Here is a 72,089-nt window from a genome sequence, read left to right as displayed (position 1 = left end):
TACATAAAAAAGGACTGATCTAGAGGAATAAATTATTGGAATTGCTCAAAATAAGTCCATAATAAGTCCATTATTGACTAAAGCATTTCCACCTTGGCTTGGAATAAAGGACATAATGTTACATTTCTTTTGAAGAATAGCTAAGTCTGTAGGGGATAAGGAAGGAACTAGTTGCACATAAGGACTCTATGAAGCGAAATGGGACTAAGCCAATTGTTCCTTAAGCTATTGAATTTGAATATTATTATGGTCTATGATAATGTTGGTTGATTTGAGCTCTTTTGTTTGGATAGCTATCAAAGCTTTCAGCTCTTGGACTTCCTTGAACAACCTATCTCTCTCCTCAATCATCACAGTAATGACTTTAGATTTGCTATCTACCAACTAAGCTTGCAAAGTAGACATCTCTTCTTTCTAGGCATCAATGACCTTCGTCTGTTGCTCCATCTATGTACAGAGGTCAAAAAAATTTCCTGTGGTGGCAGAGGCCAGCTCAATATTAGCCTTGTCCAACTCCTCCTTGGACTATTGTGCCTCCTCATAAAAAGAAGAATAGAGTTGCTAAATATAAGTAGTAATTGAGAGTTCAATGGATCTTTGAATATATTTGCAACCAAATGGAATTGCATCTCCTATCACCAAACATTGCATAGAAGGAATTGAAATATCTAGAGCACCATCTCTATGTGCTTTGAAAAGATTAGGTATTGTAAGGAAAGTAGGCATCATACTACAAGATTGAATAGGAACTGAAATTGAAGGAGTGAAAACTGGTATTGATTCAGTCACTCGCTTAAGACATTTCATCTAAATGACCAAAGGAGGTAGATCAGTATCCTCAATGATGACATGAGGATCTTCAATAAGAGGAGAAACCACTGGAGGATCAACCGGTAGTGGAAAACCACTAAGATAAAATGCTCATCCATTTTAGCAAGGAGATATGAACTCCAATCAATAGTGATACTATTTAGCACCGTGTGGGAAGCTGTAAACAATTCCTTTGAAAGATAATTAGAAGGGGTTTTGGCATGCATGAACTTCTCTTGATGGAATTGCCACAATCGTTTCCAAAAAGTGTTAGAAATCTTGGACACACTAACTATCAAAGTAGTAATGACCTGCTTAGGATCTAAGACATCCATGGTTTGCTTTTGCAAAACCTTCAAAAATCCTCATTTAAGAAAAGTTGATAGGCAGCAGGAAAAAATTTCCCATGGTAGGGTAAAGAAAGAGCTTTTCGCATGCTCTTAGGCATCATGAGGATAACTATGTTACGAACAAAGTCAAACCTCTTATTATAAGAAGTTAAGAACTGATCACACATGTCAAGATCATCAAGGACTGGACAAGTGGCACTGGAAGAGCCACAAATTTGGGTAACTCAACCTTAGAAATAAGATACAATTCTAGCAACTACGAATAATCATGAGAAACCAATGGAATATACTAGACCGACGGCAGAGTATGAGGCACCATTTAGATGGATCACACACACCACACATACAGATAATCACAAGGAATGCCTACAAAACATTATAATAGCAATGAATAAGATATTGACAAAAGAAATTACTCACATGAATATGACCGACTAACCACCCTAGGCAATCCATATCTTGAAAAATTTCAGTATGACCTCTCCGCTTAAACGACCAAAATCTTCATGAAGTGCACACAAATAGGAACCTAATATCCTCGTAATCATGCAATGCAAATAAAATATAATCAAGTCACACCATCTCCTTGACTCAAATAAACATTACAAAAGAAAATTAGACTAAACTAACCACAACACACTAATAACCAAACCACACCTGCCTGAGACAGTCAACAAGTATCAAGACTAACAACCATGTCACCCACCCCATGTAGTGCTTCATTTAGAAAGGGAATTGTACAATATGAGAGAAAGGGGTAAATTTAATTGAATGAAAATTTTAATAATTAATTAACAATGGGTGTATTTTATTAAGTGATAAACCTTAGCAAGAAAATATTGATTCATTTTACCTATTAATAAAAAATTATTAAGTTTCACAATACTTTAACGTTTCCCAGGCATTGTTCCTGACTCAAAGTCTCTAAATGCATGTTCAGTTTTAGAAATTTAATGTGTGTGGAGTACTTTATTTTTAGCACGTGCATTTGTGATAGCGAGTTCATTTTATTACAAATGAAAAAATATGTATTTAGTGCACAAAGCGCGTGCTATGTGAATGGATGATTAATTTTAATTAAATTATATGTGTGTATAGCACTGATGCCCGTGAAAAATATTGTCAACTGGTTCCTTTTAGCAATTAGTTGTGATGTTTAGTGCAAAAAAAAAAAAGAAATAAGAAAAAGAAACGAGATACTTGGAGGGGGTGTGAATGCAACTGTGTCTGAATGTGCACACAAAAAAGCAACTAAAATAATGAGGAAGGATCATGACCACGATGCAATCCAAAATACACTTCAACTATTTGAAAAATTTAGTACAGTGTAAGGGAAAATACCACAACACCACGTGTATTTTGTTTTATTTATTTTGGTTTTTCTTTTAGATTTTTTTAATTGTATTTGGATGTGTTGGATTTGGATTTTTATTATAAAATCTATATGTTGTTCAATTAGCAAGGCAAAAGTTGAAAATTGGTCATGGGAATTTGCTAGATTTTTCCAAATTTTAGCACGAGCAAAGGACGAACACCCACATCGTGATACGAAGGAAGGGACGAACACCCGCGTCGTGACACGAAGGAAGGGTTGAAATACAAGGCAAGTGGAGGAGGGAAAAAGAAATTTCCGTATTGTGAAGGTGGAAGTGAAATTTTTTTATGGTTAGGTAGAGGAGGGGTGAAAATGAGTTGGGGGGATGGAGACTAAGGGGAGGAACAATGGGGTTTGGGAGGGAGACACTAAGGGGGGGGCAAAGGGTAGAAATGGGTGGTGGGGGGGGGGATGATGGGGGGGATCAAGGAGTATGGGTGGACTAGGGGGAAATAGGGATGGGGAGGGGGGTGCACAATGGTGGGATGGGAAAGGGGATGGGCAGGGGAAAGGGGAGTAGGGAGCAAGCGGGGGAAGGTGAGGGGGGTGCACAATGGTGGGATGGGAAAGGGGATGGGCAAGGGAAAGGGGAGTAGGGAGCAAGCAGGGGGAAGGTGAGGCGCATGTGGCAAGTGGTAGGTGAGCGAGATGGGGTGGTGAAATGTAGGCAGGGTGTAAACGGTCCATGGGACAGGTAGGGAAGATGAGGGGAAGTGTGAAAACACAGGATCTAGAGCATGGTAGCTATGGAGGTTTGTAGACATAAACCAAACTCATATGTACTTGGACATGACAAAGACAAAGTGACTTGATTGAAGGACACAAACCAAGAATTAGGTACACTAAATTGAAAAGTAAGATGACATTGACATTGCATTCATCTCATATGAAAGTGACAACCAAGTACAATGTTATATAGAGATGGATAGGTGCCAGTCTTTCTCTCTATGCCTGTGGGATTCCTCCAGCTTGCATGTCCTCAGCCCATCTGAACTTACAAAGAGGCAGCATGGATGTGATTGTAAATCTCAACACCCCTCCTCAATCACAACTAGAAGTACAAATTCTGTAGAGGCTTTAGTGAAAGAAACAACTACAAAGTGTGGGCACACCATAAACATGGCAAAACACCAGAGGTCACAAAAAAGGCTCAGTGTGGGTACCACAAACACAGTGGACATCTAGAGGCTATAACAAGGGCCTCACAAAGTGTACACAGGCTATAGTACAAGACTACATGAGGATCTTACAAGCTTATGGTAGAAGCATTTGGGCTTTAGACATTACAAGGCTAAAACAATCTATCAGAGTAGGCATAGAAGGACTGATGAGGCTTGTCCTTCTCCTGTGATGGCCTTTTTCTTTTTCTTCTTCTTTTTCCTTTGCTCCATAGTCTTCTTCTTCTTCTTTCACTACAGCAAGATAGGCCTTTTGAGACCTCTTTCTGGCATTACAAAACTTCTTGATGTGTTCGATCCTTTTGCAAAAATCACAGTTAAGCCAGTCCTTCTTACCTTTGTACCTATTGCCAACATATAACACTTGTTCATCTTTAGAGGTGCTTGGTTCTTCCTTAGTTTTCAACTTCTTTTCCTCCTCTAACAGTGATGCCTAGATATCAAAAAGCTTAGTGTTTGGCATATTGGTTAGGGTTGTTGATACATTATTATATTCAAGAGGCAAACTTTTAAGCAAAACACCAATGCAAATACCTTCTTCCATTTTAATGTTGATTCTTGTAAGCTGGGTTAGAAGTCCTTCCATGTAATTTAGATGTGTGGCAAGTGATGTGTTGGACTTCATGTCAAGACTAAAAAATTCAATCAAGAGACCATACTTTGATGACTTAGACTGTGCACCAAACAAAGTTTCAAGTCTCTTCCATGTATCATGTGAAGTATCACAGTTATCCACATGGTGGATATAGCTGTCGTCTAGCTCTAGTTTTGAGCCTTATCATCATTCTTTTGCCAAGTGACTGTCAGCACTCCGAATCACGAGGCTTCTTTTCTTTGCCACTTGTGATGGCCCAAAGACCCTTCTTCATTAGGATAAGCTTGATGCAAGTCTACCAAGTGTGAAATCCGACCCCCTTAAAGTGAACTATCAGAGTTACAGGAACAACAACAAATTAGCTCCAAAATTCTCAAATTTCAATAGAGCAGAAGAAATGAACTTGAGTATGCTGACAAGCACAAGTGCCCAAAAAGCACTAAGTGACTAGTATCAAGAGATACTTGTGGGGAGTTTATGAACTTAATTCAATCCTCTGGTGAGTGGATGGAATCATATGCCTCTAGAATGGAATCCATACTGAAGAGATGGACCAACCATCATTTGGATGAAGACATTCTGAAGGGAATTTTTCTTAGGTTTTCAATGACCTTAGGAAGAGGAGTCTTATCTCCTCCCATGCTAGGAATGGTATACCCACCAAATGTAGTCCCAAGGATTGTTCCCTAAATGCAAATAGTGCCACAGAACAATGCATCAAATCCACATTGGCCATAGACAATAGTACCTCAAATAATGGTTCAATAATAACAATAGTGGATATAGTTTCCCAATGGTGATAACAACAACAGTAGAATCCTACCAACTGGAACCAACAACCACCAGTATCAATAGGAGCTTTGAATTAGAATCAAAATAGAGGGCCCTCTAGACCAATCCAACTAGTCTATATAGTGATTATAGAGACTTCACAAAACCCTACTACGGGTACTCTAGGAGGAGAAATTTTGAAGGAATATATGTCCAATTCAGTTAGAAGCATCAAGAAAGAGTTGATGGATGTGATTACAGAATAGTTGTAGACACTAAAGGTGAATACTGCCAACATATCTAGTCCTATAGGAGATGGAAGAGATGTAATGTGATCTAATATACAGTGAAAAAAGTGCTATCAGGTAGGACATTTAGCCACTCAAAAACCAACTATTCCTGAAGCCTTGTGTTTGTACTATTTAAGGAAGAACCATACAGAAGATATCTACTCTGTGAAGAAAATACATGAACAAAGGAAGAAAGATGAAGAAGAAAGATTCAACTTGTTGGAATCCAAGATGACTGCCAGGATATTGGACCAAAGCCTAGAGAGTTAGGTCTTAATTTTGGTCCAATGAGGTTTTCCTCTGTAACGTGTGCACCTGTCAACTTGTAGGACACGTCTTAGTAGCCCATCGGGAAGAGAGTACAGAAAGCGCCGCCCAGCACTCCCACGGAATGTCATGGGGTTTGCGATCTAGGTCTTCCCAAGCCTGTCACGAAGGAAAGCATTCCGGCCGTTCCCACTTAGGATCAATCTGAAACAGGGTTTCCTAAAGGTCAAGTTCCTTGTAGGTAACTAGCGTCGAACTACTTTACACAGAAACGTCAGGGTTGAAGTGGATTTATACTGCACTTGGTTCAAGGAGAATGGGAAACGAGAGGGATGCAAAGCTCAACCTCTCTGTCCGTAAGGCATAGTCCCCCATTCCGTTCCCCTAAAATAACATAAATCGGGACTCTAGTACTCTAGATTCTAGGTCATCGTTCCTTGCTGTCAATTTCCTTTGAGAAAAGTTCTCAGCCAACCAGAATCACCCTTCCGTAGGACGGAGCCATGGTCACATCCACTGCACTTTCCTCATGGTTGCTTTAGTTATCTAATTACCTACCACATTTAGTTTGACACGCAAAAACAGCTTCCTTAATTAGCCAATTAATCACCAGTTCCGTCACGTAACTTAGGCACTGACAAACAATGTCAAACAAGTTCCTTTTCAACAATTGATCTTATTTATCACTCTTGGAATACATCATATAATCCACCCCGAAGGCTAATCCATAATTCGCCTGAAGGCTAATCCATAATCCGCCCGAAGGCAATCCAGCAATCCTCAGGGATTACTAATCCAAGTTTCCGCCGGTAGACTAGTATGCGGGCCTCGAGATCCAATCTCGAGACACGTCGGCCTCTTGTGCAAGACCCGAAAGGCAAGGGATTTACGGGTAGAGCCCCCCTGGCACCCAAGCGTCCTCTTGCTCCAAGTAGCACCCACGGAGAGACTCTCATGGCGGGTTCGGTCCACGTACCCAGCGCGGCTAACAACCCCCTTGGATAGGGTCAGGCAGACAATCTGGGGTAACTGATGCTGCCTCTCCCTCTAGGCCTTCAACCTGAAGCATTAATTATTTTTCCAGCTTTAGTTCCTTGAGCAAAGAAGTACAAACAGTGCTCCTAATTGTACAAACACAATCAATCCAGTGGTCATTCGTTTGACCAACTGCTAAGGTGTGAATCCTTCTCTCTGAATGCATCCAGCATTCGATCCGGGATCAATTGCGACTTAGCAAGATCCCCAAGGGTTTTGTTGTTTGTTTACCCTTTTATCCTTGGGTTAGGGTTTATACCCTGTTAACCCAAATTAACCAACACCTTAGGTTCCTTAAATTAAGATAGTAAATCATGGGCAACCTCGTCGCTCTAACTTGATTTGTCAATTGCTTGCTAGGCAAATCATAGTTACCCTAACTTGGCAACTCAGCCTCACAAAAGGGTGATGTAACAGGATGACTACTCATCCACTTGCAAATTAAACTTGTACTTAGAACCTGCCAACCTTGTTCTAAGGAGTGGCAAATCTATCTTGTGATTTAAACACAAAGCCATGCGACATTGCAACTTGTTGCACGAGACAAGTGTCGCACCTAACTTGTGGAATCATTTCTCCCATCAAACGACATTCCTTGGTCAAGAAATACCTTGGTCAAGATGTAGGGTTTGGGAGTTCTCTTGACTCAATCCAATCCTAATCTTACTAGGCCCGACAATGTTTGGCCCTAGGGTTTCTAAATCCATACGGAGGTCTAGTCTTTGGCTAATTGATCCTTAGGGTAAAACCCTAGATTGTTCTTACATAGGCGTTCATCTAACCCTAACATTCTACGAATGTGGGTAGGATCTTTGGGATCGAAAGTCTTGGCTTGGCATCCCAAGTGCGATACTAGGCAGAATTTTTAACGTACTAAAACCTAGCTAGCACTTTGAGGTGTTCATCGTACCAACTATTTATGCTTTTATGAATCCCATGTGGGTTAGGCCATCACAAGCGATTTATCTAAATCGATCTAATTGTCTTGCGACAAGGGGTGATATTTTTTAGAAACACTAATATTTTTCCTAAAAGGTGTAAACAATTGCAAGACATAACATTACATGCAAATATGCAATTCATTGACTTTTTCCTTCTATGCAACTATAAAATGTACAATGACCATTTCTTTTTCTTGCCTAAACTATAATGATTGACGCTTAGGGCTAACTCCTATAAAAACCTACATTGAATTTCATCAAGAACTATGCTCATAACCCTTCACTTAATGCATTGAATTCAAGCTTTAATATGAAATGTATCCTTTTTCTAAATACAAACTTCGACAAAAGAAGTCATGCATGAGCGAATACCATGAGTCCGACATTTTAATTTATCCCTCCTTTAGTACTTATCCCGACTTAAAATGCAAGCATCCCCACATGCAACATGCAATTTTCATAGTTTCCTTTCCATGCATTGCAATTCTTTGGACAACATTCAATGGGCGTCTAAGATTATTCTCTATACGAAACACGCCCATGAATTTAAATCATAAGTGCAACGTGAGACATAATCTCTATCCTTCTTAGCCCGATATCCTCTTATAATTTATGCATTATCATTCAGGAAGATTGCAACTACCCTTGTTGACAGAAGTGCGGGCAATTTCAATTAATCGGCATGCACACTATGTAGCTAAATCTTGTAAACTCGGGTGAGCAATTAAAATTTCCAAATGTATCTAATCTTGACTACGTGAATTAAAGACATGATTAAATGCATTCTTTTCATGCGAGAATCACTTTTAAGAACCTGGACATTGAGGTTCGAGGTGTTATCCACACGCGAACTTGGAGTGGAAGCTTCCGCATGTGCGCCTCTTGCCATTTTCTTGGGAGCCATTGAGGACTCAAATCCCAGTTCAACAACTCCTCTTGGGTCCTTTACGCATTACGAATCCTCTCCGACCGAGTTCTTCTCCTCTCGCAGGACACGCCTTTATAGAATGCGGTTTTAAGAAAAACCCGCAATGCACAGGAGAATAGGCTTTATGGAAGCTTAAAATTAGAAGCTTCCAAAGAAGCTTCTAAGCTTCAGTCTTCTGTCAGAAACGTGGAGAGAGAAAGAAGTGATGGAGGAGGAGATGATGATGAGGATAATGATGAAGATGATGATAATAATGATGATGATGGTGGTCGTGGTTGATGAACGTGGTAACGTGGCGCAGTAGGGCCCTAGTGGCGGCAGTGTGGCGGATGATGGCAGTAGCACGGCGGGCTTCACGACTCCTCCAGCAGCACGGCTCCACTTCCCTCTTCCCTCCCCCAAGCTTAAGGGGAGGTTATATAGGATAAGGGGGGGGGGGGGGGGGGGGGGAGATAGCCTCCCACGTGGCTGGTTTGGATGCCTCCCCTCCCTCATGCTTCTCCACTCCACGCCACTCCATCTCATGCTCTTCCCACACTCCCGCTCCCCGCCATGCATCGGCTGAGGGGAGGGGGTTAATAATAATAATAATTGCATAAAATTTAACCATTTATCCATTCTCCTTTTCCCGTGAAGGGTGTTCCCATGTGGAACTACAGGTTTCAAGCCTCGGCTCTTGTGCTCCATGCGGCTAGAGTTTATTGACGCGCGCGTGGGGTAAGCACTTAACCACCAACATTTTACATGTGGGAGATTACTTTACTTTGCTTTTTGCGCGGATTACGGGTCTTCAATATTTCATGGCAGAAATATTACATTCTCTTCCCCTTAGAGGAATCGAGATGTCCTCATCTCGTGGGGGTATTTTTGGTTGAGAGTATTTTCATCCATCCAAGTGGCATCCTCTTCGGGATAATATTTCCACTGGACGAGGTATTCTCTCAAGGTCTTGGATCTCAAATGCCTCTCCCTAACATCTAAGATCCTGTCAAGCCGTAGCTCAAGGACTCCTTGGCTAGGCATTACAACTTGTTGATCATCAAGCACATGACTAGGGTTAGGTACATACTTCTTCAATAGACTGATATGGAATACATTATGGACTTTTAGGTTCTCAAGGAGTTGAACTCTGTAAGCATTAGGCCCTAGGCACTTGAGGATCTTGTAGGGTCCACAATACCTTGGACTTAGCTTTTTGCATTCACCCAAGGATAGGGAACTCTTCTTTGGACGTACGTGAATGAAGACCATGTCACCTTCAACGAAGGATCTGTCTTGACATTTCAAATCCGTGTAAGCCTTCTTTCTGTCCTTGGCAGCTTGGATATCCTGTCTTATTGACTTGATTTGGTCATCCATATCTTCCAGCATTTGTCTTGAAGCTTCAACCCTCAAGGTTGGATCTGAAAAGTTTAAAGGACTACGACAGTCATGCCCATACAATGCTTGAAAAGGGGTCATCTGAATGCTTTGTTGGTAGGAAGCATTGTAAGCAAACTCAACCAGTCGTGGCAAATATTGAATCCACTTTTTGGGTTCACGGCAGCAGCATGCCCTTAGCATATCCTCAATGACTTGGTTGACTCGCTCCGTTTGACCATCTGTTTGGGGATGGTAAGCTGTACTGAAACAGAGTTGAGTCCCAATGGCCTCGAAGATGGCTTTCCAAAAGTTTGATGTGAAGAGAGAGTCACGATCACTAATGATTCTTCTGGGTAATCCATGCAGTTTGAATATTTCCTTGATGAATAACCTTATAATGTCTAAGGCTTTATAGTTTGTCTTAACAGGAATAAGATGTGCAACCTTGATAAGCATATCTACCATGACCATAATGGAGTTGTAACCTCCCTGAACTTGGGGCAGGCCAACAACAAAATCCATACTAATGAATTCCCATTTCATTTTGGGAATGTCAAGTGGTTGCAATTTCCCTGGCATTTTGACATGTTCAGCCTTAATGCGTTGGCAAGATAAACATTCAGTGACATATTTGAGAACGTCACCTTTAAGCCTCTCCCAATAATAGCTCTTTTTGACTGCATTGAGGGTCTTGGCATAGGCGGGATGTCCCGAGAAAGGGGAGTCATGGGATTCCCAAAGTATCTTCTTCTTGAATGATTGGCTTGTCGGTATACATAATCTCATTCTATAGTAGACAAGTCCACTATTGATAGAGAATTCTAGATACTTTGCCTGTAGCTTCAGGTCTTGATCCTTGATGGGGATCTCCCTTAGCAATTTCTGATAGGTTGGATCATGGCATGCCTCTTCTTTAGCTAGCTCAAGTATTGGGTTGTTTGGCATGGATACCTTGGTGGCTAGAGATCTAGCTGTTGATGGATCTTGCAAAATTAGAGAATTCAAAAATGCCTTGCGAGACTGAGTGCATCGACAACTACATTCTCCTTTCCAGGCCGGTATTTGATTTCAAAATCATACTCCTCCAGCACTTCAATCCATTGACGTTGCCTCATATTGAGCTCATTCTAGGTAAAGATCCATTTGAGACTTTTATCATCCATCACTAAGGTAAACTTGTTACCTAGCAAGTAGTGTCTCCAAAGCTTGAGAGCATGGATGAAAACTAATAGCTCCAGATTGTGGGTAGCATAGTTCCTTTCACGGCTCTTTAGTTTCCTTGAAGAGTATGCTATAGGATGACCTTCTTGCATAAGCACACATCCTAAGGCTAGTGTGCTAGCATCAGTTTATCACTTCAAAATTCTTACTAAGGTCCGGAAGTTTCAGGATAGGTGCTGATACCAAGCTTGGCTTTAGTTTATCAAAGCTGGACTGTTCAGCAGGTGACCACACAATTGATACTTGCTTCTTTAGTAGATCAGTTAGAGGTGCTGCTATCAAGGCATAGTTTTTTATAAAGACCCTATACCATCCTGTCAATCCAAGAAAACTAAGTATTTCTTTGATAGTTGTTGGTGTTGGCCACTCTAAAACATCTCTGACCTTGGTTGGATCTACTAAAATTCCTTCCGCTGATACAATGAATCTGAGATATTCAATCTATCGCTTGAAAAATGCACACTTTTTCTTTTTGGCATAAAGCTTGTGTGCCCTCATTGTCTCAAGGACAATGCGAAGCTGGGATTCATGATCTTCTTCCTGTTTGGAGTAGACTAAGGTATCGTCGAAGAAGACGAGTACGAAGTCATCAAGATGTGGCCTAAAGATATCTTGCATTAGCCTGTTGAAGGTAGCAGGAGCATTTGTCAGCCCGAATGACATGATTAGGAACTCAAAGTGTCCATACCTTGTGTTGAATGCCGTCTTTGGGATATCTTCTTCCTTGATCCTTATCTGATAATATCCAGACCTGAGATCAATCTTGGAGAAGATCTTCGCACCTTGAAGACGGTCAAGAAGTTCATCTATTCTTGGAATGGGGCATTTGTTCTTAATGGTTGATTGATTCAACCCTCTGTAATCAATACATAGCCGAAGCGTTCCATCTTTCTTCCTCTGGAATAGCACTGGAGCTCCCTATGGTGAACTGCTAGGATGAATGTAGCCTTGGTCTAACAATTGCTTGAGTTGCTCCTTCAGCTCAATCGCTTTCGGGATGGACACTCTATATGGCCTCTTTGCAACAATTGGTGCAGCTCCTGGCACTAGCTTGATTTCATGATCAACTTCCCTTTGAGGCGAAAATTCTGTTAGCTCTTCAGGAAATACGTCTGCGTACTCCTTTAGACATGAAGGTTCTTCACTAGACTCCTGATTCTGATCTAGCTTATTTAGCTTAATCAAATAGACAGGTAGTCCCTTTCTAACTCCTTTTATTATCTGAGATGCTTTGGCAAGTTGAATTTTTGGCCTACTAGCCTCTCCTTGAGTTGTGACCAATTCCCCTTCAGAATTTTGAAAGGAAACTTGGCTCTTTCCACAGTGAATGTGGGCATCATTAGGTTTAAGCCAATCCATTCCGAGCAAACACTCGTGGACACCTAGGTTCATAATCCTGAATCTGACCAAAGTCGACTTTCCTCCCAGAAGGAATTCCACCTTAGCAGTTTGCCTGGTACAAGTGACCTCACGACCATTTGCTAATTCCACAAGTAAGGTAGGTGCATCTATTGTGGCTATTCCTAATCTTCTTGCACAAGCTAGTGAAATGAAGGAGTGTGTACTGCCACAATCAATCAAGGTTCTGAAGCCTTTACCTTGATAATACGATGGAGTTTGAATAACTGAAAATTGGCGATTTGGGCCTTTCTTGTGAAGAGCGACATGAATTGTTGTCCTCTCAAAGTCAGCTTCCATGGTTGGGTCTTCTTCATCACACAGCTCCTTGTTGGCAACAGTAGAGGTTCTCCCTCTGGTCATGATGGCAGCTCCTTGGCCACGAACAATTCCTTGGAATGGTCCTTGACATTGTCCTCCATTAAGCTTGGGACACTGCCTTTTAAAGTGACCGGGCTCGTTGCAATGGAAGCAATGGAGATTGAGGCCATTACCTTTGGTAGGAACAAAATTATTGATAGTGTTGGTCCTAGCTTTCTTCCTTTGTCCCTGCGTTCTCTTGGCCTGGGACCTATACACTCCCTTGTTTTGATCCTTGTAAGGCCAAGTCTTATTATTTCGTGGCTTGGTCTGCATCTCCTGTATTATGGGTGCAACTCGAATGAGCACATCCTAAAGATCTGTCGGGCACATTGATTCGAGGCGGGTGTTTATAAGTGGATTTAATCCGGCACAAAACTTTGACACCTGTTGTGTCATATCCATTTGTGGCGCAAACTTCAAAAGAGAGACGAACTTTTAATAGTAAGCATCAAGAGATAGACCAAGTTGCTTCAGTTCATAGAACTCATTCATCTTCTGTGTGCGGTAGGCAGGTGGTAGATATCTTCCTCGCACAACTCTTTTCAGCTTCTCCCAAGTAACTGACCCTTCTGAGTTCCCTTGGTCTTTGCACCGGCCTTGCTTTGCCAGTAAGCTTGAGCTTGGCGAGCATTGCTTGGTTGGTGAGTGCAGTACCTGCTACTTCGAAATAATACTCCATGGATTCGATCTAGATCTTGGCATCAGTTTGGATGGTCCTTCCCTTGCCATCGAATTCTGGTGCCTTGATTTTCTTGAGAAGAAACTTCTTCTCCTAAATCACGGCCGTACTTGGCGTAGGGGTCGGACTAGGAATCTGCACTTGAGGTTGTGCCTGGGCATTGAAATTCTTTACGTTAAAAACTTGCTAAATGTTTCTCACATTACATCACGTTCCCAGTTCAGCTTTTAGCCAAGTGACCTAATCACTTAACTCCGTTACCAATACTTACAGCCGAGACATTCATTGGTAAAAAAAAAGTCTATTTCATTCATATGGGCATAGCCCTTTCGAATACAATTATTTTTGGAAAAATGAAACAAGCTGATACATTAATTCAGGGAGAATAAGATTGTGTTATATTGAGCTACGGGAACTGAGTAGTAATATGAATTGGGGTCATGGATTTTCAGGAATTCATAGGTCATAAGAAGATTAGGGTATCCTTTCCTTTGATACCCGTTCTTCTCGTAACGTCCCAACACCTTGATTCTGTTGGCAAGGATTACTCGAGTCACTTCCTTGTACACATATGTGTCCTGCTTGACCTTTCGATCGCCGACATGTAGGGTTGTGTTTGCGTAAGCTTCAACAAAGATGAACAGCTTCACGATCTTTAAGTCCTCCATCCACTTGATTCTCTTCAAGTTGGTCCGAAGGTACGCAAGTTGGTGGGCAGCTATGTAATAAATCCCTGAATCACCCGTACAAGGGTGAAGGATTGTAGATGTGGTCTAGGATATTCATCATATCGAGCCTCCCTCGATAAGTTGAAGCACTCATCGCAGTCATAAACATAACCTGGAACACCAAGAATTTGTTCCATGCTTCACGATTTTGTAGGCCAGCATCGATAAGTAAGTAAGGAAACATTCTTAACAACAACATTTTCTCTACTTTCCCTCATTAAGTTTCCTTGTAAATATTAGATCCTCATTGTTTCGCTCTGACACCAACTGTAACGTGTCCACATGTCAACTTATAGGACAGGTCTTAGCCGCCCATCGGGAAGAGAGTCCAGAAAGTGCCGCCTGGCACTCCCATGGAATGTCACGGGGTTTGCGATCTAGGTCTTCCCAAGCCTGCCACGAAGGGAAGCATTCCGGCCATTCCCACTTAGGATCCACCTGAAATAGGGTTTCCTAATGGTCAATTTGCTCACAGGTAACTAGCGTCAGACGAACTACTTTACGCAGAAACGTCAAGGTCGAAGCGGATTTCTACTACACTTGGTTCAAGGAGAATGGGAAATGAGAGGGATGCAAAGCTCGACCTCTCTGCCCGTAAGGCATAGTCCCATTCCGTTCCCCTAAAACATCATAAATCGGGACTCTAGTACTCTAGATTCTAGTTTATCGTTCCTTGCTGTCAATTCCCTTAGAGAAAAGTTCCCGGCCAACCGGGACTACCCTTCCATAGGACGGACCCATGGTCACATCCACTGCACTTTCCTCAGGGTTGCTTTAGTTATCTAATTACCTACCACATTTAGTTTGACACGCAAAAACAGCTTCCTTAATTAGCCAATTAATCACTAGTTCCTTCACGTAACTTACACAGCACTGACATAGAAAAACAATGTCAAACAAGTTCCTTTTCAACAATTGACCTTATTTATTAGTCTTGGAATACATCACATAATCCAGCCCGAAGGCTAATCCATAATTCGTCCGAAGGCTAATCCATAATCTGCCCGAAGGCAATCTAGCAATCCTCAGGGATTACTAATCCAAGTTTCCGCCCATACACTAGTATGCGGGCCTCGAGATCCAATCTCGAGTCACATTCGCCTCTTGTGCAGGACCCGAAAGGCAAGGGATTTACGGCCAAAGCCCCCCTGGCACCCAAGAATCCTCCTGCTCCAACTAACACCCATGGAGAGACCTCTCGCAGTGGGTTCACGGTCCACGTATCGGCGCGGCTAACGACCCCCTTAGATAGGGTCAGGTAGATAGTCGGGGGTAACTGATGCTGCCTCTCTCTCCAGGCCTTCAACCTAAAGCATTAATCATTTTTCTAGCTTTAATTCCTTGAGCAAAGAAGTACAAATAATGCTCCTAATTGTACAAACACAATCAATCCAGTGGTCGTTTGTTTGGCCAACTGCTAAGGTGTGAATCCTTCTCTCCGAATGCATCCAGCATTCGATCTGAGATCAATTGTGACTTGGCAAGATCCCCAAGAGTCTTGTTGTTTGTTTACCCTTTTATCCTTGGGTTAGGGTTTATACCCAGTTAATCCAAATTAACCAACACCTTAGGTTCCTTAAATTAAGATAGTAAATCATGGGCAACCTCGTCGCTCTAACTTGATTTTTCAATTGCTTGTTAGGCAAATCATAGTTACCCTAACTTGGCAACTCAGCCTCACAAAAGGGTGATGTAACAGGATGACTACTCATTCTCTTGAAAATTAAACTTGTACTTGGAACCTGCCAACCTTGTTTTAAGGAGTGGCAAATCTATCTTGTGATTTAAACACAAAGCCATGCGACGTTGCAACTTGTTGCACGAGACAAGTGTCGCACCTAACTGGTGGGATCATTTCTCCCATCAAAAGGCGTTCCTTGGTCAAGAAATACCTTGGTCAAGATATAGGGTTTGGGAGTCCTCTTGACTCAACCCAACCCTAATCTTACTAGGCCAACAACGTTTGGCCCTAGGGTTTCTAAATCCATACGGATGTCTAGTCTTTGGTTAATTGATCCTTAGGGTAAAACCCTAGATCGTTCTTGCATAGGCGTTCAACTAACCCTAATATTCTATGAATGTGGGTAGGATCTTTGGGATTGAAAGTCTTGGCTTGGCATCCCAAGTGCGATACTAGGCAGAATGTGGCTAGCACTTTGAGGTGTTCGTCGTACCAACTATTTATGCTTTTATGAATCCCATGTGGGTTAGGCCATCACAAGCGATTTACCTAAATCGATCTAATTGTCTTGCGATACCCCATTCCAAGAATAGATGAACGTCTTGGTACGAAGATATTCTCTAAGATTGATCTCAGGTATGGATATTATCAGATAAGGATCAAGGAAGAAGATATCCCAAAGACATCATTCAACACAAGGTATGGACACTTTGAATTCATGATCATGTCATTCGGGCTGACAAATGCTCCTGCTACCTTCAACAGGTTAATGCAAGATATCTTTAGGCCCTATCTTGATGACTTTTTACTCATCTTCTTTGACGATACCCTAGTCTACTCCAAATAGGAAGAAGATCATGAACCCCAGCTTCGCATTGTTCTTGAAACAATGAGGGCACGCAATCTTTATGCTAAGAAGAAGAAGTGTGCATTTTTCAAATGACAGATTGAATATCTGGGATTCTTTGTATCAGGGGAAGGAATTTCAGTAGGTCCGGCCAAGGTCAGAGACGTTCTGGAATGGCCAACACCAACAACTATCAAAGAAATACGTAGTTTTCTTGGATTGATAGGATGGTACAGGGTCTTTATCAAAAACTATGCTTTGATTGCAGCATCTTTGACTAATCTACTGAAGAAGCAAGTATCAATTGTATGGTCACCTACTGAACAGACCAGCTTTGACAAACTAAAGCAAAGCTTGGTATCAGCACCCATCCTAAAACTTTCGGATCTTAGTAAGAAGTTTGAAGTGATAACTGATGCTCGCACACTTGCCTTAGGATGTGTGCTTATGCAAGAAGGTCATCCTGTAGCATACTCTTCAAGGAACTTGAAGAGCCATGAAAGGAACTATGCTACCCACGATCTGGAGTTGTTGGTGGTGGTTGTCATCCATGCTCTCAAAATTTGGAGACACTACTTGCTAGGTAACAAATTTATCTTAGTGATGGACCACAAGAGTCTTAAATGGATTTTCACCTAGAATGACCTCAATATGAGGCAATGTTGATGGATTGAAGTGTTAGAAGAGTATGACTTTGAAATCAAACACCGGCCTGGAAAGGAGAATGTAGTTGCCGATGCACTCAATCACAAGGCATTTCTAAATTCTCTGATTTTGCAAGATCCATCAACAGCAAGATCTCTAGCCACAAAGGTATCCATGCCAAACAACCCAATTCTTGAGCTAGCTAGAGAAGAGGCATGTCATGACCCAACCTATCTGAACTTGCTAAGGGAGATCCCCATCAAGGATCAAGACCCGAAGCTACAAACAAAGTATCAATAATTCTCTATCAATAGTGGACTTGTCTACTATAGGACGAGATTTTGTATACCTACAAGCCAATCACTCAAGCAAAAGATACTTTGGGAAGCCCATGACTCCCCTTTCTCAGGACATCCTGGCTAAGCCAAGACCCTTAATGCGGTCAGGAAGAGCTATTATTGGGATAGGCTCAAAGGTAACATTCTCAAATATGTCACGGAATGTTTGTCTTGTCAACGCATTAAGGTTGAACATGTCAAGATGCCAGGGAAATTGCAACCACTTGACATTCCCCAAATGAAATGGGAATTCATTAGTATGGACTTTGTTGTTTGCCTACCCCAAGTTCAGGAAGGATACAACTCCATTATGGTTGTGGTGGATATGCTCACCAAGGTTGCACATCTTATCCCTGTTAAGACAAACTATAAAGCATTAGACATCGCAAGGCTATTCAACAAGGAAATATTCAAACTGCATGGGTTACCCAGAAGAATCATTAGTGATCGTGACTCTCTCTTCACATCACACTTCTGGAGGGCTATCTTCGAGGCCATTGGGACTCAACTCTATTTCAGTACAGCTTACCATCCCCAAACTGATGGTCAAACAGAACAAGCCAACCAAGTCATTGAAGACATGCTTAGGGCACACTGTTGCCGTGAACTCAAAAAGTGGATTTAATATTTTCCACTGGTTGAATTTGCCTACAATGCTTCTTACCAACAAAGCATTCAGATGACCCCTTTTCAAGCATTGTATGGGCATGATTGTCGTAGTCCTTTAAACTTTTTGGATCCAACCTTGAGGGTTGAAGCTTCAAAGCAGATGCTGGAAGACATGGATGACCAAATCAAGTCAATAAGACAGGACATCCAAGCCGCCAAGGATAGAGAAAAGGCCTATGCGGACCTGAAACGACAAGATAGATCCTTTGTTGAAGGTGATATGGTCTTCATTCGTATACCCCAAAGAAGAGTTCCCTATCCTTGGGTGAATGCAAAAAGCTAAGTCCAAGGTATTGTGGACCCTACAAGATTCTTAAGCGCCTAGGGCCTAATGCTTACAGACTGCAACTCCCTGAAAACCTAAAAGTTCATAATGTATTCCATATTAGTCTATTGAAAAAGTATGTACCTAACCCTAGTCATGTGCTTGATGATCAACAAGTTGTAATTCCTAGCCAAGGAGTCCTTGAACTACGGCCTAACAGGATCTTAGATGTTAGGGAGAGGCATTTGAGATCCAGAACCTTGAGAGAATACCTCATCTAGTGGAAAGATTACCCCGAAGAGGATGCCACTTGGATGGAAGAAAGTACTCTCAACCAACAATACCCCTAGATCTTCTCGAGATGAGGACATCTCGATTCCTCTAAAGGGGAGAGAATGTAATATTTCCGCACGAAATATTAATAATCCTAGACCCCGCACATCCCGCGCAAGAGAAAATTAAAGCAATCTCCCGCAACAATAAAATATTGGGCTAAGTGCTCCCTCCGCGTGCACTAGCAAACTCCACCCCGCATCGTGTGTAGAAAGCCGTGGCTTGAAACCACGAGCCTACGCGAGAAACCCTTCATGGGAAAAGCAAAAGGATAATGGATAATTTAGTGCAAATTTTTTTAAACCCCCTCCCCTTCAGCCGTTGCATGGCGGGGAGAGGGAGTATGAGAAGGAGTTGAGTGAGGAGAAGCATGGGGGAGGGAAGCATGCAAATTGCCACGTGTGTGGCTACACTCCCCCCCTTAGACATATAAGACCACCCCCTCCCCAAGCTTGAGGGAGGGGAGGAGAGAGAGGAGAGAGTCGTGTTGTTGCCGTGGAGGACACTACCATGTTGTCTGGAGCTGCCGCCATCATCGCTTGCTGCCGCCATCGCCATCTAATACCATATTGGGGAATGTGGGAATTTTCCATAAGTTTGGAACACGTGGTCAAATCTTTGGATTTTTCATAACTTGAACACTATAACTCCAAATTGAGCGCTATATAGCTCAATAGATTCCTTTTTTCAAGCGCTTTCCAATGATAGGTCACATCATATGGTTTTGAGAAACTTATGGGCATGTTATCCGGGTGCCACCTTTTTAGTATTCAAAAAATGGGAATTGGGAGATTCCCAAACTCACTAATATTGTGTTATCTCCATCATCTTCATCATCATTACCATCATCATCATCCTCTTTAGCATCGTCGTCATCTTCCTCCTCTCCAATCATTCTCTCTCCACGTCATCCATGAACATAAGCTTAGAAATTAGAAGCTTCCAAATAAGGCTTCCACAGGCCTTATTCACCTGTGCCTTCCCGGGTGCCTTAAAACCGCAACCGCAAGGCTTATGTCCTACGCGAAGGAGAAGATATCGAACTGAAGAGGCTTCATAGCGCGTAAGAGAGCCAAGAGGAAGATTCACCGAGTCGTGATCTACGTCATTGATGGCTCCAAAGAAAAAGTCGCGAGGCGCACACGCGGGAGCTTCCACCCCGAGTACACAAGTGGACAACACCCCGAATCTTAACCCCCAAGTTTCGATAAATTTCGTGCATGAAAAGGACACATTTAAGCATGTATTTAATTCACGTGGGCAAGTTTGAATACATTGGAAAATTTATATACTCGCATCGAATTACCAATTAAGTTGCATGACGAGTACTTGCATTATCATGGTAGTTGCATTCTTGAACGCATATTGCATAGTTAAAAAGACGGAGTTATGCAAAAGCGTCTTTGTTGCACCTCGCAAGGGATAGGACATATAGCTCATAACGCGTTTATGTAATTAATTCTTGGTTGTGTCTTGCAATTAATGTAATCATAGACAGACATTAAATGATGTCCGAATAGTTGCAATGCGTGGAAAGGATTAATGTACCTTGCATATTGCATGCGATGATAATTACATCCTAGGTCAGGTTAAGTGCTAAAGGACGGATTAGAACAATAATGGTCTCATGGCATTCGCTCATGCATGGAGTTCTTTTATCGAAGTTTGTATTTAGGAAAGGATGCATCTTCATATTAAAGCTTGAATTCAATGTATTAAACGTTGGGTTTATAGGCATAGTTCTGAATGTAAATCAACGTCACATAAGGCAAGGAAAAGAAAAGTTCACTAAAGATCCTTTAGTTGCAAAAAGGTCTACGGACTTGGATTTACATACTTGCATGGAATGATGCATCCCACTTCTCTTGCAATTGCTTACATCTTTTAGGGGGAAAGTACTTGCAAATTTAGGAGAAAGTATTTGCATTTTTAAAGTGGAAATTATTTTTACTTGCGGGTTAGTTAGACCAACCAAGTGATTCGAGTATAGTTGAATAGCTTACATGAGAATCATAAAGATATGATAAGTCAGTGTGTGACGATCACCTCAATGTGCTAGGTAGGATTAAGCCATGATAAAATTATGCCTAGTATCTCACTCCAGTTGCTGACATAATATTTTTGATCCCAAAGATCCTACCCACATTCACGGAATATTAGGGTCAGCTAAACGCTCATGCAAGATTGATCTAGGGTTCTTACCCTAATGATCGAATGACCAAATGCTAGATTTCCGCAAGGAAATTAGGAACCCTAGGACCAAAGCGTTATCGGCCTAGTGGGGTTAGGGTTGGATTGGGTCAATAGGACTCTCAAACCCTATATCTTGGTCAAAGGTATTCTTGGCCAAGGAATACCGTGTGATGGGAGAAATAATCCCACAAGTTAGATGCGACACCTATCTCATGCAACAAGTTGCAATGTCGCATGATTTTTGTGCCTAAATCACAAAAATAGTATTGCCACTTTGTAGAACAAGTTTGGCAAGTTCTAAATACTAGTTTAATTTTCTAGAGGATGAGTAGTTATCCTGCTACATCACCCTTCCTTAGGGCTGATTTGCCAGATTAGGGTATTTATAAATTGCCTAGCAAGCAATTGACCAATCAACTGGGGACAACGGGGTTGTCCAGGATATATTGACCTTAATATAAGGAAACCTAAGGTATTGACAATTTGGGTTAACAGGGTATAAACCCTAACCCAAGGATAAAGGGTAAATAAGCAATTTAGCTTATGAAACCCTTGGGATCTTGTTAAGTCGCGATTGATCCCAGAGCGAATGCTGGATGTATTCAGAGAGAAGGATTCACACCTTAGCAATTGGCCGTATAAACGACCACTGGAGTGCTTGTGTTTATACACTTAGGAGCACTATTTGTTCTTCTTTGCTCAAGGAACTAATGCTAGAAAATAACTAATGCTTCAGGTTGAAAGCCTGGAGGGAGAGGTAGCATCAGTTACCCCCAACTATCAGCCCCTATCCAAGGGGGTCATTAGCCATGTTGGGTACGTGGACCGAACCCGCCGCGAGAGGTCTCTCTGTGGGTGCTACTTGGAGCAAGGGGATGCTTGGGTGCCAGGGGGGCTTTGGCCATAAATCCCTTGCCTTCGGTCCTTGCACAAGAGGCTGATGTGACTCGAGATGGGATCTCGAGGCCCGCATACTAGTCAACGGGTGAAAAATCGGAATAGCAATTCCTAAGGATTGAGGGAATTGCCTTCGGGCGGATTATGGAATAGCCTTCGGGCTGGATTATTTGATGTATTCCAAATACTGATAAATAAAGATCAAATGTTGAAAAGGAACTTGTTTGACATTGTTTTTCTATGTCAGTGCCTAAGTTACGTGAAGGAACTGGTGATTAATTGGTTAATTAAGGAAGCTATTTTTACTTGTCAAACTAAATATGGTAGGTAATTAGATAACTAAAGCAAGCCAAGGAAAGTGCGGTGGATGTGAGCATGGGTCCGTCCTATGGAAGGGTGGTGCCGGTTGGCCGAGAACTTTTCTCAAAGGAATCGACAGCAAGGTAACGATGACCTAGAATCTTTAGAGTTAGAGTCCCGATTTGTGATGTTTTAGGGGAATGGAATGGGACTATGCCTTACGGACAGAGAAGTCAAGGTTCGCATCCCTCTCGTTTCCCATTCTCCTTGAACCAAGTGCAGCATGAATCCGCTTCGACCTTGATGTTTCTGCGTAAAGTAGTTCATCTGGGGCTCGACGCTAGTTACCTTCTGTAATATCCCAAAGGCACGCGTGAACTACCTCAATAAAAATGGGTTTGGATAATTTAGTTGATAAAAGATTTTTTTTTAAAAAAAAATATTTTCCCTCTCCTCGAGCTGGAGGAAGAGGGGACTATCAAGCTTTTGGGACTAGCCCCCTCCCTCCAATTTTTTCCCTAAGGGCCCTTAGGTCCCTTCCCTATAGCCTTTAAGGCTACCTTTTTCCCCCTGGAAATTCCCCCTTAGGGCTCTATAAGCCCCTTTTCCCCCCAAAAAGGTTTGATCTTAAAGGCCTTATTCTCCCCGTGTTTTTTTAAAATCCCCCTTAGGCCCCCTTTTTCTTATAACCTTTGAGACTAAGCCCCCCCCCCCTTAAAATTCCTCCCTAAGGGCTCCCTTAGGGTCCTTTTTTCCCCCCTTGAAGCTCCATAAGCCCCCTTTTTCCCCCAAAAGATTTTACCTTAAGCCCTTCATCCGACCCCCTTGAATTTCCCCTAAGGGCTCCCTTAGGCCCTTTTTATACCCTTTTGTTTACCCCTTTACAAAAAGAAGATAGGGTGTTAAGGGTCTTTTGACACTTTTCTATTCCCATACAAAAGCCCTCGTAAGGGTTTTTAAACCTTTTATTCCCCATTCGTGTGAGTCTTTATAAGGCCATTAAGCCTTTCCCATGGCTTTAATGGGCCTTATTCGTGAAAGACTTTGAAACACCCTCTATCCGGTTTGGAACCCTTTTCGTGGTTTCTTCCCTCCTCCACAAGTATCTCTTCGAAGAGCTGCTACAGAAGGAAAGAATAGAAGACTCATAAAGGACAGTGGTATTTCAAAAAGGGAATTCGCAAAGCTGCATCCACGACGGAAAAGCTGCATTTGCGATGCCTCCTAAGAAAGCCCAAGGCGCAACCGCATGAGGATCATCTCCTAGCATCCACGTGGACATCTCACCCCAAGTCCAGGTTTTCATTCCTAATTTTTATTTGGTATTGTTATAATTGTGTGAGGATAATTGTTGGAAATAAGGATGCATTTTTCGTCTTAAATGCTTTGGAAAATTGATATACATTTAGTCTATATTTACAAAAACAGAATTAAGATAGCATACTTCGTTTAAACATGGAAGTATAAACTGCATGTCGCATTATTAAGCCATATCTTCTTCGCAATGAGTCATCATGGGAAGTGCTAGGAATCCTTAGGAAAGTGCAAGGCATGAAATGATTCTTACGATGCATAACTCTAGGCAATTATCGTTTGTCAACTGCATAAATTATCAGTAAAAGGTTGCTTATTTAGCATGAATTTTGTTCGCAAGTTATAGGAAGATTAGTTGGAATTAAATGACCTTAAATCGATAAGTTAGGGTTGAAAAATCAATTTACGTGTAGACAACGAGTCATGTGTTTATGAAATGATAACGTAACTATCTTCAAGAGTTAAACAAATTGGCATAAACCTAAACACCTAAACCGCGGAGTACTCGTTTAGAATGAGTTAAATTCCAAGAAATTCACTAGGAATTAATATGTGACCTAATCGTACGTATTGCTAAAACTGAAACTCCTATACCCTAAATACTTGCCCACATTCACTGAATGTAGGGACAGTGAAACATATTTGGGAAGTGATCTAGGGTTTGTCCCTAAGAATCTTACGAGATGGAACTTGGAACCCTAGGACTGACGACGTCAGCCTAATGTAATCAGGAACAGATTGTTTCGTGACTCCATTTGATGAGTAGAATAGTCTCATAGTCGATGCGACACTTGTGCAACAAGTGCGGAGTTGTATGATCTTGTGTTTGGATCACAAGGGAATGGCCAATTCTCGCAATGAGGTTGGCAGGTCCTTACGCAAGTTATCTTGCAAGAGGATGAATAATCATCCTAATATAGTATCTTTCTTGAGTAAAGATAATTGTTTGGAAGCAAAAGACCAGCCGATAAACTGAAATACTCTATGAACTTAAGGTTTGACCAAGTCGGGTTAGTAGGGTACGCCCTAACCCAGGATATAGGGGATCTTGCCAAGTCACAAGTCATCCTGGATCGAGTGCTGAACACATTCGAGAGGAAGGATTCATTCCTTAGCAGTTTCCAATAAAAATGACCAATGGATATGTTTGTGCTTGTTACAGATTTAAGAGCACTTTTTGGCTTTGTTTGATCAATGAATTAAAAGATAAATGGATATCTAATACTTTAGGTTGAAGGCCTGAAGGGAGAGGCAGCTTCACTTACCTCTGACTGCCTGCCTGACCCTAACCAAGGGGGTTGTTAACCGCACCGGGAAAGTGGACCGAACCCGCCGCGAGAGGTCTCTCCATTGAGCGCTACTTAGAGTAGGAGGACGCTTGGGTTCCAGGGGGGCTCTGACCGTAAATCCCTCGCCTTTCGGGCCCTGCACAAGAGACTAACGTGACTCGGGATTGGATCTTGAGGCCCGCATACTAGTCTACGGGCGGAATCTTGGATTGGTGATCCCCTGTGGATTGCTGGATAGCCTTCGGGCGGATTGTGGATAAGCCTACGGGCTGGACTTTTTGTATTTCAAAGATAAATATGATAATTTGTTAATAAGGGACTTGTTTGACATTGTTTTTCTATGTCAAGTGATATGATTACGTGAAAGAACCAGTGCCTAATGGGCTAATTAAAGAAGCTAATTGATACATGTCCAACTAAATGTGTTAGGTAATTAAATAACTAAAACAACCTGAGGAAAGTGTGGTGGATGTGGCCATAGGTCCGTCCTACGGATGGATGGTCCCGGTTGGCGGGGAACTTTTCTCAAAATCATGATGGACAGCAGGAAGATCGTCAAAGAACACAAACAACAAAAGCATTGACCTGGAGTTATGATTGATCCCGATTTACGCTATTTTGATGTTCCAAACATTTCCTTACCTTCAATGCTGTCTTGTAGAATTACAAAGCATGGAACAAGTTCTTGGTGTTCCGCGTCATGTTTATGGCCGCAATGCATTCTCCGCATTATCGACAAAGGGTTGAGATGATGAACATTTTAGAGCGAATCTATAATCCATCACCTTTGTACATGGAATGAAGATGGACGGGTGCCTCAGGAATCTACTATATAGCCGCCCACCGGTTTGCTTATCTGCAAACCAACCTAAAGAGGATCAAGTGGTTGGAAGACTTGAAAGTCGTGAAGCTATTCATTTTTGTGGAAGCTCACGTAAACTCAACTTTACATATTCGAGGTCGAAGGGTTGAGATGAACTCATATGTGTATGAGGAAGTAACCCATGTGATCCCCGCCGATAGGATTAAAGTGCTGGGGCACCATGAGAAGAATGGGTTCCAAAGGAAAGAATACCCCGAACTTCCAATGACTTACCGATTCCTGAAGATCCATGACCCAAAACCATACTATTATACAGTTCTTGTAGATAAATGTAATACAACATTGTTCTCCCCAAACTAAATGTAACAATTGGCTTATCATCGCAAGAAATATTGTATTCCGAAAAGGCTATACCCATATAAATACAAATAAGACTTCTTTTTATCAATGTCTGATTGTGCATGAGAATTGATAAAAAGTTAAGTGGTTAGATAGCTTGGGTGATAACGGAATTAGAGATGTAATATAAATCAATAATGATTATCGTATAATAACGTTAAGAAACCTTTATCCAAGCACAACCCCAGGTATAGATTCCTAGTTCACCTCCTACATCAAGTACTGCTATAATCCATGAGAAGAAGTTTCTTCTCAAGCAGATTAAGCCGCCCGTGTTTGACAGGAGAGGTAGGTCCGTCCAAGCAGATGCTGAAATTTGGATTGAATCCATGGAGGATTACTTCGAAGCAGCCGGTACTGCACTTGCCAATCAGGCTATGCTCGCCAAGCTGAAGCTCACCGACGAAGCCAGGCTTTGGTGGAAGCAATGGTGCAGGGATCAAGGGATTGCGGAAGGATCCGTTACTTGGGAGAAGCTGAAGAAAGCCGTGCAGGGAAGATACTTACCACATGCGTATCGCACACAGAAAATGAATGAGTTCTATGAGCTAAAACAACTGGAACTCACTCTTGATGCCTACTATTCTAAATTTGTCTCACTTCTTAAGTATGCGCCGCAGCTAGACATGACACAGCGGGTGTCCAAATTTTGCACTAGTTTAAATCCACCAATAAATACCTGTCGAATCTATGCATCCATCAGATCTTCAGGACGCTCTCATTCGAGCTGCACCTACAATTCAGGAGGTGCAGGCTAGACCAAGGGGTAACAAAGCTTGGTCTCATAATGACCCGAACAGAGGAGCATTCAGACCTCAGATGAAGAGGGTTCAAGGTCACAATCAGGGACAAATAAAGAAAGCAAGAACTAACAATGTCAACAACTTTGTTCCTACTCAAAGCAATGGCCGAAACCTCCATTGTTTCCACTGCAATGAGCCCGGTCATTTCAAGAGGCAATGTCCCAAACTTGGAGGAGGACATCGCTAAGCACCTTTCCAAGGAACGGGCCGTGGTCAAGGAGCCGCTACCCGAGGCAGAGGAAGAACCGCCTGCGTTGCCAATAGACAAATGTGCAAAGAAGAAGAAGAAGCAGATCCGACCAGGGAATTAGTCACAACTCAAGGAGAGGATGGAGTGCCAAAAATCCAATTGGCCAAAGCATCTCGGATCATAAAAGGAGTCAGAAAAGGATTACCTGTCTACTTGATTAAGATCAATAAGTTAGATCAGAAGCAAGAGTCCAGTGAAGGACCTTCTTGGCTAAAGGAATACGCAGACATATTTCTTGAAGAGTTGACAGAACTCCCGCCTCAAAGAGAAGTGGATCATGAGATCAAGCTAGTACCAAGAGCTGCGCCAATTGCAAAGAGACCTTATAAAATATCCATACCAAAAGCAATTGAGCTGAAGGAACAACTCAAGCAACTACTAGATCAGGGCTACATCTGTCCTAGCAGTTCACCATGGGGAGCTCCAGTACTGTTCTAGAAAAAGAAAGATGGAATGCTTCGGCTATGTATTGATTACAGAGGGCTAAATCAATCAACTGTCAAGAACAAGTACCCTATTCCTAGAATAGATGAGCTTCTTGATCTTCTTCAGGGTGCAAAGATCTTCTCCAAGATTGACCTCAGGTCAGGTTATAATCAAATAAGGATCAAGGAAGAAGATATCCCAAAGATAGCCTTCAACATAAGATATGGGCACTTTGAGTTCCTAGTTATGTCATTCAGGCTTACGAATGCACCTACCACTTTCAACAGGTTAATGCAGGATATCTTTAGACCATATCTTGATGATTTCGTGCTTGTCTTCTTCGACAATACTTTAGTCTATTCTAAACAGGAAGAAGATCATGAACCCCAACTTCGGATTGTCCTTGAGACAATGAGGGCACATAAGCTATATGCTAAGATGAAGAAGTGTGCATTCTTCAAACGTCAGATTGAATATCTTGGTTTCATCGTATTAGCGGAAGGAATCTCAATGGACCCAGCCAAGGTCAGAGATATGCTAGAATGGCCAATACCAACATCTTTCAAAGAAATACACAACTTTCTTGGATTGACAGGATGGTATAGGGTCTTCATAAAAAACTATGCTCTAATTGCAGCACCTCTAATGGACTTACTGAAGAAGCAAACTTCCATTGTATGGTCAACTCCCGAACAAAATAGCTTCGATAGATTGAAGCAAAGTTTGGTATCAGCACCTATCCTAAAACTTCCAGATCTCAATAAGGAGTTCGAGGTAGTAACTGATGCTAGCACACTTGCCTTGGGATGTATGCTCATGCAGGAAGGTCATCCTATAGCATAGTCTTCAAGGAAATTGAAGAGTCATGAGAAGAATTATGCTACATATGATCTGGAATTGCTAGCTGTCATCCATGCTCTAAAGCTTTGGAGACACTACCTATTGGGTAACAAGTTTACACTAGTAACTGACCATAAGAGTCTCAAGTGGATCTTTACCCAGAACGAGCTCAACATGAGGCAACGTCGGTGGATTGAAGTACTGGAGGAGTATGACTTTGAAATCAAGTACCGACTAGGAAAAGAAAATGTAGTTGTTGATGCACTTAGTCGCAAGGCATTTCTTAATTCCCTAATCTTGCAGAATCCATCAACAACTAGATCCCTAGCTACAAAAGTATCTATGCCAAACAATCCAATACTTGAGTTAGCTAGAGAGGAAGCATGCCATGATCCAACCTATCAAACAATGCTAAGGGAGATCTCTATCAAGGATCAGAACCAAAAGCTGCATGCTAAGTATCATGAATTCTCTATTAATAGTGGACTTGTCTACTATATAACAAGGCTATGTATACCAAAAAGCCAGTTACTTAAGCAGAAGATATTGTGGGAAGCTCATGATTCCCCTTTCGCAGAACATCCTGGCTATGCCAAGACTCTCAATGCAGTTAGGAAGAGCTACCATTGGGAGAGGCTCAAAGGTGACGTTCTCAAGTATGTCACTGAGTGTTTGTCTTGTCAACGTATCAAAGCCGAACATGTCAAGATGCCAGGGAAGCTGCAACCGCTTGACATCCCCCAAATGAAATGGGAATTCATCAGTATGGATTTTGTTGTTGGCCTACCCCAAGTCCAAGGAGGATACAACTCCATTATGGTTGTGGTTGACATGTTGACTAAGGTTGCACACCTTATTCCAGTAAAGACCAACTATAAAGCCTCGGACATTGCAAGATTGTTTATTAAGGAGATATTCAAGCTACATGGGTTACCCAGAAGAATCATTAGTGATCGTGATTCTCTCTTCACATCACACTTCTGGAGAGCTATCTTCGAAGCCATTGTGACTCAACTATGCTTTAGCACAGCTTACCATCCCCAAACGGATGGCCAAACAGAGCGAGTCAATCAAATCATCGAGGATATGCTTAGGGCATACTGATGTCGTGAGCCAAAAAGGTGGATTCAATACTTGTCTTTGGTTGAATTTGCCTACAATGCTTCTTACCAACAAAGCATTCAGATGACCCCTTTCCAAGCATTATATGGTCATGACTGTCGTAGTCCCCTAAACTTCTCAGACCCAACCTTGATGGTTGAAGCTTCAAGGCAAATGTTGGAAGAGATGGATGACCAAATAAAGTCAATAAGACAGGACATCCAAGCTACCAAGGATAGACAGAAGGCCTATGCAGATTTGAAGCGTCAAGATAGAGTCTTCGAAGAAGGAGACATGGTCTTCATTCGCGTACACCCAAAGAAGAGTTCCCTATCCTTAGGAGATTGCAAGAAGCTAAGTCCAAGGTATTGTGGACCGTACAAGATCCTCAAATGCCTAGGACCTAATGCTTATAAACTACAACTCCCTGAGAACCTAAAGGTTCACAATGTATTCCATATCAGCCTATTGAAGAAGTATGTACCTAATCCTAACCATGTACTTGACGACCAACAAGTTGTAATGCCTAGTCAAGGAGTCCTTGAACTAAGGCCTAACAGGATCTTAGATGTTAGGGAGAGACAACTGAGATCTAGAACCTTGAGAGAATGCCTCGTCCAGTGGAAAGATTATCCCAAAGAGGATGCCACTTGGGTAGATGAAGGCACTCTCAACCATCAATATCCCCAGTTTATCTCGAGATGAGGACATCTCGATTCCTCCAAGGGGGAGAGAATGTAATATCCCAAAGGCATGCATGAACTGCCTCAATAAAATGGATTTGGATAATTTAGTTGATAAAAGTAAATTTCTTTTTAAAATTATTTCCCCTCTCCTCCAGCCGACTGTCGAGATGGAGGAAGAGGGAAATAGTATGGTAGGCAAGCTCCTTGCTGGAGCTTGCCTAAGCTAGTAGCCATGCCCATCGACGCGTGGAAGGGAGGGAGAATCTTATCCCCTCCCCTATATATATCGAGGGCACTGCCGTGAAGACCTGACAGGGAGGCGCTGCCATTAATGCATAAGGGGAGACTCTGGAGCATCGGGAGGGAGAGAGAGATTGAGGACGGTGATGCGCTGCCACTGCCGTGAGAGGGAGAGGAGGAGTGGAGAGGAGGCACTGCAACTTTCCGCTAGGAGGACGCTGGTTTCCATCTGCCGCCCAGCTACCTAATCGTCGTCGCCAACTATCGACGGCCTCCAAACTCCCTCCATGTGGCCTTGTAAGGCTTTTGGAAGCCTTAGAAGCTTCCAAGGGGGGCTTCCTAAGCCCCCCTTCCTGTGGCTTTTGGACTACCCCCCTCCCTCCAATTTTTTCCCTAAGGGTCCTTAGGCCCCTTCCCTATAGCCTTTAAGGCTACCTTTTTCCCCTTGGAAATTACCCCTTAGGGCTCTATAAGCCCCTTTCCCCCCCAAAAAGGTTTGACCTTAAAGGCCTTATTCTCCCCGTGTTTTTTTTCAATCCCCCTTAGGCCCCCTTTTTCTTATAACCTTTGAGACTACCCCCCTTAAAATTCCTCCCTAAGGGCTCCCTTAGGGTCCTTTCCCCCCCCCCCCCCCCACTGAAATTTCCCCCTTGAAGCTCCATAAGACCCCTTTTTCCCCCAAAAGATTTTACCTTAAGCCCTTCATTCGACCCCCTCGAATTTCCCCTAAGGGCTCCCTTAGGCCCTTTTTATACCCTTTTGTTTACCCCTTTACAAAAAGAAGATAGGGTGTTAAGGGTCTTTTGACACTTTTCTATCCCCATACAAAAGCCATCGTAAGGGTTTTTACACCTTTTATTCCCTGTTCGTGCGAGTCTTTATAAGGCCATTAAGCCTTTCGCGAAAGACTTTCAAACACCCCCTTCCCGATTTGGAACCCTTTTCGTGGTTTCTTCCCTCCTCCACAAATCCCTTCGAAGAGCTGCTACGGAAGGAAAGAACAGAAGACTCATAAAGGACGGTGGTATTTCAAAAAGGGAATTCGCAAAGTTGCATCCACGATGGAAAAGCTGCATTTGCGATGCCTCCTAAGAAAGCCCAAGGTGCAACCGTAGGAGGATCGTCTCCTAGCATCCACGTGGATATCTCACCCCAAGTCCAGGTTTTCATTCCTAATTTTTATTTGGTATTGTTATAATTGTGCGAGGATAATTGTTGGAAATAAGGATGCATTTTTCGTCTTAAATGCTTTGAAAAATTGATATGCATTTAGTCCATATTTACAAAAACGGAATTAAGATAGCATACTTCGTTTAAACATGGAAGTATAAACTGCATGTCGCATTATTAAGCCATATCTTCTTCGCAATGAGTCATCATGGGAAGTGCTAGGAATCCTTAGGAAAGTGCAAGACATGAAATGATTCTTACGATGCATAACTCTAGGCAATTATCGTTTGTCAACTGCATAAATTATCAGTAAAAGGTTGCTTGTTTAGCATGAATTTTGTTCGCAAGTTATAGGAAGATTAGTTGGAATTAACCGACCTTAAATCAATAAGTTAGGGTTGAAAAATCAATTTACGTGTAGACAATGAGTCATGTGTTTATGAAATGATAACGTAACTATCTTCAAGAGTTAAACAAATTGGTATAAACCTAAATACCTAAACCGCGAAGTACTCGTTTAGAATGAGTTAAATTCCAAGAAATTCACTAGGAATTAATACGTGACCTAATCGTACGTATTGCTAAAACTGAAACTCCTATACCCTAAATATTTGCCCACATTCACTGAATGTAGGGACAGTAAAACATATTTGGGAAGTGATCTAGGGTTTGTCCCTAAGAATCTTACGAGATGGAACTTGGAACCCTAGGATTGACGATGTAATCAGGAACAGATTGTTTCATGACTCCATTTGATGAGTAGAATAGTCTCATAGTCGATGCGACACTAGTGCAACAAGTGCGGAGTTGTATGATCTTGTGTTTGGATCACAAGGGAATGGCCAATTCTCGCAATGAGGTTGGCAGGTCCTTACGCAAGTTATCTTGCAAGAGTCTCAAAATGACGATGGACAGTAGGAAGATCGTCAAAGAACACGAACAACAAAAGCGTTGACCTAGAGTTATGATTGATCCCGATTTACGCTGTTTTAGGGGAACAGAATGGGACTATGCCTTATGGCAGAGAGGTTGAGCTTTGCATCCCTCTCGTTTCCCATTCTCCTTGAACCAAGTGCAGCGTGGATCCGCTTCGGACCTGGTGTTTTTGCGTAAAGTAGTTCGCTCGGGTTCGACGCTAGTTGCCGTTAGGAAATGACCAATAGGAAAAACCCTAATTCAGGTCGGTCCTAAGTGGGAATGGTCGGAATACTTTTGCTACGTGGCAGATGCAGGAAGTCCTAGATCGCAAACCCTGTAACATTCCATGGGAGTGCCGGGCGGAGCTTTCTAGACATCCTTTCTGATGGACTGCTAAGACATGTGTTGAAAATAACAGATGGACACGTTACACCTTCTAGGAACTTGACCATTAGGAAAATCCTAATTCAGGTCGGTCCTAAGTGGGAACGGTCGGAATGCTTCCGTTTCATGGCAAACTCGGGAAGACCTAAATCGCAAACCCCGTGACATTTCTTAGGAGTGCCGGGCGGCGCTTTCTGGACTCTCTTCCCAATGGGCTACTAAGATGTGTCCTACAAGTGGATAGGGGGACACGTTACATCCATGTTCTTGACTTTGTAGATCCCAAGAATGAGAAAGCTAAGGATCAAGTGCCCTTTCTTCATAGAAAGCCATAGTGGAATGTTGCAATATATAAGGACTATAGGCCACAAAATATAAGAAGTTGAGTGAAGACCAAATGGATTGACACCATCCATATGATATTTTTTCATCTCACCCCACATTAGATCTATGCCATTGGAGGCTTGAGATGCATATATCCTTGTAAATTCCAAAACTAGTTGACCATGTAATATATAATGCAAAATTCACTTTCTACCAATTATAAAACCAAATTGCCCTTTATTAAGCCAACCAAACCAAAATCTTAAATCCAAATTACTCCTCAACACATGTTGGTTGCCATGATAATCCACTCATTTTTGCAAGATAGCTTGCTTCTTACTATATGTTTATCTTTCATCCTCTTTTTCATCTTACACATTACTCTAACCTCTCTTATACTCAATAGGTATAACCTAGGTCTAGATAAGTCCTTCCTCAACACTTGCAATTGTTTAGGGCTTAGGCTTTAGTGTTAAGAAATTAGGGAGAAGAGTAAATCTTAAATCCTAAACCTTGAACCCTAAAACCTTAAACTAGCATAAACTTAGGTCTTGTAGGCATACCTATAATATTTCCATGCAATTAAAAGTTAGTTGGTTAGTTTAAAAGGTAGTTAGTCAATTAATAAGTTAGTAAGATTACTAACCAACATTAATAACTAACTAACTAACTAACCAACTATATATATATATATATATATATGTTTATAAAAAGCGAGAGTCATAATCCGATATTTTTCTCGGATTGACAAGGACCGTAGCCACCCTTCACAAAAGTCACAACGTGAACAAGAGTTATGAGCCATATTTATCATTAGTATTAATGTGTATAGTATGGATGGTCCAAAAATATTAGATTTTTGGGCAAAAAACAAGCATATTTTAGATATTATCCTAAAAAGATATGTACATTTCTAGAACTGGATGCCATTCTTTTTTTTAAAAGACAAGTGATGTTTTACTTAGTTTTGGAGATTTTATAAAAAGAAAAAAAACAGAGAGATTGGCAAAATTGCGTGTGGCGCAATCACAATTTGCAGGCAATAGACAACACTTTGAACAAGGAGAAAAATGAGTGATCTGAAAGATCTCTAAGCAAGTGCCTTGGAGTGTCTTAGGGTTTTACCCCCCTTTTGGATTCAATGGAACCGTCAAATTTATGATTTGAGCATCAGATCACTGATTTTTCCAAGATCCCCTCCAGCAAGAGCTTTTTTCCTCAGTCCACAGGTCCTTTTCTCTAATTCACTATAAATATGAGAGAGAGAGAGAGAGAGAGAGAGAGAGAGAGAGAGAGAGAGAGAGAGAGAGAGAGAGAGAGAGAGAGAGAGAGAGAGAGAGAGAGAGGAGTTACCTCGAGAGGCTACAAGGGAGAGAGTTATCTCAATTCCCCCTATCTCGCGATCTTCGACTGAGCCATATTCTCTTACACTCTTCCATCTCAAAATCCACTCCGTTATCTCTCGAATCTAATTGCGGACGATGGCCCCCAACAAGCGAAGAACGTCATGTGCGGATGGAAATCCTACAACTAGCAAGAAAGCTTTGGGCAAAGGCATCATTGACAATCCAACTACGGTACTAGCTGTAAGTAATGTATTTCCAAATTGATAGATGCTTACTTTGATTCTGGTATAGATACGTTATGCCCCATACTATGATGCACAAGTATAGGTCATCGAAAAGGATAAATTTCATCTCACATATTCGAAAGACGAAGCTTGCAAAGTGCATGTATCAAGGGAAGTTAATTGCACCTAGTTGCATATGGCTTATTCGTTGATAGAGCAATTACAAGGAAGAATTGGTCAAGGGTTATGCATGGCATAATAGTAAAAATAATGACATTAAAAATTATGCATACAAGTGTTAAGTAAATTTTGCATAGAATCGCTCTTTTATCCCAAGGGGGAGAGTGAATATGCGATGGAATTGTTATCGCGTCTATTCTTGTATTGTTTGGGAAATATACAATTCATTTTTGTTGGTTGATCGAACAACTCCCTAAATGCTTGTACATTCAGGATTGTGGTTTGGATGATTACTCCAAGTGCTTGTGATTGATGGTAAATTCATGGCAGGGGTCTATGATGACAAATTGCCATGGAAAATAAAGGAATCTTTTCTTGGAAGATGATATTGGGCCAATTGCCTTGATTGTGCTTGATTCTTAATTGGATTAATTAAGGAAGGATATTTTATGCGGGTGGATCATCTCCAAGGTCACGTCGCATTTCAACCCAAGAGAGCACTACTCAATTCACGTGCCGAAGGTCGAGTGGTGAGAAGACCATCCACGAAAATTGTGTCTCACTCCTAGATTGCTTGGGTTTAGTGGAGCTCTGGACACCCTTTGCTGAGTCCGGGATAGCGCTAGAGACTGTCGTGAGCCCAATGTCGGTGGCATTGGAAGATCCTATTCTAGATAATGGATGCAAATTTTGGTGCCATGTGATTTGGACCGATACTTTTGTTGGACATAAGGGATACATAATTTCTCATGTATGGGCAGGAGGCAAAGATTAACTTGAAGATAAGTTAAGGAACTTGTTTGAACTTGTTTGTCAAATTGCTTTGTATCCGTGCCTCTGCCATAAATTACACGAATGAACCCCATTCCCTAAAAGGCCTAATTAAGGAAGCTAATTTTGAATTTCACACATAAATGTGATAGGACCTAATTAGAAAACTAAAGATATCAAGGGAAGCGGGTGTGGGCAAAACCCCGACGGGTCTGTCATATGGCAGGGTGGTCCCAGAGAACTAAGAGGCTTCTCACAAGCTTTTACTGACATTTGACCTTTAGGTATTGTTAGGTTAGAACCCAATTCATGCCATTTTAGGGGACCGAAATGGGACTATGCCCTATGGGCAGAGAGGTTGATCGGCCATTCCCTCTCGTTTCCCATTCTCTTTGAGCCAAGTGCAACATGGGGCTGCTTTGGCTTGGGTATCTCTGTGTAAACTAGGATGTCCAGGACCCACGCTAGAATGCTATTAGGAGACCTTGACCACTAGGGGCTCAAGTTTTAGGTCGATCCTAGTGGGTTCAGCCGTGAACGTTCTGTTGCAAGGTGGACTCGAGAAACCCTAGGCGACAAACCCCGTGACATTCCATGGGAGTACCGGGCGGCATCACTTAGACTCGTCCCTCGATGGACCGCTAAAAACATGCCTAGATATCTGATATGTAGGCACGTTACAATATCCTTTCAATTAAATAGACACACATCTAGATCAAGCCAAATTCCTCAACACTTGCATTGGTTCAGGATTTATGGTTTAGGATTCAAGGTAAATCTAAAACCCTAAATCCTATACAGATTAAACTCAAGCAAGATTACTCACTTCATTGACCACAACTATTGATTAAACTTGAGATAACATCAAGTTTTAATACATTTGATTGCTTATTATTGATCCAATATAATTAGTGAACCAAGAACAAGTTTTAATATAAGGTTGTAAATTGTGGTACTATTCACATTTACAAAGTGTGTTTATAAATGTTGTTGATAGAAGGGTTGATTGTCCATAAGCTCAAAGAGGACCCAAATCTCAAACACATAAGTATAGACATGCTATATGACTTCTTTGGTCATGTTCTCTCAATACTATGCGCATTGATTGGTGCCATACATGGTGATGGCACATTTGTTAGGAAACTTACATTATACTCTACACCGAGAAAATATCATGCTTTACTTTCTAGTTAGGAGAGAATTATCCAAGAGTAGGTATCATTGATTGGTGTCTCGTATGGAAGGAACCTCGAATGTTATAAAGTCTAGTAGAATTATAACAATTTTGAAAGCTTCAATTATATTAATATAATTTTAGTTTAAACATATGCTTCATATTGATTTAGTTTGTCTTTGAATTAGCAAATATGAATTAGTTTATTTTGTTTGCTTGAATGTTGTTCAGTCTATGAGTTTGCTACACATGTGAGTAAACTTTAAAATTCTCAAATAGTTGTTCATAATTGTGACGTGACTACGAGACATCCTTAACAACATGATTTAGTGGTCTATCAAGATGATTTTTCTAGGTAGAATCACGCTAAAGGGAGTGAGGCTTGAAGTGGAAGCACAAAGGAGAAGCAAGAACTATGGTGGAAGGAGAGAGAGACAAAGAGAGAGAGAGAGAGAGAGAGAGAGAGAGAGAGAGAGAGAGAGAGAGAGAGAGAGAGAGAGCACACACACACACACACACACACACACACACACACACACACACACACACACACACACACACACGCACGTAGAGAGAGATGTGGGAACTCCAAGAGTCACAATGCGTGAATGGCCTTCCCTTTATTCAAATGTCACTGAAAGAATAAAGAATGAAGTGACAGTGAGTGACACCCATCACCTAATGGGTACAAGTATGTGGGTAACTAATACACGGTGCGAGTACTGTCAGTATAACTAGTACACGGGTGGCTAGGCACTAGCGCCTTTATCCCTAACAACCTCCCACTTAAAGAAGAATTTGTCCCTAGTGAGGAGAGAACAAGAAAATAGTGACAAAGTACAAGTATACATAGAGTACAATAGGATGAGTAAAGATGTTATCTCATCCAATGCCCATCAACTTCCTAAGAAAGGCAAAACACTCTATTGAGAGACTTTTAGTGAGAAAATCTCTAGGATTTTGGTTTGTTGAGATCTTGACAAGTGCAATGGACTTTCCTCAATGGCCTTTCTAATAAAGTGGTAACACATCTCAATGTGCTTCATCTTTGCATGGAAGAACAAATTCTTTCCCAACTGAATACACTCATAGAATCCAAATGCAGTCTAGTGACCACATTAATAATGCCAAATTTTGCCACCACCACTAAACAACCTAACCAAATAGCCTCCTTGCAAGCCTCAATGGCTACGATATACTTTGCCTATGTAGTAGATAGGGTCATGCATTTTTCTACCCTAGGCATCCAAGAAACAACATCTTCAGTAAAGGTGAAGGCATAGCCAGAGTTGGACTTTGTATTGTTTGGATGTCCTACACAATCAAAGTCAACGTACCCCACAACTTTCATATCCTGACAGCCATAATAGATGCACATAGCTATTGTTCCCTTTAGGTACCGCATGATACCCTTGACAACATCCCAATGCCGTCGGCCAAGTGTAGCCATATAGCGTGCCACAACTTTCATTGTAAATGTTATGTCAGGATGAGTAGCTATTATGGCATACATCAGACTACCCACTGCAAATGCATAAGGGATCTTGGCTATCTCTAACTTTTACTCATCAAACTGTAGACAATCGGCATAACTAACATTCACATGAGAAGGTAAAGGACAACCAATAGGCTTAACATCCTGCGAATGAAACTACTCAAGGACATTCTAGATGTACTCCTACGTGTGACAAGTAAAGGAGTCCGTTAGAGAAATCGTGTGTAATACGCATCCCAAGAATATGTGAGGCATGTCTCATATCCTTCATCTCAAAGCTATTCTTTAGTTGACCTTTCAAGGCTTCCAGCTCATCATGAGCACTCCCAGCAATTAGCATATCATCCACATGGAGTCTCAAAATCATAAGGCTATCATCAAGAGCCTTCTTCGTGTATAAACATAGATCCATATCACTATGGAAATATCCTTGTGAATGCATAAAAGCATCAAAATTGTGGTACCTTTCCCTAGGTTCCTACTTAAGGCCATAAAAGCTCTTTCTCAATCTACATACTAGGTGGTCTTTGCTAGGTTTTGCAAGCCCTTATGCTACTCCATGTAGATCTCATCATGCAAGTCTCCATGAAGAAAAGCTATCTTGACATCCATATAATAAAAATCCAAGTCAAGCCAAGAAATGAAATCCAATACCAAGCATAGGGTAGTCATTTTCACAACAGAAGAAAAAATTGTATCAAAGTCCACGCCATGCTCCTGCTTGAAATCCATAGCAACTAATCTTGCCTTATATGCCAGCTTGGGGCATTCAAGGATACTTTTCAACTTGCACACTCACTTTCATGGCAAAACATGCTTTTCACTAGGCAAAGGAACCAAATTTCACATATGATTTTTTTGCAGTGAGTCATACTCTAACTATATTGCCCTCTTCCTAGAGTGACTATCACCTCTGTGCATTGCCTCATCGTAAGTAAGAGGCTCACTAGCATCTGTCACCATAACATAATCCATATGCAAAAATATCAAGCTATCATCTATCTCTAGTAGACCACATCAAAATAGGCTATGGGGCATGTATATCTTGTGGATCATCAAGGACATGGGCCACTACAACATGAGCCCCGCTACTACTACAAGCTCTTTAGCCGATTCTACAGTAGGAGGCGGCTTCTTTTGAAATATCATCCTGCATACCTCAATTACATGCTCAAGCTGCTTATGTTTTTTTTTCTCATGCAAGACAACATCATGGCTACAAATAACCTTCCAAGCTTGCACATCCCATAGACCATAGCCCATCTCACCTACATCTCCATAACCAAGAAAGATGCATTTCAAAGACTTCAGATCCAACTTGTTGCGCTTGTTCTTGGGAACATGGCAAAAAAGCAAATACATGCAAATGAGCATAGGATGGATCTCTGGAGGTTTTCCAAATCATACCTCCTCTACAACTTGATAGAGCCAAGAGCAATATATGAAAACTGATTAATCAAGCATATGGAAATAGTAACTGCGTCAACCCAAAAATTCTATGGTAAGCCTACCTAGTGAACTCACTCTTGAATTATATTATTCATGCCCTCAGCCATACCATTCTAGGGTGGGGTGTACGAGGTGGTCAACTAATGCTTTAATACCCCTCTCATCACAAAACTACTCAAAGGCTTTAGAGACATACTCACCCCCATCATCTAACTTTAGGTATTTCAGCCTATATATGAAGATTGGTTCTCAACCTAAGTAAGCCAATGCTCAAATGTAGCCAAGATTTCTCATTTCTACTTAACAGGATATGCCCAAACCTTATGTGTATAGTCATTAATGAAGGTAATGAAGTACTTTGTGACACCTAATAACTTGTCAGGCATGGGACCACATACATCCAAAGGGAAAAGAGCCAAAGGCTCACCCATACCTATCATACTAGACTTTTTATGCATATTATGTGTCTATTGTGCCATACAAGCAATGATCATAAGACTCAAAAAACTTATAGTCAATGGGCAGAAGATACTACAAATAGGTAAGAATTTTTCTATCTTTCAAGGACATGTGTCCAAGGCCCGAAGATGCCAAAGAGATACATGTGAAACTACATCCACTGCCAAAACATGATCAACTAACCCAAAAACAAGCAAGCAATAGAGATTATAGGACTAAACACCATGTGCAATGAAGGATTCCCATGAGTAAGGCTTTCATGAGGAATCACCAAAAGAAACATCATAGCTTGTATCATCCAAAGTCCCGGTAGAGGTAAGTCTCTTTGTGGGAGTTGCTACATGACATACATCATGAAGAGTGAACATGCTACCTGAACTTATCACCAATACAACTATCTCTAATGCCATCCCAAATAGACAAATCCAATCATTTTGCGATAGAAGTGAAACCACTCTCTATGAGAGGTCCCATGAAAGGAAGCCTCTAAATCTATCAATCAATATTGAATATATCCTGACAAGGCATTGGTCAGTTGTGAAGTATCAAGAGAAGAAGTTACAAGTATAAAATTATTATCAAAATCAGTCTAGACAACATTAATCTCTTCAATATTAACAATGGACTTATTAAGGACAATACTGTGATCATCACAATTGTCCGATACTTTACCTTTGCCCTTTTTCTTGCACTTGTCCTCATGCATTTTATGGCATTGTGCCAAATATGTTGAACTTTCCCACAATAATGACAAGTTAATGAGGACTTATGGCCACGAGACTTACTATGAGTCTCTAACTGTCAAAGAATGAGAGGTATAGGAAGTATCAACATTCTTTCTGTTAACCTCTTCATTCAAGAGTGCACCCTCTACATCCTATAACTTTAACCCTTTAATATGTTAGCTTTCATGGATGCAGAAAAGAGAGCAACTCAGAGTGAAGCAACATGCTTCCTCTCTACATTCTACTCATTATTCATTCCACACACACTTTAGTGCATATACAACCTAAGGTCATAAAGACCATTCACACCAGAAGTAGAACCGACTTATTTAATGTGCCTAACTGATCTAGCCAGACTAGCTGTGTCCAACTCATGTTGGTCAAACACACATGAAAGAGCTTGATATTCTAACACTCCCCCTCAAGCTCAAGACAGCATCTGTACTCCAAGCAGCTGTCTAAAACCACAAAACTTATCTTTACCCAAGGACTTGGTAAAGATATCCGCTACCTGTTCATCTGTCTTTACATGCATAAGATCAACTCGTCCTGCAAGAACCATCTCTCTGATGAAATGGTAGTCTACCTCTATGTGTTTCATCCTGGCATGATAGACTGGATTCATAGCCAGGAGTACACTACTCAGATTATCACATAGTAACTTCACTGGAGCATCTACCTGTATGTCCAAATCAGCCATAAGCTTGAGCAGCCATGAAATCTCGCATGCTGCCAATGCAGCGCCCCTATACTCTGCCTCAGTACTCGACAAAGCAACCGTAGGCTGCTTCTTGTTGCTCTAGCTAATCATGCCGCTGACAAATCCAAATGCATATCCACTCATAGATCTACGGTCATATGAGCAACCTGCCCAATCTACATCCGTGTATCCAGTCAATATCAAGGGCTTATCTCTGACATAGAACAGCCCATACTCTACAGTGGATTTAACATATCTCATAATACATCTAACTGCATCCAAGTGCAGCTTTCTAGGCTTCTGCATAAACTGGCTTATGAGCCCTACAGCATAGCTCAAGTCAGGCCTAGTGATGGTCAAGTAAATCAAGCTACCAACCATCTGCCTGTACATAGTCACATCCTCTACTTCAGCCCCAGTGTTCATGTCCAGCTTGACATTTTGATCAAGAGGTGTATCCAATGGTTTACATTCAGCCATGCCATACTTCTTCAGCATCTCCATGGCATAGTGCTTTTGCATCAACCATAACCCATTGTCAGCAATAACTACCTCAATGCCTAAGAAATACTTCAGTTCTCCTAGGTCTTTCATGTCAAATTCAGATTTCAGCATCTTCATTACATGTTGTATGCCCAAGTCATCATCACCAGTGATTATCAAATCATCAACGTATATGACCAGCACTACCAAGCCACTGTCAGTCTTCTTTGTAAATAGGCTGTGATCAGCCTTGCCAATAGCAAAACCCAATCTCTGCAAGTAGTTACTGATCCTAGCATGCCAAGCTCTCGGAGCCTGTTTCAGCCCGTACAATGCATTTTTCAGCCTGCATACATAATGCTGAAAATCAGGGTGAACATACCCTTCTGGTTGAACCATATAGACATCCTCTGCTAGGTCACCGTTAAGAAATGCATTCTTAACATCCATCTGCTGCAATTTCCAGCCTTTAGCAGTAGCCAAGGCAATCACAGTGCGTATGGTTGCCATCTTGGCAACAGGGCTGAATGTTTTCTCATAATCAAGTCCATACTGTTGGGCATACCCCTTTGTGACCAACCTGGCTTTGTATCTCTCCACACTGCCATCTGACTTGCATTTGATTTTGTAGACCCATTTGCATCCAATGGTCTTTTTCCCTTCAGGCAGTGGCACTAAATCCCATGTTTTATTTTCAACCAAGGCATTCATTTCTTCATCCATGGCTACACACCAATTCTCATCTTTCACTGCTTCAGCATATGTACCTGGTTCTTTGACCTCCATCACTTTTGTCATGTAAGCATAATGCTTTGCAGAGTAGCCACTGTAAGTCAACCTATCAACAGGGTATCTGACCCTCTGCGAGCGTCTAAGCTGTGGTGCACTACTCGATTCCCCTCTCTCATGAGGTGGAATATACCTACTCTGCCTTGTGCCAGACGTATAGACAGTCGGAATACCAAGTTCGTTGTCTAGAGTATCACCAGACTCATAGCCAGAAGTCATTCTGCGAGGTGTCATCATACCAAATGCATCCTCAATAACTTTCTCTTTTCCTTTGCTGTCCAAGACATCATGTCTCCCCCTCACTGACATACTGGTGTCAGTGGACGGCGAGCTCCTCAATCTCCCTGTCCATGGGGATACTGTTTGACTACAAGGTCCTGTCATAGCAGTGCTCTGCTGTAAATCAACTGTAGAGGCATGAGTGAAAGGCATATCCACTGGCACTGCAACTGGTGATACATACCAAGAGCCCATCTCATCAAAGATAACATCCCTGCTTACCAAAGTCTCCCTAGTAGAGGGATCATAGCATTTGTATGCCTTCTTCTCTTGCGAATATCCAATGAAAACACACTTATGCGCTTTGGGATCCAGCTTTTTCCTTTTCTCATCTGGAATATGCACATAAGCAAGACAGCCAAAGACTTTCATGTGACTTACATCCGGCTTATAGCCATACAACTTCTCAAACAGTGTCATCTCATGAATACCTGCAGTGGGAGTCCTGTTCAGAATGTATACGGCTGTCATAACAGCCTCTGCCCAATAGTAAAGCGGCATATGCTTTTCATTCATCATGGCCCTAGCAGCTTCCATCAAAACCCTATTTTTCCTTTCAGTCACTCCGTTCTGCTGCAAAGTGTAGCTGCAGGTGAGCTGCCTACGAATGCCATTTTCAGCCAAGAAATCATCAAATTCATTTGATACATACTCCCCACCACTATCAGATCTCAAGCAAGAGATGTAGCATTCAAACTCCTTCTCAACCTGTGCTTTAAATTGCTAAAAAACAGCAAAGGCCTCATCTTTTGTTTTCAATATGTAGAGCCAGGTATAGTGACTATAGTTGTCAATTAAAGATACATAATATCTGGAACCTCCCATAGATACATTATGAGCTGGCCCCCAAACATCAGAGTGCACTAACTACAATGGACGTGTACTTTGTCTTACATGCCTGATAAACGGCAATCGTGACTGCTTACCGAACTGGCAAGCCTTGCATACATGACCAATATCTGAATATTGGAACTTCGGTAAACCTGTAACCAGCTATTTCTTTTGCATAATTTGCAGCCTTTGCAAATTGACATGCCCCACTCTCTTGTGCCATATTTCCAAATCCCTAATAGTGCCAGAACCATGGGCAAACATAGCTGAATTCAGCTCTGGCAAAGAAGCATCAAGAGTAAACATTCTGCCATTCCTGTGACCACGAGCTATCAACTTGCAGCCATTGCCAAACTCTTCAATAAAGCAACCATGCTTATTGAATCTAACCTACAAGTTCTGCTCCGACAGATAACAAGTTCTTCGTAATTGAAGGGACATGCAATACATCATGCAAATTTTTCTTTCTGCCATTATGGACCACAAGAGGCACTTTGCCTTTATGCTCAATGCTATGCTGAGTGTCATCACCTGTGCATACATAGCCATGCTTTTCAGCCACCATATTCGTGAACCAATCACCGTGAGGGGTCATGTGATTCGACGCCCCCCCGAGTCAATGTACCACATTGCATCATCAGATGATTTTTCAATAGCCTTATCTTTGACATATTGCATGGCAAACAGTCTATCACACCAGAGTCATCTGCCTAACTGGACGTAGCATAATGTCCATGCTACTTGCCCTTCTGGTTTCCCTGTTTCTTCCAGCAGTCCTTTGCAATATGCCCATACTTTCCGCAGTAGTGACAATCCTTATCTTTATTTGGATTGTCTGACTGACGCTGCTACTACCATGAGCCTCTGCCCACGGGAGTTAGATCTCCCCCTACCTCGAAAGTTTCCACCACCTCTTGCATTTGATGACGGCTGATTGCTATTACTATAGGATGCATTCTGCTGGCCTCCTCTGCCAGATCCATAGCCTCTACCATGGCTACCATGACCACGCTGATTCGAGTAAAAAATTACATCCTTATTCTTTGAATTGCTTGACCCTGTAGCTAAGCCAAGCTTCACCTCTTCATGAATCAATAATGCAACCAACTCATTAAAGTCAGGCATCTCAGTCCGCACAGACACTAAAGTGTCAAAAGACTTGTACTCAAGACCCAAGCCATTTAAGGTCACTGCAACCATATCCTCATCTTCAACCTGTGAACCAATAGATGCCAGCTGATTTGCTATGGTCTTAACCTCTGTGACATAATCTTGTATGGATATGTTCTTCCTCTCCATGTTATTGAATTTCTGCTTCAATTGTATCTTCCTTGCACTTGTGGTTGTGCCATAATATTTGACCAATATATTCCATGCATCTGCTGGGGATTTACAGTTCATGATCTGCATCACCATAGCATCCAAGATACATAATGACAACCAGTGTAAAACCTTGTGAGCTCTTTCCGTCCAAGCTTGATGCGCAGCTGTAGGATTCCTTTCTGGAACTTCAGGTTCAGCGTCAACACCTGTCATTAAGTCCCAGTATCCTTTGCCTATCAGAAATTTCTCCATGCAGAACTTCCATATTGCATAATTGTTGCTATCAAGCTTTTCTCCCACAATCTGGGTTACATTATCAGTTCTATCAGCATTTGCCATGTTGTAGACCTTGCCTGACTACCTACAAACCAAGATCTTCTTAATAGTTCAACTTATGATAGTTTTCTGCAATTAACTACAGTAAAAGCTAGGGTATTTCAGCCCACTGACAAACCAAAACAGCCCACAAACAAGTGGCTTAACCTGTAAGTAAAGCAGTCAGTGCAAATGCTATGTATTTACTTTAGTGTGAACTCCTGCAACCTCACTGCCAGGGTACATATATGCAGTCTGAAAACTGTAATTCTGTGAGTGACCAGCAGTGATTTCAAGCCCAAAACTGAGTGGTATACATGTCATACATGTCCCAAACTTCCATAGATAGCTGCTAGTACATGTGTCAAGCCGTGCATAGGCATAGAACCACAAAACAATATATAACCAGCATATATGAATGTCGTAAATACATTCCCAGATTTCAAACACCCAATGCACTGGCAACAGGGATTAATTTCAGTCCCAAAAAACCATAAAACATTTGCATCACTTCCGTTTCCAATGCTCAAGCATTTAACAGTCAGACCAAGTCTTCAAATACCTGTGGGACTAACCAAATCAACTAGTTCTTCAGGAATAACCAATTAGTGCTTTATGTCTGCAAATTTTTTCAGTTTTCAGCCTATCACAAGCTCTCAGATCAGGCCATTCCAAGCTCCAAGTTTATGTCAGAATACCCAAGAAATATGACATGTCTTCTACCAAGCATCAAGTGCTACATTCAAGCTCAATATACATGCCAAAGAGCATCCAAAATGCAGACATCACAAGTGTATAATGTCTCTGTAAATTCAATGACAGTTCAGCCCTGTGTATTCAGATCTGTACACCTCTATTACAGCTCACACATGAGCTCCCACAAGAGCAATAGCAAGGTATACCCTTCAAGAACCTTCCTTGGTATGCATCCATGCTCTATGCCACTTGACAAGTGCTATTCACCTTGAATCTCAGCCAATGAGGGCAGCCTTTTCATAGGCACAGTCCACATAGACTGTTCAGAATATATTCAGATCAGATTTCTGGTGATGATGATGAATGCCCACTTGTTGATGCTCAATGGAGCTTTGGTGAGTCTCCAGACAAGCCACACTCTTGTTGATGCTCAATGGAGCCTTGGTGAGTAGTCCATGTACTGAATCTCAGCCATGGAGTTCAGCCTGAAAATAGGCACAAACACGCTGGCTGGCCTGACCTGTGCTGCTGCACGTTTTGCTAATTATTATAATGATAAGGCACTCACTGGTGCTCAACCAGTCCTTGGGAGACTCCTCAGCAAGCCATAGCTCCTTCTTCAAGCAATGAGACTCCAATGCTTCACAATACATACCTCTGTGTGACCATTGATGAAAATGACTGTTAATCCTCTTCCTTTCCCAGCTCTTCAGGTCAATCTTCAAGTCTTCTTCTTGAGTGCATTCCACCAGTGAGCCCATTCATGGCTCTGATACCATGTTAGCTTTCATGGATGTAGAAAAGAGAGCAACTCAGAGTGAAGCAACATGCTTCCTCTCTACATTCTACTCACTATTCATTCCACACACACTTTAGTGTATATACAACCTAAGGTCATAAAGACCATTCACACCAGAAGTAGAACCAACTTATTTAATGTACCTAACTGATCTAGCCAGACTAGCTGTGTCCAGCTCATGTCGGTCAAACACACATGAAAGAGCTTGATATTCTAACATAATAGGCATGTTTACACACATAGAAGTATGAAATGTATCCTATGATTTAGGCAGTGTAACCAATAGGAACAAGGGAGGGAGATTACCCTTGAATTCAATCTCTTACCAAGACAAATGGATGAGAATGGAATGAAACTCATTTAAGTGGGTTGACATGGAAGTTCCCTCCTTCATACCGCAAAGGTCCGTGAGTTTCTTCAGCCAAATACATCTGAGAAGTAGGGATCTACTTATCATAGACATTACAAATCTTATCCCATAAGTCCCATGCAGACTTCCCATCATCAGAGGCAACATTATAAAAACCCCACCTAGAGAGTGTCAAAATGATCATAGACTTACATAGCTCCTCAATCCAATCATCTGCATCAGTACGTTTGTACTTGATACCCTCATGTTTCAAAGGCTTAATCTATATTTTCTACACTAAAACTTGCCAAATTTGAGCCTTCCAATAGTTGTAGTTGGTGTCATCCAACTTGTTAATTTAAAGATAGCACTATCATTAGAACCACCAGTCAGAATGAGACCAAGCAAGTGCACAAGAAGGGAAAAAAACAAGTTGCTATAATAACTTGTAAATCACTCCCAAATCCACTGCCAAATTAATCTAAAAACAAGGGATATCGCCAAAATAAACAATTGTTTACAAACTAGAGGCATGAAATTGTCAAATCTAGGTGATTGTTCTCAAATAGAATGCATACAGCTAAAATGACAGGTTGTTGTAATAACTTGCAAGAATATGGAAACAATCAACTATGAGCAATCAGGAAAAGAAAAGCTAGGAACAACTAGCACTGTGAAGATTTTCATAGTTGAGTGTGTCAGTAACCATACATGCAAGAGGCATAGATGTCATTCACAGGATAAGGTCTCAAGATAAATCAAGAGAACTACTAGATGCATATTTCATTGAATAAGGCTTATTACATAACCCAAAGGCATATAAATACCATTGACAACACTCTGACAAACATAAATGCCATGTTCAAGACAAAAGATCAAATCAGCCCATGATAGGATAACTATATCCTATGAGTGTCAAGAGAGCATATACATGTTACGTTGAGTCCCAATATCTCATTATACAAGATCAACTATATAATCAAATGCTCTATAGTACATCCAGGTGTCAAGTAGCGGTTCACTGGAACAAAAGTCAGATGCTAGATGAGCAATCAAAGCTCAAAACTTTATGTGAGTAGCATCCATGTATCTAAGATCCAAGTAACAAACATCAAGAGTATCAAAACCCAATGTAGTCAACAAAGCTCTTACTATAGCATCCAATGAGATAAATGATAACCAATGTCAAGTGCCCAAGCTCCAAGATAGCTCTACTGCAAGTCAAAAGCAAAGCTCAATGTCTAGCATAACACAACCAAGAATGTAGCATCCATATCAAAATACATTTAACAAATGTTGCATGTATCATCCAATGATAAGAAGAGACATGAGTTGTCTCAACAAAATGCTTACTATGAGAAATGATAGTCAAAGTCAATAAGACTAAGCTTCAATCTTAGCTCAATTGCATGTTATGAGCACAACCAAGCATGTAAGATCAATGCTATACCCCAGTGTAGCAACCAAAGTCATACCAAAGTGCTTGGGAAGTATCCAATGGCAATAGGCATACAAGATCCCTAACAAAATAGTACAAGCTAGAAGAAGCAGGAGATCAAAGCTCACCTCAAATGGAAGAAGTCATGGTTGTCATTAAAACTGTGAACTAAAGGTATTCTCCACAAGCTAAGTAATGTCACGGGTCAAGCTCGAGCTCTTAGGGAAGATGGCCTTGATACTAGTTAAAGGGATTGAGACCTGAAGTGGAAGCATGGATCATAAGTAAGAGCTACGGTGGAAGGGGAGAGAGAGAGAGAGAGAGAGAGAGAGAGAGAGAGAGAGAGAGAGAGAGAGAGAGAGAGAGAGAGAGAGAGAGAGAGAAGATGTGGGAACTACAATAGTCACAATGTGTGAATGGCTTTCCCTTTATTCAAATGTCGCTAAAAGAATAAAGAATGAAGTGAGAGTGATGACCGCCTTCCACTTGCAGGGTACATGTGTGCGAGTAACTAACACACAATTCAAGTACTGTTGAGGTAACTAATACACAGGTGGCTAGGCATAGGTTCCTTTATCCCCAACATGCTCTGTACTCTTTTGAATAACACGAGGTTTGTTTCCAAGACTCTCTCAAGCCCACTTTGCAACAGAAGGTCTTGGTTGTTCCTATGAGAATCAACTTGAATTTCAATTTCTAGGTAAACTAAGGTATCATATTTGGGTTAACTAGTGTCAGAGGTTTCGAGCAACTGCTTGTGCCAAATTTCCCAAACCGCAGCTGACTCGTATCACACTTGGTTCAAGGAGAGTGAGAAACGAGGGGGAGTATGAGTACATCAACCCCTCATCCTGTAAGGCAAAGTCTTACTCCATTCCCCTAAAATGATATGGATTCAAGGTTCTAATTGATTCTAGGAGTCAATATTTCTTATACTCTAACACATCAAATTTGTGAAAAAGATCTCAACTTATCAAGACCACCTTTTCTTAGGGCCATCTTGTCAGGAATCACGCCTTTCCACTTTCCTTAGTTGGATAGTTTTAGTTGTCTACTTACTTAATATATTTAAGATGTACAAATAAAATTAGCTCTCTTAATTAATCTTTTTAATCACAATGTTTGTTCACGTAATTTAAATCACAACGCATAGAGAATGAAGACAATCCTTCGAAAAAATAGCTTCTTTATTTAATAAAAATTCTTGTACAAGTTTTCACCTTCCGTCCATATATAAGAACAATGCGAAGGCCTTTATTTTTCCAAGATTTCTGTTCCTATAAACTAGTATTTGGACCTCAAGAAGTCCATCTTAAGTTGTGTAGGGGTTTGGATGATTCTTAGAAGTCTAAGAGTTTACTTGCCAAAGCCCCCTAGCACCCTCAACCCCTCCTACCCAAGGATCCCCCTATAGAGAGACCTCTTGCCATCAAGATGGATCCAAAACTCTTTGTGGCGGCAACTAAATACCCCTTAAAAAAGGGACCCACAAAACTAGCCTTGGGGAAGGTCTAGTACGCTTTCCTTTTTATCTTGCAAACATAGCATATTAGGATTTTTTATTCAATTCAATCAGCTTCTTAAGTGCATCAAGTTAAATTGTATGCAGCATTACAAGCACAACCAATTCTTCTTTAATCAATATTCCTATACAAATAGAGAGGCAATTTGATCAAGATCTTAACTTGGAGGCAATTCTTTCCAACTTGGCCCTCTTTTAACTTCTTGGATTTCTCCTAGTTTCTCTTCGAATTTGCATTTTCTAAAGCCCCTTTTTGGATATCTAAATTCTGATTTAGTCTTCCTTCATTGGATCTTTCCTTGGTTATCTTTAGACTTTGTTTGCAATTTTTGTTTGTAATCCTTGTTAAAGGTTGGTCTCTTATCCTCATTATGATTCTTAATCAATTAGAATTTATTGTAATTTGTGAAAAGTAAGTTGGATCTTAGAATCGCAATTTTTCCTTGGAAACTACATGAATCAACAATGCGAGCATTCTTTCTAAAACTTTTTACACTTTTATTTTTCTCAAGGAGAATTATATAGTCCTTTTTCGTTGTCTTGTGATCTAAGACTCGTATTTTACCTTGTCATATTGGCAAGTCAATTGGTTTGAATATTCTAGAGTCAAAATAAGTCACGTATTTGATTTAATAATTTCTAATTCGCTATGTATATCATAATTTTACCCTAATTAATAATCATGAAATTATTATTTAAAGAGAGTATATCTATTCAATAATTTTAAATCATTTAATTTTAATTATTATTTATATTAAACAAATTATAAATACCATTTAAAATTAATTTTTTAATATTTTATAAGTATAAATACGTAAAATATAATTCTCAATATTTATATAAATCATAAATACTAAAAAATATCATTGATATAATGTTCACTTTGTTTAATATTTATATAATTTTCAAATAATTAAAAATTAGTTTGATATAATTTTTATCTCTCACTATATTTACATAATTTATAAATGCTAAAAGAAATATTTTTTATGTACTTTTATCTTTTTTCACATTTATATAAATACTAAAATAAATATTCTCAATGTAGTTTTATCATTTTTTACATTATATAATTTATAAACGCTAGAAAAAAAAATTCTTTTATTTATAAGAAACTAGAGATAATTTATTCAATACATCACAAAGTCATGTAATTTATCCTACCTTTGAGAAATTAAAATTTGAAATTAATGGCTTCTACTTATTGTATATTTCTCTCGGGAAAGTTACTATATGTATGTCCTCTACATCACGTGCGTTCAATGCCTATTTGTAAATATCCTTATCTGTGAATTTTTCTTGAATAAAACATAACCTTTTTCTATTCAATTTGTAAACAACTCCTTTATATTACACCCTTTAAAAATATGTAAAAAAATGTATACAATTGGTATTTTAAAAATACCTTATTTTGAACCCACGTGATGCACACATATATTCATGAGTAACTTACCCGAGATATTTCTTTTCTTGAGAAAAAAAATTAACTATAACTTCTTCGCTAAATAATAAACACTTTTACTTAGATTCCTACTTGTGTATTAGTAAACAATCATAAATCATGGAAGAACCTACTCTTATGTTGCATGTGATGACATGTTGACTAGATTTGCAATGGTATTTGTAATTCCTAAGCTTCCCGTTGCAAAATACCTTCTCTTTGGGGCCATCACGAGAAGGAGTCCACATGTGCTAGTAGTCTTGATCGAGAAATCGAAATGGTTAGGTGGACTCCTTTGAACACAGAGACTTCATAGAGAGAAGAAGGGCTTGTTCCATGGATACTTGGAGCCTCAAGAGGAACACTAAGAAAAAAGGGGAATCTACTGCAAGAAAATCTATCTTGTATCATCAACAAGCATGTTCTTCATAGTTTAGTCAACCACAAGAAGAAAAACAGCACCAATTTTCGCACAACATCATATAACAATTCTCCCATGAATTTATCACAACAAAGTTTCAAAACATTCTTCATATTGTCAAATAACTACAATGACACAAAAGAAATATCAACTTTTAATGAAAATCATCACATAGTATTCATCTTTCATCATCTTCATAGTCTCTCTCATGTAGATACAATGTTTCTCATTGAAAATTGGTTGTTTCTTATACTCTATCTCTCACACATATGCTCTCTCTCAATAGTACATTAGAATAATGAAAAATAATCCCTCTTTGGTCATGGATACCCCTCCTAAGAGGTATATTTGATATAAAGAGTCACTAGAGCCACTACAGTGTCCTCTCATAGCTCAACAATGTCACTATCACTTTAGTCTTTACTTGAGTCTTCAGCAGTTACTTATTTTGCTTCTTTGAGCTATTTTAAACTTGTATTCATCATTTTCCAAGACTAGAAAACTTTCCCACGCTACACGTTCATCCCATAGAACACTTACAGAGACATACAAAACAGAAATACAACAAAGACAAAGGCTCTACGGAAGCTCAATAGAAGGTCTATAGTACAATACAAAAGGTCATCAAAAAGCATTCAACTCAACTCAAACCATTCAAAACCATCAAGAATCATTCAATAAGATTCTAAACACTCTTAAACTTCATCAATTATCATTCCAACCTCTCATACAAAAAGAAATCAAAACAAAACAAAAGCTAAATAGAACCAATCATAACTTATCAGGCACTTAACATAACCTTTTACCACATCATATCTCCACTAAAAAACATCATGAGCTTCTCAAACCTATTCAACCTTATCCAAAACTCTCTCAAACACTTCCAAACTAATCAATCATCATTCAAATCATATAGAAATCATCCAAACATCTAACAAAAAAGTGTCAAAAACATAGTAATATCAACCCTCAACATATCCCCATACTTAATCAAGGAGGGTCCCACAACCTTAGAAAAAGAGAATAAAAGTTCAACATAATAGCTCATCATTTTATCTTAAAATATCCAATTAGCAAATTGAGAAGGGCTTCTAGCTTCATCTCTAGAAAAAAAATTGGTATATAATCCACTATTCAAGAAAATTTTCCAAAACAAGACATTATGAACAATACTTAATCAAACCAACCAAATTTAAATAAACTCTTAAATGATATGAGAGTTTTTTTAATCTACATGCATCCATCTATCATCACTATGAATCTCCAAAAATCTATCTTCTCGAATAGTTTGAATATCCAATCATGATCCTATCAAACAAATAATACACACAATACAGACAATAAACACAAAACAACCATCCGAATGGTACCTCCAAAAGAGAGATATGGCATGAAAGTACAAAATATCCAATTTTTGCGGATCAATATCCACATTCACATTCGTACACAACTCCAGGATTTGATTATCATGCGAATGTTAGTGCATGTAGGCAAGATACCAAGAAAACTGAGTAGTCAGTCTCACTGAAGGATCTAAATATTTGAGAATACTTTTGAGCTAGATAATCCTGAAAAGCGTGGCTCACAATTATCCATTTTTCTCAAATTAATGGCCAATTTGTTTTATGTCCTGTTAGAGAATCTATTGAACTCGATCCTCGGTGTCTAAGGATCTTGAGATCAAAGCCTTTGTAACCACTAACCAACTGAGGGGGATGAGCATAAAAGTGTTAGAAGATGGTAGAGAAACAAGAAAGAGAAGGTGAAGGAATGGATACGTAAAATCATAAAAGGAAGAATGAATTAAAGAATGATAATTTGATAATTTAGAAAAATCAGTGAATTTTTTTTGTTAACACAAGTATGTTGGAAAAGTGGAAAGAATAATGGTGGATGGGGAAGGACAAGAAGGAGGGGGGGAAAAGACATAATCCTCAATAAAAGAGCAACGAGTGAAAATAGGGATCTAAGGGGCATCTTAGGGTTGAAAAAGAAGGGGTAGAATAATCTGTAGAGTAGATTGATAAATAGAAAGGTAGGCTTCATAACTATGGGCAATCTGTTGATAATAAGATAAACAAGGCATTGATGGACCTATCCCAAATCTGCGATGATAGGCATAAAAAAAAGAGGAATCAAATGGAGGTTGTTTGGAAAGGTGGACTAAGAGATCCACCCTCAATTAGTTAGTGTTTTGCACATGAGCAGAGGCTTTGGTTTGACGTTGATTAAAAATCACAAAATCAATCATTGAATGCCAAGAAGTTTCAAGGCAATCAGTCACTTTGAAGAAATATATCTAGAACAGCTTATCTATCTACTACTCCAAATGTTTGACATATAAAACAACTTACAATACCATATCTTTGACATACCAAGACAAATCCTGATCATTTGGGATCAACAAATCACCTCACAAGTACATGTAAGACATAAGCATGGTATCTGGAGTCACAAAATCTCAAAAAACCATTCTTACCACATCAGTCAATAAATCAGAAGACCAAGCTCCACTCCAACTATCCTCTGGAGGAGATAAATCCATTGTGGAAAGCTTAATATAAAATGTTGGCTTATGTTGCTAATAGTGCACAAAGAAGGAGTGATCTAGAGGAATAAACTATTGGAACTGCTCAAAATAAGCCCATAATAAGTCCATTCTTGACTAAAGCATTTCCACCTTGGCTTGGAATAAAGGACATAATGTTATATTTCTTTGAAGAATAGCTAAATCTATAGGGGATAAGGAAGAAACTAGCTACACATAAGGACTCTATGAAGCAAAACGGGACTAAGCCAATTGTTCCTTAAGCTATTGAATTTGAATATTATTCTGGTCTATGATAATGTTGGTTGATTTGAGCTCTTTTGTTTGGACAGCTATCAAAGCTTTCAGCTCTTGGACTTCCTTGAACAACCTATCTCTCTCCTCAATCAGAGTAATGACTTTAGATTTGCTATCTGCCAACTAAGCTTGCAAAGTAGACATCTCTTCTTTCTAGGCATCAATGACCTTAGTCTGTTGCTCCATCTATGTACAGAGGTCAAAAAAAAAATTTGTGGTGGCAGAGGCTAGCTCAGTATTAGCCTTATTACTCCTCCTTGGACTATTGTGCCTCCTCATAAAAAGAAGAATAGAGTTGCTAAATATAAGTAGTAATTGAGAATTCTTGAATATATTTGCACACAAATGGAATTGCATCTCCTATCACCAAACATTGCATAGAAGGAATTGAAATATCTAGAGTACCATCTCTATGTGCTTTGAAAATATTAGGTGTTGTAAGGAAAGTAGGCATCATATTACAAGATTGAATAGGAACTGAAATTGAAGGAGTGAAAACTGGTACTGATTCAGTCACTCGCTTAAGACATTTCATCTAAATGACCAAAGGAGGTGGATCAGTATCCTCAATGATGACATCAGGATCTTCAATAAGAGGAGGATCAACCGATAGTGGGAAACCACTCAGATAAAATGCTCATCCATTTTAGAAAGGAGATATGAACTCCAATCAATAGTGATACTATTTAGCACCATGTGGGAATCTGTAAACAAGTCCTTTGAAAGATATTTAGAAGGGGTTTTGGCAGGCATGAACTTGTCTTGATGGAATTGCCACAATCATTTCCAAAAAGTGTTAGAAATATTGGACACACTAACTCCCAAAGTAGTAATGACCCGCTTAGGATCTAAGACATCCATGGTTTTCTTTTGCAAAACCTTCAAAAAGTCCCCATTTAAGAAAAGTTGACAGGCAGCAATAAAAGATTTCCCATGGTAGGGTAAAGAAAGAGCTTTTCCCATGCTCTTAGGCATCATGAGGATAACTATGTTACGAACAAAGCCAAACCTCTTGTTATAAGAAGTTAAGAACTGATCACACATGTCAAGATCATCAAGGGACACGTGGCACTAGAAGAGCTTTTTCCATGCTCTTAGGCATCATGAGGATAACTATGTTACGAACAAAGCCAAACCTCTTGTTATAAGAAGTTAAGAACTGATCACACATGTCAAGATCATCAAGGGACAAGTGGCACTGGAAGAGCCACAAATTTGGGTAACTCAGCCTTAGAAATAAGATACAATTCTAGCAACTATGAATACTCATGAGAAACCAATGGAATATACTAGACCGACGGAGGAGTATGAGGCACCATTTAGATGGATCACACACACACACATAGAGATAATCACAAGGAATGCCTACAAAACATTATAATAGCAATGAATAAGATATTAACAAAAGAAATTACTCACATGGATATGACCGACTGACCACCCTAGGCAATTCACATCTTGAAAATTTTCAGTATGACCTCTCCGCTTAAACGACCAAAATCTTCATGAAGTGCACACAAATAGGCACCTAATATCCTCGTAATCATGCAATGCAAATAAAATATAATCAAGTCACACCATCTCCTTGACTCAAATCAACATTACGAAATAAAATTAGACTAAACTAACCACAACACACTAATAACCAACCCACACCTGCCTAAGACTGTTAACAAGTATCGAGACTAACAACCATGTCACCCACCCCATGTAGTGCTTCATTTAGAAAGGGAATTGTACAATAGGAGGGAAAGAGGTAAATTGAATTGAATGAACATTTTAATAATTAATTAACAATGGGTGTGTTTTATTAAGTGATAAACCTTAGCAAGAAAACAGTGATTCATTTTACCTATTAATTAAAAATGATTAAGTTTCACAATATTTTAACGTTTCCCAGGCATTGTTCCTGACTCAAAGTCTCTAAATGCATGTTTAGTTTTAGAAATTTAATGTGTGTGGAGTACTTTATTTTTAGCACATGCATTTGTGATAGCGAGTTCATTTTATTACAAATTAAAAATGTGTATTTAGTGTACAAAGTGCATGCTATGTGAATGGATGATTAATTTTAATTAAATTATATGTGTGTATAGCACTGATGCCCATGAAAAATATTGTCAACTGGTTCCTTTTAGCAATTAGTTGTGATGTTTAGTGCAACAAAAAAAAAGAAATAAGAAAAAGAAATGAGATACTTGGAGGGGGTGTGAATGCAAGTGTGTCTGAATGTGCACACAAAAAATTAACTAAAATAATGAGGAAGGATCATGACCATGATACAATCCAAAATACACTTCAACTACCTGAAAAATTTACATTGTAAGGGAAAATACCACAACACCACGTGTATTTTGTTTGATTTATTTTGGTTTTTATTTTAGAATTTTTTAATTGTATTTGGATGTGTTGGATTTGGATTTTTATTATGAAATTGTTGAGTGTTGAAATGACCTGTTTTTTGGCTGATTTTTGTTGTTTTTGAGAGTTGAATGGTTGATTTTATGAGATGATTGATTGGTTTGGAAGTATTTTGAGAGTGTTTTGGATAGGTTGGAATGGTTTTATTAAGCTCATGATGTTTATTAGTAGAGATGTGAAGTTCTGTTGATGATCTGATATGTTCTGTTTGTTCCTGATAGCTTCTGTTGAGCTTTTGTTTTGTTCTGTTTTCTCTCTGTATGGAAGGATGGAGTATTGATTGATAGGGTTTGAGATTGTTTGAAAGCTTATTGAGTGATTTTTGATGGTTTGGAATGGTTTTGGTATGAGTTATGTGGTGCTGATGCTTTCTGTTGACCTTCTGTAACTCTCTGATGAGCTTCTGTGAGCCTCTGTAGACCTTCTGTATGCTTCTGTATGTGTTCTGTTGGATGAGAGTGTAGCTTGGGAAAGTTTTCTAGCCTTGGAAAGAGGTGAATACAAGTGTAAAAGATCTAAAAGAAGTCAAAGAAGTAGCTGCTGAAGACTCAAGTAAAGACTGGAGTGAAGTGACGGTGGTGAGCTATGAAGAGTCACTGTAGTGGCTCTGGTGCCTCTTCATATCAGACATACCACTTGGGAGGTGCATTCATGACCTAAGAAGGATTATTGAGGGTTATTATTGAGTGATTGTAGTGAGGATATGATGTACTATTGATGAAGAGAGAGAGAGAGAGTCAGAGATAGCCAAATCTATCAAAATAGTGTGATTGTATATGAGAGATTGAGAGAGAAGACTATGAAGATATTGAAGATGAATACTATGTGATGTATTTCCATTCAAAGATGGTATATTCCTTTGTGTTCTTTTTTCTATTGATGGATTTTATGAAGATGTTGGAGAATATGGTTGATTCTATCAAATCCGTGGGAGAAATCTACTATGATGCTGCGTGAAGAAACGCTGTTTTCTTTGTTTTGATGATTAAAAGAATGAAATAAAAGCTTGTTGATGTTACAAGATAGATTTTCTTGCAAGAGAATTCCCTTTTCCTTAGTGTTCCTCTTGGGTCTCCATGTTTTTGGTGTGCAACCGGGGAAACTTGCCATCAACAAGCACCAGAAGAGGCTGAAAATGAAGGAAATGGCATTGCCAAGAAGAGAAGAATTCAATGGATGTTTGTAAAGTTCCTTCTTCCACTGAAGAGTTGGAATTTCTCATAATCAAAGCCACTTTCCACAAGAAGTTCATCCCACAATGGCAGAAACACATCACCACCATGATCCATGCTCTATGTGGTGGACAGTTTCCTCTTCCTGTTGAAGCAGCAGAAACTTGCATCTTGGTGGCAAACTGTTTGGGAACAAACTGAAGAGCAAAAACAGAGAGAATGACCATCCATGGAAGATTTGGCATTCATTGAGAAGTTTCCAGACATCATCAAGTGGGAAATAGTCAAGAAGCTTCAGGAGTCTTGGTCTGTGGAGGTTCACAAAGATAAGAAGGAAAAGAGTTGGAATTCGTTCGTGGATGCTCAACAGCAAGATACATGGGATGCTTGGTGTTTTGACAATCTTTTGTTTGTCCAATTGGCAACCCACTGGAAGTTGGTAGACAGAGTGTTCTTTACAACATACACTGTTGAAACCATCAGAAGCTAACATTACTATGATGATGGCACCACCACAATGCTTAGACGTATGCATTTTGACACCTTCAGAACCGAATACCTTCCTCTGTGCAGTGGCATGAAAGCAGAATTCAGAGATGTTGAAAAGGAAGAAGTAGAAGAAATGTTGGCAAGAGAGTTCTCCAGAGACTGAAGCCTTCTGTTATCCCTCTGTGAGCACTAACAACATAGTGGAGCCAACCCCTTGATGAATGATGCAATAAAGAGGCAAGCATTAGAACGAGTCCAGAGGTACGTGAGAAGAGAGAAGGCAATAATCAAAGCCGAGAACGATCTCGCAGGAGAAGCCGCCTTTGACGCCCTTGCGGAACTCTTTACAGAAGTCCCAATGGCACATCAAGCCCTTCCTCCTCCTGCTGGAGGTCCACTTCCGAGCCAGATCCTTCATGGAAATATTGATGACAGGCCAGCGAATGTAGTCCCATTGCCAATTTTTAAGGGAGAGTACAATGAAGACCCTGATCTTCATGTAGCAGAGTTTATGGTAGCATGTGTGGCTAACAATGCCAGAACCCCTGAGCATTGGTTAGCAATATTCCCTGCCACTTTCAAGGGTGTGGCGTTTCAGTGGTATGAGAGACAAGCAGCAAGAACTTTTGGCACATGGGAGGACCTGAAGTTGGCCTTCCTCACTAAATTCAGGCGTGAAGGTTTTGAAGAGCGGATGCAAGAGGAATTTATGAATTTAAGTCAGTCCTCTGGAGAAAGAGTAGAAGCTTATGTCTCACGAATAGAATCCATCCTGAAGAGATGGACTAACCATAATCTACATGATGGCATTCAGAAGGGGGTGTTTCTCAGAGGATTACAACCAGAAGTCCGTAAGTTTCTGGAGCTGCAAAGACCAGCCACACTGCAAGCTGCAACAGAAGGTGCAAGACTGTACGATAAAGTGGAAGCTAGATTGGCGATGAATCCAGGAAGAGGAGTCCTACCTCTTCTGATGCCAGGAATGATGTACCCACCAAATGCAGTCCCAGGGACAGTCCCCTACCCCTACCAACAGATGCCCCCAGTATCATAGTACAGTGCACCAAATCCACAGTGGCCACAATCAATGCCTCAAATGATGGTTCAACCACAATAACAATGGTCCCAACCAAATTTCCCAATGCCAAATCAGCAGCAACAGTGGAACCCTACCAACTGGAGCCAACAACCAACTGTTCAAACAGGAGCTTTGAATCAGAATCAGAACAGAGACCCTTCTGCACCAGCCCAACCTATTTATGCAGTGATTATAGAGACTCCTCAAAACCCTACTGCCAGTACCTCAGGAGGAGAAAGCTTGAAGGATTATATATCCAACTCACTTGCAAATATCAAAAAGGAGTTGATGGATGTGATTACAGAGCAGCTACATACACTGAAAATAAATACCGCTAGCATATCCAACGTTGCAGGAGCAGGAAGAGATGTGATGTGGTCAAATACTTGGTGTGGTAAGTGTCATCAAGCAGGCCATTTAGCCACCACTGAATGTACACAAAAACCAACCATTCCTGGAGCCTTCTATTCCTATTGTTTGCGGAAGAACCATACAGAGGATATTTGCTCTCTAAAGGAGATGCATGATAGGAGAAGGAAGGAAGAAGACGCAAGATTCAACTTGCTGGAATCCAAAATGACAACACAAGATATTGGACCCAAGCCTAGAGATTTTGGTCCTAATTTCGGTCCAAGGAGGTTTCCCTCCCAAAGTTACAGGGGAAGACGGTCTGGCAGTGGTCAGAGATCTGAAGTGGAGTGTTACAGATGTGGAGAAAAGGGACACATTTCACCAAATTGTCCAAATCCCAGAAGGTCAGTGGATTATAAGCCCTTATGCAGTCGATGCAAAGGAGGCCACACTGCAAAAGACTGTCCAAGCCCAGCCCCAGTGAAAAACAATGCTACTGATAGTCCGTCCAAGGCCCAAGAGCCTACCTCCAATTTAGTGGAATTGGAAGTTGCTACCATCACGCGTGCAAAGAAGAAGGAACCACCTATCCAGAAAGAAAATAATCCTCCTGCCAGAACAGTGAAGTTCAATCTTTCACCAGAAGAACAGAACAGAACAGAGCCTGACAGTGCCATACAGAGTACTACAGTGCCACAGAGAGTCACAGAGACAATTCCAGAGATAGGACCAGAGGTCCAGGAGATAGAAGAGGAGGCGGTGCCACAAGTGGCAGAAGAAGTTCCCATGATGCCCCTGTTGGAAGAAAAAAGGAAAATGAAAATGGGTGTTTCCCCATTCCCTAACCGGTTAGAGAAGCCAGTGGATCCTATTAAGGAATACGATCTGGTCAGAGATCTAGATACCTTTAAACCAAACCTCACATTCCGATAATTATTGATGTTGTCTCCCAGTTTCCGAAAAAGGTTCAAAAGTATACTGACAAGAAGATGTGGCTTAAGGATTGCTCACTCAACAGCAACAAAGTCCAACAAAGCTCCAGAGCCTGTAAAAGAAGTGGATGTGCCTAATGCCTTCCTAGATCTGGGTACCCCCGAGACTGGCGTGTGGATTGAAGGTTGCTTCATTGCAAATGCACTGATTGATGGTGGTTCATCGGTAAACATTATGACGGATGTGACAATGAAGGATCTAGGCCTACAAGGTGTGCAACCAACCCAATGGCTCATCAGACTGGCGGATCAGAGCAGAATCAAGCCTTTGGGCATTCTCCCGTATGTGAAGACTACAGTGGCTGGAAAAGATTATTGGCTAACCTATCTGGTGGTGAGGCCAAACTCTTATGGTACATCCTACCCCCTATTACTGGGCAGACCATGGCTTTTTGAAGCTAGAGCAAGGACGGATTGGTTCAAAGGAACCTTGACCTTGGGTAGAGGACCCAATAAAGTGGTGCTGAAGTTATACGGTGCTCAAAAAGGACATGGATCCACCTCCTTGGAATTATCTTCTGACTCCCCTAATGAGGCTACAGATGGAACATCAACAGATGAAGATGCTGTCAAACAGATCCTTCCCAAGAAAATAGTGGCATGTTCCTTAACAGTGGATATTGTAAGCCAACTCCCAAAAGATGCAAAGTCCCTGTCAATGGGTGAATACTTCCTGCCTGAACCAGGAACGATTTCCAAAATCACTTCTGACAGTGAGATAGAAGCATGGATGTACTTCTATCCCTATTACATGGCCATAGCAGAGCCAGAGACAGAGGCAGAAGATGAAACAAAGAACCTGTTCTTCTCTTACAGAGCTCCAACAGAGACAGAAGAGGATGGAGATGATATTGAAGAAGAAGGTTATGAAAGCGAGACGGAAGAGTCTATCCCACCTGAAGAGGATATATATGAAGAAGAAGTTCCAAAAGCATCAAAAGCAGACGAGCTCATGCTGTCGGATAGAATGGCGATGGTACCATTTGGTCTGGTAAATGGATCTTCTCATATGCAAAATCTTTATAAGAAATTGATTAAGAAGAACAAGCCGTCTTTCAGCAGTGGCTCTTGCTGTCCTCAACCATCCTTGCTAAAGAAAGATGATGATGATGCACCGTGCCAATAAGCACCAGTCTCACGATTTCAACAGGCATCAAAGGGTCCCTGTTATGTGATGTACCTGGACGTGTCATCAAAAGAGGAGTCTTCAAGCCAAGAGGTAACTAATGTTGAAACCAAACCCGAAATGGCTCTAATCCCATTTCAACATCTCAAGGAGCAACCTAAGTCTCCACCAAAAGAAGAAGTTGGTTCTGGTGGGACATCAGAAGAGGATACCACCACCTTGAAGCAGTCGGATCTGTATCCAGAAGCAGTCCGTGGGACCTTCATCCGTGAAGTAGAAGGTGAAAGACAGTTAACCTTTGTGGATGCAGATGGTACTGAACGCCACTTGAAGGTGGGTAGCAGCCTACTAGAAGAGGAGTTGTCAACTTTGTACAACTTGTTGAAAGAGAATTTGGACGTGTTTGCGTGGTCCTACAAAGACCTAAAGGGGATTGATCCCACAATATGTCAGCATCATATTGATTTGGATCCTGATGCCAAGCCAGTACGGCAACGACAGAGGCGAATGAACCCGAATTATTCCACATTGGTAAAAGCAGAGCTGTTGAAGCTTCTGCAAGCCGAGTTCATCTATCCAGTGGCAAATAGTGAATGGGTCTCACCCATGGTGGTTGTACCCAAGAAGAATAGCAAGCTTCGTATATGTGTGGATTTTCGCAAGTTGAATTCCAAGACGAAGAAGGATCACTTTCCGATCCCTTTCACAGACCAACTGTTGGACACAGTGGCAGGACATGAGCTTTATTCCCTTCTGGATGGATTCAGTGGATATAACCAAGTGCAGATAGCAGAAGAAGACCAATCCAAAACAACCTTCACCATAGAATGGGGGACCTACGCTTACCGAGTGATGCCATTTGGACTCCGCAATGCCCCTGCTACCTTCCAGCGAGTCATGATGGCAGCATTCCAAAATCATCTGTGCGACTTTATTGAGGTCTATTTGGATGACTTCTGTGTCTATAGTTTGATCCGTGAACACTAGGGACACCTGGAACAATGTTTTGATTGATGCCGGGAGTATGGGATTTCCCTCAACCCAGACAAATGCATCTTTGGGGTCTCTTCTGGAGTTCTGTTGGGCCACATTGTCTCTGCACAAGGGATATCAACAGACCCTGCAAAGATCGAAAAGATTGCAGCTCTGACAGCACCCACCAACCTCAAAAAATTGAGAGGATTCCTAGGCCACGTGGGTTACTACAGAAGGTTCATAGCCCATTTTGCAACAAAGGCAACCTCCTTACACAAGCTTCTAAGGAAAGATGCAGAGTTTATTTGGACGGAAGAATGTGACACTGCCTTCAACAGTCTGAAGCAGTGTCTGATTGAGGCACCCATTCTGCAACCTCTTGATTGGATGAAGGAGTTTCATGTACACACTGATGCATCCATTGAAGGGCTAGGTGCTGTTCTATGCCAAAAGGGCTCCTCAAAGCTAGATCAGCCCATCTACTACGCAAGCCAAAAAGTCACTGATAGAGAATGGAACTACATAGTGACAGAGCTTGAGTGCTTGGCAATGGTGTTTGCCCTAGAGAAGTTTCGCCACTACCTATTGTCTACCCACTTTAAATTTTATGTGGATCACGAGGCCCTGTCCTTCCTGATGAACAAAGCAGACGTGAAAGGGTAAATGATGAGATGGCTCCTTCTATTTCAGGAGTTCGACTTTGAGGTGATTACTAAGCCTGGTCGTTCCCATGTTCTGGCTCATCATCTGTCGCGTATCCCGCAGACTGCAGACGAGGAGCAGGATGATCCAGACCTCCCTGATGCTTCCCTATTCTTGGTCGAAACTGTAAACCCCTAGTATGCAGATGTCGCCAATCTGCTGGCAACCCAATAGTACCTTCATGGTATTTCTAGTCGGGAAAGAAAGAAGCTTATGTTAGAATCAGCCCCCTACACCTTGTTAGGCAGTGCACTGTACAAGAAAGGCAAAGATGAAGTGCTCCGAAGATGTGTTGCAGGAGATGAGATTGGGATTCTTCTGAAGGCTTGCCATGACAAGCCGTGTGGAGGCCACTTTGAAAGAGAAGCTACAACCAGGAAAGCTCTGTTAGCAGGTTACTAGTGGCCGACCCTCCACAAGGATGCTTATGATTACTGTAAGCGATGTGATGCCTGTCAGAGAATGGGGAAACTCACCAAAACAAGCGCTATGCCACTGCAACCTATCCTTCCTTTGAAGCCGTTCGAGAAGTGGGTCATAGACTTTGTAGGCCCGATCGATCCACCCACCAGAAGAAAACAGAACAGATACATCTTGGTATATACGGATTATGTCACAAAGTGGTGTGAAGCTAAAGCCCTAAAGCGGGACGATGGTAACAACGTGGCCCTGTTCATGTACGAAAATATCATCACCCGTTTTGGTAGTCCCCTAGAGCTAGTAAGTGACAGAGGCACTCATTTCATTAATAAAGTCATGGAAGAGTTGACAGAGCTGTATAAGATCCGCCATCGCAAGTCCACTCCTTATTACCCCAGAGCCAACGGCCAAGTCGAAGTCACGAATCGCATCCTCTGCTCAATTCTGACAAGAACAATTGCCGCACATCATCGTGATTGGGATGATCGACTTACAGAGGCCCTCTGGGCATACAGAACCTCCCATAAAACAGCAACAGGACAGACACCCTTCCAGCTAGTGTATGGTACAGAAGTTGTTTTCCCTGTTGAACTGGAATTGCCCTCTTTGAGAGTGGCTATCAAAGAGCATTTGGGGGATGATGATTCACTGCAACGCCGTCTCCTGCACCTAGAATGTTTGGACGAAACTCACAGGATGGCTCTACAGTGCATGGAAGCCACGCAAGCTCGACGTAAGGCTTACCATGATAGCTTCATCAAGCACAAGGAGTTCAAGGAAGGTGATTTGGTCCTAGCCTATGATTCACGATTTGGCAAGTTTCCTGGCAAGCTCCAACAGTGGTGGATGGGCCCATATAAGGTACTTGTTGTCAACCCTAATGGCTCTGTCCAAGTGCAGACCATTGATGCCTCTGATGATCCCTTCCTAATCAGTGGATATCGCCTGAAGAAGTACTTCCCTCCTTGGGGATCTTGACAATCACAGTCACCTGATCCTTTCCCCCATTGGCGTGGCACTGTAACTCTTCTGATGCTATTTCTGATAGCCGTTCTTCAGCCACTCCTGATGAGGTGGACACAACCCTCTGTTCCCTCAGCCCCACCTTCCAGCCCTGATCTCTTATCCTCTATTTTTCACCAGCGACAGTGGCGAGGTGGGTTCTGACAAATGGTATTTCTACCATTCCCTTGCCTAATTCGAAAAAGAAAAAAAATATACATATCGGTCATGGGAGAAAAGGACTTCGGTCCCTGTCATGCCGACCTGTTCTTCGAGAAAAGGTGGAGACACCCTCGGGAATAGGAGAAGAAAAAAAAACAACAACAACAAAACAAGAAAAGAGAAAAAAAAACAAAACAAGAAAAACAAAACTGTTATGGGAGAAAAGGAAGAAATTCCTTGTCCTAGCAGGCCTCGTTCCAAGAAAAGGTGGCACACACCCTTGGGCGGGAAGCTAGTTGTGGAAAAGGTGGCAACACCAAGCGTCCAAAAAGTGGATTCATCAATTGATATCCCCAGGATCCAGTTCCGAAGCTGCCTCCCTTGGTACGCTGTGTCTTGGGTTTTTCTGCAGAGTGTCTAACTGTCCTCTAGCAGACGACATGTCCTATGTAACACAATGTTCGATCTGATGGCTACCTCCCTGGGTATTCCTCTTCAACAACTAACAACGCGATCTTCATCGACAAACAATCGAGTGGTGCGAGCCTTCATCCTAACCGGATGGGGAAGTGAATATGGGTTGCCCTTTGTAATTATCAACAGAGAGTGAGACAGAGGGTGGGGTGAGTGACCAGTCTTTTCCCTTCAAATCAAATGAGAGGTGAGAAGTGTGAATGCAGTGTTGCACGCATGGGACGGGCCTCTCAATGCACAAAGCACAATTTGTTCTTGTGCACTGCACCATAAGGCTCCCTGGCCTTCCTTCTTGCACTGTATGCCGGCACAGGGCGGGATGCACAATTGCACCATCAAATGTGCACAAGGCATACAACCTCTGCACAAGTGACAGTGAGGATTACATCAATGGGTTTCAGGACATGGTTGCCCTTTGTATCTTTCAACAGAGTGTGAGACAGAGGGTGGGCTAGGTGTGACTGGAGTTTCTTCAATCAATTCTTGAGAGGTGAGGTTGAGGGACGTTACGACACTTGGATTCAGGTACGTTCCCGTTTCCCTATGCACCCACGGGGTGGGTCTCTACCATCATCACAGGACACGTCACCCTATTCCTGTACACTGCATTGTAAGGCTCCCTTGCCTTCTTCCTTGCACCTATGCCAGACGAGTTAGACGCACTAATGCACCATCAACTATGCACCCTGGCATACTCCCTCTGCACCATCCCCCTTGTCGATTTCTAAATCGGGTATGAGATATGGGTTTCAATCATTATTCATCGAGTGATATTAGTCATGGGGCGAGTGACTGCTTTTTCATTCCATATGAGTGATTGTGCGTTGAGTGCAACATTCCTTACCATCGACGAATTTCCTGCGATTCCTTCAACCAGCCACCTCCCTGGGTGCTGCCGCGTGGTCCCTGCCACGAAGGGCGTGTGCTATGAAGATGCCTTGGTACCTCCTGCTGCAGCCGACAATGACACAGGACGTGCCATCGACAGTCCACCTTGATTCTCTACAATATGGGCCAAGTTTTTCTAAGCCTACACCTTCTGTTTCTCAATGACGTTCGTGTTTTAAGTGTGGGGACGTTAGTGGTTGGTCTGTTGAGTGGTCCTAGGTCCATGTTGCTCGGTCAACCCTGTCCGTTAAGGTCTTAAGTGTGGGGACTCGTCCCTGCGCGTCTACATTGCATAACCCTCTACATATGCCTCAACCTGCTAATGCCTATGCCATGCCTTGCTTTTACCCTGCTGGGGTCCCTTTCCATCCCATCCGTTCATTTTTCACCCACCCTTGGGGCTGTTCCCTTGCAGTTTTCCTTCGTTCCCTGATTTTGTTGTCCTGTCATGTGCACATACCCTACGTTCACCAAAATCCACATCCAACCTTATAGCCATGTTCATCCCTTTGAACTGACCATTTTCCTTTTTACCCACCCCTGTTCTAGTGCACGGTTCTCGAGTTATTAATTTTTGAAGCATTTTGCGCACATTAGTCGATTTTCCATGTGAACGCATTTTTCTTATTTCGGAACCGTGATCTGATGTCATAGCCCTGACAACCACTTTCTCTCTAACATTTTTCCTTTTTACTCAGTGTCCTTCTGATGCACGGTTTGTGCAATATTAATTTTTGCGGTTTCTCGAGACTTTTTCGTGCGTCTTTTGGACATTTTTCCATGTGAACCTACCCTGTTTGCATCCGAATTCAAATTTGATTTGCCAGCCATGTCCCCCGCGCCTTCCCTCACCTTTTTCCTTTTTCCTCCACCCTCTTTCGACTTTTGGATTTTTAATTATTAATTTTTATATGTGTTTTCAGGCGTATTTTTGGTGTTTTTCGCATGTGCACCCCTCCTACTTCAACCGAAACTGCGTTCTACTGTGACAACCCTGTGCTACCCCTTCCCGCGGACATTTTTCCTTTTTACTGCATGTCCTTCCGGCCAGCGGTTCGTCCAATATTAATTTTCGATTTCATTTTCGGGTCTATTTTTTGGGTTTTTTCCATGTGAACGCGTCTTATCTCAGTCGGAACCATGTTTTGACATAATAGGATTGTCGGGCATGTCTTTCTGCTCATTTTTCCTTATTCCTGCACCTCGTTCCGATGCACAGATCTTCTGATATTAATTTTCGTTTGCGTTTTTGGACCCGTTTTTTGTATGTGAACGCCCTTTACCCCCCCCGGAACCCCCGTTGCCTATTTCCCTTGTCTTCCCCTTGCCGTCCTGCACAATTTTTATTTTTACAACATTTCGTTTCGATGCCCGGATTGTGAGATATTAATTTTTCTTTCTTTTTACGTGTTTCGCGCGACTCGTCCCACGCGTGAACACGCCCGTTTTCGATTTCACGAGTCTCCACATGCCCCGTCGCGTCCGCGTGCCCGTACCACCATCCTCGCACTATTTCGATCCCGTCACGGCAAATTTTTTTACCCCGCCCCACGCGCGGGGGCACGCCTCTCTTTTCTTTACTTTCTTTCTTTATTTTATTTTTTACAAAAAAAAAACCATTTATTATCCCCTCCCCCCATGGGCACCCATCCCCCCATGGGCACCCATTGCCCCTCCCCCTTCCCCCCATGGGCACCCCTCACCCCCCCACATCCATTGGCCCCCATCCCCCATGGGCACCCATTCCCATGGGCACCCATCCCCCATGGGCACCCATTCCCATGGGCACCCATCCCCCCATGGGCACCCCTCACCCCCCCACATCCATTGGCACCCTCCCCTATCCCCCCCACCTTTCTCTCTTCCCAACCCCTTCCCCCCAACCACCTCCATCTCCCTCTCCCCCCTGCGTGCCCATCTCCCTCCTCTTCTCCATCTCCACCTCCCTCTCCCTTCCTTCTCCCTCCCTATCTCTCCCTCCTCCTCCTCTTCTCCTCCCTCCCTCCTCTCCTTCTGCTTGTGGAAGACGCCCCTGCCGCCCGCTCCTCGTTGCCGCCCGCCCTGTCGCCTGACACCCCGCCCTGCCGCCTAACGTCACGCCCTGCCGACGTGGCCTCGCCCTACCGCCTGACGCCACGTCTCCTGCCGCCCTTGCCCTGTCCTGGCAGCGCGCCCGCCTGTGGCGCCACCTCGCCTTACTCGCCGGCCCTAGCACGCCCCTGCCACCTCCTCATGGAGTCGCTGCCGCCTGCCCTATCAGGCCCCCCCTGCCACGTCGTTTCCACCACAACCCCACCCACTCCCACCCCCCTCCAAGCCCCTATTCCCCCCCAAACACACTCCCACCCCCCTCCAAGCCCCCATTCCCCCCTCCCCCCCAGTCCCCCCACCCACTCCCACCCCCCTCCAAGCCCCTGTTCCCTCCCCAGACCCACTCCCACCCCGCAGAAACCCCCTCTTAAGCCCCCCTTCTCACCCTCTTTCCCGTACCCCCCCGTCATGACCTCCCCAACGACCACCCAGAAACCAGCAAAACCCAACCGTAACCCGCCGACACATGCAGAACCTATTCTCAGCCCCCTGACACACGAATGGGTGTGTGTGCGTGCGCGGTTGTTCGTGGTTGTTCGTGTTGGGGTGCGGGAGTCCGTTAGCGGTTGTTCACGCGCGGGGACGCGCGTTAGCTGGTCTGTGCGGTGGTGTGCACCAGCCGGCTGTTTCCACGCAGCTGACATGCAGTCCATTCCTGGGTATATTCCCGCATTTTTGATTTCCAAACCCAAAAAACCTTAAACATATATTTAAAAATTAAAAAAATCATTAATAATCAGTTAAAATTCAAAAAAATTACAAAAAAACTTTAAAAAATTCTTGATATTTCTGCAGTAAATTGCAATATTTTTCTAAACTGAAAATTTCAAGAAAAAAATCAGAAACATTTTAAAAGTAAAAATTCTTTTAAAAATACCCACAAAATGAGAAAAAAAATCATTAAAATTAGTAAAAATTTCAATTTAATTGCAAAAATTTTCTTGAAACTTCCATTAAATTTTTTGCTTATTTTTGGGAATATTTTCTAAGATGAAAATGATGTGTCATTTTATTCCATTATTATTTTATGGTAAAAATACTTCATTAAATGCCTTAATTCATGAAAAATCCTCTTTAATTCCAAACACAAGCTGAAAAATCTGAAAAAAAATCCAGATACCTTGGTTCTTTTTGGATTGCTGATCTACATTTTGGGGATTGAGAAGTGCACATTCATTGCATACACATACACCCACTTCCAGGTATTTTTCCTTCTTTATTTTTTTTATTTTTTTTTGCTATCCCAAAATTCACGTTTAATTTTTAACATGAACCCTAAACACCACCATGGCACGCACGCTCGCGCCAAACACACCTTTTTGTAATTAAAATCAACCAGCCGTTCACTTAGCACGCGCTACGTGCGCTTAAGAGGCACTTTAATATTTTTAATTAAAATGAACCAGCTGTCACAAAAGTACGCGCTAGCAAAAAAGCACTCCACATCACCTTAATTTTTAATAAATGAATTTGCATTTAGAGACCCAGTCTGGGTATCGAAGTCCGGGTTGCGTTAATGCACCGCTCCAACCTAATAATTTGTAATTAAAATTTTAAAAAGGAACCGCCATTTTCTTGTTAAGGTTTATCACTTAATTAAAAATTCACCCATTGTTAATAATCCATAAAATGAACCTTTCATTACATTAATTCCCCCTCACTGCACTTCTTTCCCCTTTTTAATGAACTCGTTTCGTGGGATGGGTACGTGAAGCCTTCGGAGTCGTCTCCATGGTCAAACCTGATTATCAAAGTTATGGTCATGATATGTGTGGGTTGTTGTTATGTTTTGGTTCAGTTTCTTTGTTACGGTTAAGGAAACGGTGTGTAGTTTTTTTCTTTTTTGCCTGATACGGGGATTTGGGTGTTTGCATGTTGTATAGCATGAAGCTTTCGGTCGCATATGTGTAGAGGTCATGTCGAATTTTTTCTAGGCTGTGGTTTGCTTGGGGATAGTTGGTCGAGTCACGTTTTACCACCTTGGTTGATATCTTATCCTTGGTTTTTGTATGTTGCTTTGCAGGCATTCTCTTTGTTTGTCTGTGTTTGTGGTGTGTGTGTGTGTGTGTAACATTCTGAATGGCGCCCTCTCGTACTCCTCCCCCGATTTAGTATGTTCCTTTGGTTGTACATGATTATTCTTTGTTACTGGATTCGAACGTTGTTGCTAAAGCGGGCTTGTCCAAGTTCGTGAGCATGTCTTTCCCACTGGTTCCAGATGATCCTTCCCTTTGTGACGAGTTTTTAACCTCTTACAGTAAGAGGT

Source organism: Lygodium microphyllum, chromosome 12 (genome assembly GCF_053477565.2).
Source record: "Lygodium microphyllum isolate KBCC chromosome 12, Lygodium_microphyllum_v1.1.10, whole genome shotgun sequence".
In the NCBI taxonomy this organism is placed as follows: domain Eukaryota; kingdom Viridiplantae; phylum Streptophyta; class Polypodiopsida; order Schizaeales; family Lygodiaceae; genus Lygodium; species Lygodium microphyllum.
The sequence above is the reverse complement of the archived record's forward strand: the minus strand, read 5'-3'. Positions refer to the sequence as shown.